The following is a 72,089-nucleotide window of genomic DNA, read 5'->3' as shown; positions in this document are numbered from 1 at the left end:
TACAGACAAATACATGATAAGATTGCGGCATTAGCGGACATCGTAGGCACGATGAAGGTGACGGAGAGCGATTACAATACTACACCGGTAGGTGTCGTAGAGACCGAAGAAGTGCGTTCGCTTCTAGGATTTCAGAAGGGACAGTTCGAAGTGAACAGGCGGCACAAAGCTGTAACAGGCGAATTACAAGAATGCGTGGCGCATCTGGAAAGCCGCATGGGGTGTGATTCCGAACTCGCCAATAGCACTAAAAATAGCTGTACGAATAGTGCAGAGAGGGACTCTGGCCACGAGGGAGATTTTGACGACAGGGAAGAATGTATTTTGAGGGGCAGACATGAGAAAAATTGAAACATTCAAGGGCCTCGCCGGGAGGAAATGCGGGGATTTGATTTCAAGCATTTCCTTACAGTGAGAAAGTTTGAGATATTTCGAAATTCGCAAAAAGGAATACATCCACGAGCATGGCTCGAGCAATTTGAGTTCTATCTTCCCCCCGACTGGGCAAGTTCACATGAGATAGAATATACGTGTGGCTATTTGGAAGGCGAACCGGCAATTCGCATGAGGTCGGCAGCGCGTCACTGCAACTCCACTCGGGAGTTTCGACAAGACTTTCTGTCCGCTTATTGATCGGAAGCGGCACAAGATAGGGTCAAGTATGGCATAATTATGCTTCCAAATTTGAACCAGTCTGGTTTCGGCAGCTCGGCGCGCCTATTCGACCACATGCTGCAGGCAAATCAATTTCTATCAATTTCTATACGACCCATATGGGCCTGCAGAACTAATTAGGATATGCATCACCAAACTGCCGATGCACTTGCGCCACGTCATTCTTGCGGGACGATATAAAGAGATTGGAAACGTTTAAGACACTTCTCCAAGAGTTGGAATATAATACAGCAGAATGCCCGCCTAATCAGGCATAAAGTTATTACGGGGCACAGTAGCGCGATCGCAGTCGTGGCCGTAGTACTAATTAACGGCGTGACTGGTCGTCGCGACGCGAACGGAACAATAATCGGGACCGGCCGTATAGAAACAAGGGTAACAGTCGCGAACACAGGTGGAACAACGGAAATGATCGAGGACGTGGACAGGATCTTGAACGCAACAGTTACGTCAACCAGAATCGATACTACGGTGAACACGGTGGGGATAGGATTGTAGGCGGAGCACCACACGATGTTGAAATTCGGCCGGCTAACCCAAGACATAACCCAGCAAATGGAAACGAACAAAACCGGCAATGACAAATGATCAGCACAGAAGGCGCCCAATCGGAACAAATGAGTGACACGGCAAATGAGTACATAGGGTGTATAGAGAGGAGTATGAATTGATTGGTTTACATTTGTGACATGTGCATTTTGAATAATATGTTGGTGAAAATAATGATAAAGATGCTTCTATGTGATTGATTGAAGTGATGTTTTTAGTTTTTTTTTCCTTGTGCAGTTAGCATTTAGGTTGGTTCAAATGTGGAGATAAAAGGTTTCTTTGTGAACGAGTGAAACGCTGTATATGGTTTTTTTGTGTAAATTGAAAAGAGTCGCTCCTGAGAGAAGCAAGATCTGCGTTGAATTAATGCGAAACTCAGGGGAATATCCGATCTGTCGGTATTATGGGTCTGGCAAACCCAGGTCCCCAGCTGTTAGTAGCCTTGTTCCCGATTTTCTGCTTTCATTGCTACTATCTATCTATTACTATTCTATATCTGTCAGTATAAATGAGGATCTCTTACTATAGTATGCCTGCTGTACGAATATTTTAAGATAGGAGAACTCTGAGAAAGGAATGAGTAAGTTTGGAATCTTGAAAACAGGATGCGATAATACGATTGTTTAACCAGTGGCTTCCCAATATACGCTAATATGTTAAAATTGATGATATATGTCTTTTTTGTTCTTTATAGCTGAGTACGTAAAGTGCTGTCTGTGTATTTCGTAAGTAGATTGATTCACTTCAAGGTGAAAGAAGAGTTGTGGTTTGTGTAATTTACGTGGCCCTGAAATAGTATTATGGCAGTCAAATGACGAGCAGTTTTCCAGCAAATGGAGAATGGAACGGAAATATGGATCCTTTTTGTAGTCTTGACTGATATTGAGCCAAAGCCTGAAAAATTATTCTGCTTTAATACTTGTCCTAGAAAAGTGACGTTTATGTGTTTTGCTGATGCTGTGAGCATTACAGCTTACAGTTTACGCTGGTGCGGGATGCACTGCTGCCTATATGAGTTGAACTGAAGAAATGTTCCTCTTGAAGGTAGAGGAAGATTAAATAATTTTGGTTATGGGACCGAAGGAAAGCTTGGTTTAATGTAATGAGGATGAAGTAAAACATTTGTCATTTAAACTACAGGAGGATTCGGATCTTTTGTGTCAGTTGTAAGTTCAATATGTTAAGATGAAACTGTTTTACAGAATAGAGGAGACCACAATTTTGCCATTCATGAGAAATGAATCCAGAATAACCACCACAGGCGAAATAACTGATTTGGAAGCGAAAGGTAACTTAAAGAAGGAACGAAATTGGAGAAAAATGGGTAAGAAAGTGTAATATAACGTGCAGGATGAAAATATTTTTACCCTTCTCAGAGTCATCTGTGTGACTAATTTTTGTGATAACGTAATCTTAGATGAAATTGTCTTACTGTTTTATGTATGAACATATGGGTATGATAAATGTATAATTACGAGTCTCTTATCTGGTGTGTCAACTGGTATAAATGTTTTGGCGTGTAAATAACCATTGTTCTTTTTATTTATTTTATTTATTTATTTATTTAACCTGATCAGATTAGGGCCATCAGGCCCTCTCTTACATCGGATCAGTGTTTCACACATACAGCATTTCACACGTCAGAGTTACATCATGAACATAGTTTGAATGAGAAAATTAGCTTACTCTAGTGACAATGTGAATAAAGAGTAGTGACTAAGACCTAATAAAGTAAATGCGGAAGTATTTGTACAACAGTTGCTATACATACAGATTATGATAAAATCAATAATAATAACAGTAAAACAAAAAATCAAATAATAATGATAAACATGACTAAGACCTAATAATGTAAATGCTGGCAGTATTTTTACATCAGGTGCTATACATACAGATTATGGTGAAAGCAATAATAATAACAATAAAAAAATCAAATAATAATGACAAACATGAGAAGGATTGGCAATAGTAATGAAGGTTTGTGCAGATGTACATTAATATTTTGGTGTGTAAAGTAGATGTTTACTAGTATAGCGAGTTTTGGGTAAGGGAGGTTTAAGGAGGGGGAGAGAGGGAAGTAATGAGGTGAAGTGCACTCATGTACAGAGGAAGGCATTACTGTTGCTTAAGTAGATACGTCATTAACTGTTTTATGAAGCCGGTCATGTTTTTAAGTTCTCTAACATAACGAGGGAGGTTATTCCAGAGTTGGGTTCCCGCTACTGTAAAGGACTTGGAGAAGGTGACTGAGCGATGCAGTGGAACGGAGAGGATTTTATTATGATGGGAACGTGTGTTTCTGTCATGTTGTTCCGACATGAGTGTTAGGGACGAGGAGAGATATGAGGGACAGTGTACATTTATAAGGCAGTAGATGAGACAGAGTGTATGGAAATCTCTGCGTTTGTCTGCACGCAGCCAGGACAATTTTGCATATGCTGGTGAAATGTGATCAAAAAGTCGAACGTCACAGATATATCGGACGCAGGCATTCGTGACCAGTTCTAGACGTCGGGAATTTTCCTGAGAGAGGCCTTGTAGGATAATATCGCTGTAGTCAATGATTGGGAGTATAAGCGTTTGTACTAATTTCTTTTTCAGATCGAAAGGGAAGAGTTTTTTATATTTTTGTAGGACATGAAGGGATCCTGATGGTTTTTTGCACACTGCAGTTACGTGCTCTGTCCAATTTAGATTTTCATCTATTATTACTCCCAAACTCTTTGCTGATGGCGAGAAGTTAATATTTGTTCCATTTAGGATAAGAGGTGGTACGGATTCCCGATGTTTTGGGCTAATGAGCTTAGAGTGACCAACAAGTACCGCTTGGGTTTTAGATGGGTTTAGTTTTAGACCTATGTCCTGTGCCCATTTTGACAGTGTATGTTTAAGGAAAGTTTCTCCATATTTATCATGTGACAAAACATACGCCGCCAGCGTCAGGAAGAGGACGAATTAGAACAATATTGTAGTGGTATACACACTGTGTTGAAGTAGCATTGAAGTAGCTTGTTGGATTAACTATTAGTGGATTGAAGTAAAATTTTGAGTAATTCATGTTTATGGGTAGTTAGTTTGTAGAATAGACAACAGGTGTGCATGTGTGTGTGTAAATAACATGTGAACCCTATGCTGTCCTGACCTATATTTGCACAAGGCATAATACTGTTCATTTTAGTGAATTAATAGGTAGCATTTGATTTATTAAAACGCAAGTGAACCGCATTAGTGATGTCGACTTAAATATTATATTGTCCATTTAACTTTTATTTATATACTGTCAAGTCATTTCACTTTTATTTTTATATTGTCAAGTCATTTACCTTTTATTTTTATATTGTCGATTCATTTAACTTTTTTATTAAAAAAAATTAAGTCTCACTTTTGTTCTTAAAAATTGTGAAAGACAATAAATACTAAGTGGTATTATGTATGACATTTTGTAATCACATAACTATGATGAACAATTTCTGTGAATGCAGTTGAGAACTTTAAAGCGAACCGGCGGGAGCTGCGACGAGGAGGACTAGTTATAAACAGGCGGGTTTCCCAGCAGGACACACTGTCAACCGGGCCACTTCGGGAGCGCGGTCGACAACAAAATAAAGGGTACGCGGCAAACACTTTCCCTTGCACCCGGAGCTAATGGCCGGCCGCACCAGTGCGACCCTTCGTGGAGGCGATGACCTGCGATGGCCGAGCGGTCCACCGCGCGGAAATCCATCTGCTGGCAACGCACCACACGCACTTGACCGTGACGAGACGGCCGCGGTGAAACGACAGAAGACAGGGGATAAAGGGGCGTGGAGCCTTTTATCAGGTACTGTCCAGAGAAACTTGCAGACATCAACGACGACTATCAACATTTCTTGGCGGAATCCCATTGTCAAGCGCCAGTAAATCATGGTTTGTTGCTAAGGGTGGAACAAAGAAGAGCCACTAAGTGTCATCCTTGCCCAGGAATATCAACCTGGCGTGTCAAACGAGGATACCGCACGAAGTTGACAACACAAACATGGAACCAAATCGAGATGTACGTTACACTGGCCACCAAGAGAAACTTCATTAGAGGGCTGAGACGGCGGGATTGCACGCAACAGACGGAAAAAAATCCCTACTGATAGCTGCGGCTATGAACCCCCCCCTCCCCCCCAACCACCACTTATATTGTGCCTCGGAACAGTGGAACTACTGAGTGTGCCAGTGAACAGTGATTATACGATTCTTAGTCCAATGCATATACGTGTGTTCTTTCAGAGAAACTTTGATCGTGTATTTTGCAGGGGTTCGATTTATTGGTGTTCTTTTTATTAGACTGACTCTTGTATTTTGCTGGTGTTTTATTTATTGGTGCTTTTTTTTTAGACGTTGACTACTGTACTTCCAGAGCTGTTTTATTTTGCAATGTTTGTTTTTGTGTGTTGTATTAGACTTGGGATATTTTGTTTCGTAAATTCATTCCTGTGACATTGCTTCGTTTATCAGTCAGATAGCTATTCATGCTCATTGGACTGTGATCGCTTAGCCTTTGCATGGGGCGTATTTATAGTGAGGAACCCATTAAGGGTAACATTCACATAATTAATTGTAGTTTCAGTATAAGGACACAGTGATCATTGTTTGCTAACTAACTGAAATACAGAATAGTGATTAAATTAGTGCAACAAATTTATTTTAATTCTACAAATTATTAGTTTTATAAGATATAGAATTATTTTGCGATAACCACTTCGTAAAACATGTTTTTTTTCCTTACCATTTTTGTTTTTTTTTTTTTTTTTTTTTTTTTTTGCTTTTGTGGATTGTGCATTGTAGTGTTCTGCTCTATAATACTGATGATATTTCCATGTACTTTTTTAATTCCTGTGGCACCTTTGCTATTTTCATAAATTTTACTTGTTAATAAACAGTCATAAATTTTCCTGTGATCAGTTGGCTCTTGCAATGAGCAAGTACTGGTGAACTCCATAAGAGTAACAACCAGAAATTGTTTTCATATTGATGATACAGGGACCATTAATTTTACTTGGTGACCGAATTAGGTCTACACTATCTTTTAACTAGATGACAGATTTTTTTTATCTCTTTGAAATTGTTAGATTCGAAAGATGTGTCGAAATTATGGTGTTTTAGCAAGTAGCTGGTAACCTTTTGCCTTTTCTTTTCATTTTTGGTTGAAGTTAGGTGTTAGAAGTCTGCTTGGGAATGTCCTAGCATGGCCAGAAAATTCCCTGCACAGTCTTTTCCCGGAGCGTTGGGATTATGAAAGGTCTCTGTTGGATTCCTTTCATGTTAATTTCTTAAATCTGTTGTCATTTACGGCATAAATTCCTCTTTAAATTTACTGTGGTGTTTCTGACTGAGCAGTGAAACGTGTTACTTTTACACATAAACAAGAACGATCTGTCACACTACTACACTTTAAAACACAGTTTATATGTAATTCATGTCACACAGTCTCATACGGAAGCTACATACACTTTCTTTTATATACTGTATATGATAAGATACTGTCATCCCCCTTCCCTTCTGTGTAAAAGAATGAATGAGCAAATGTATTTCTAGTTGCATGCTTGATGGCAGCAGGCAAGCCTGTCTGCTAGAGAACAGTAGAACCAACCTCGGAACAGGTAGCTACGCTTTCTAGAAGCAAAGAGGTTTCTATCCTTAGTATGGTCCTGTCCGTCCCTTGTCATGTTGGTATAGGAAGCTACCTCTCTGGTCACTTCCGTTTGTATTTGTGAGGCACCCCTCAGGAGGGACCCACGGCAGTCTGTCCGCAGCGAGCGTCTGAAGTGGTAAGATCTCTGGCTAAGCACGTGTCTGCTAAGTCCGTAGGACAATGGATTTCTTAAGTTCAGCCTAACTGAAAATTTAAACACCTTAATTTAAGGTTTAGCTCTAAAATATCTAATGTTATCTTAAATTGCAACGCAGTGTAATACGAGTGTGAAGTTCAGAATATCTTCCGGTAGTTGCTTTGTCACTACTTTGTGAGTAAAGTGGAACCACGTGTTGATCAGTAACTCTAGCTAAGATCATCAATCTTAAATGCGAATGTGCGTGAGATTATAACGTCTCGTCTTGACAATATTTTTCAATATAGCAACTTTTATTTATGTTCAACCCACGTGGGTTGTACTTTGTGAGACCAGTACCACGTGCTTATACAATTGCTTGACCCATCAGGTTAATAGTAAGACGATAGTAACCAGTTCGAGGTTTTTCTCTTGTAAATTGCGTTTCGATGTAATTTATTTTAATTATCAAAATTATTGTGGAGTTACACTCTTTGTGTAAACCAAGTTGACCACGTGAAGCATGTGGTGTAAGCATCAAAGTAGTCCTCAGCTAATCTTTTCGGGAAGATTTCACAGAGAGTTAGCATGAATTTAGTATACCAGTGTGTGGTAAATTCATGACGGACAGGATTGCGCTACAAACGTAACTTCTTTGGGTGAAAATTGAATCGGTTGGTTGTGGTTAATTTCCTCTTGGGTATGTCTCAATGTTCTTCGTGTGTTACTTTATGAATGCAGTGTTGTATGTAGTCTCCCAATCTTGGCTTCCTATTTGATGTGTTCCGTAAGATTACAAATTCACATTTTCACAGTCCTAAATAAGGCACCAGTTTTGCTATGAATCAAGTTTGATATGCTGAAATTTTAACGGAACAATGATCAAATTTAAAATAAATGTACAAATATAAACTGATTTATTTCTTTTTATATAAATTGTCTTTTTGTATATATATCACCAGTTATCGTAAGATGAGTACTAAAAGATTACAATTAATGTTAGTCTGGTTGGGAATTTGCTAAGCTAGACTGGATACCTGGTGAAAGAGTTGCGCAGTAATGCGAGGTTAACTCCCTAAAATAGCTCACAACTATTAACCCACTTTAATGGTCTTGAATATCAGCACCGCTTTCAGTACAAATTAATGCAACAACATTAAGTAAGTTGTTTATTCCTGAGCGTTTTTGTATTTCCTTCTTTCGTCAATCTACCGACGTTTCTTACCGACTACCTTACTGGTATCTGCGTTTGTCTCCTCAGCTTCTGTGGCTGTTTCTTTTTTTATGTTTTTGTCTTTTGAAGTTAACTACTTGTGGAATTCACTGTCATAGTATGTACAGAATTTCAAACGTACTTCTCCATTTCACAGCATTTCAGTGTCTTCCTTCTTTTGGAAACGTTAAAGACACATAATGTAGGTTCGAACGGCATCTAATCTAAGAAGTGTCATAATGATGTTCCCTATGGCAAGCTATTTAGGACTAGTCCCCCATTCGGATCTTCGGGAGAGAACCGCCAAGGATGTCATGACAAAAAGAATGTATAACCAACGAAATGGTACTGTTCTACGAGTCAGGGGATGCAATGTCAGGAGTCAGCACGCTATACTAATGCTAGAAAATCTGAAAACAAAAATACAAACGAACCGTCTAGATGCTGTGGATGTCAGTGACATGAAATGAAAAGAAGTTACGGATTCAATAGTCAGACGTGTTGGGTGATATCAATAGGAGCACAAAATGGTGTAACGGGAATAAGATTCGTTATGAATGGGAAGAAGAACGAAGAATGAGCTACTGTGTACGTTTAACTGACAGTGTTGTTCTCATCAGATTCTACAGCCAACCAACGCCGAGAAATATAGTTGTGGTATATATACTGCAAGCAGAAGATGAAGAGTTTTGGTTTAGTTGTCCTTTACGGATGAAGTTTTTTTTATTTTTTTTTTTCCTTCTGACTCGTTTGATGCGGCTCACCATCACTTCAATAGATCGACGGAAGAAAGAAGGAAGTACAAAAATTTTCGAGGAAAGATAGGATTATAGGAATATAAGTCGGTTAAAAATGAAAAAAAAAAGGAAGTACGGAGCAGCCAAAGCAACATTCAAAAAATGTTAAGAAATCGGAAAAGGAACCATCATTAGAAGGATTGCGTTATCATATAAAGAAGTCAAGATAAACTTCGGTGAAATTAAAAGCAAGCGCTGTAACAGTAATAATGCAGAGGGAATTTCACTGTTAAACGCAGAGGAAAGAGCGATGGATGGAACGAGTATACTGGAGGCTTAAATGAAGACACTGACTGGTCTTATGACTTAATGAAGGAAGTTAGAGTCGATAAGAAAGACTTAGGAGATCCAGTATTAGAGTCAGAAGTTAAAAGAGGACTGGAGGTGTGAGGTAAGAGGCGAATTGTGGTGCCCTGAAAATATCGTAAGTTTGGTGTTGGCATGGTCGCACGGGTTGCTCGGTGGGTGTGGGGCGCTCGGGAGGCCGACCACTTGGTTCCGGACGTTGGCCGAAGCAAGAGGGGTCCAACCTAATCCTTGTTGACGCTGAGACAAGGACGGTGCTTTGTGTCTATGAAGATGATGTCAAAGCCAGGAGTGCCAAAGGTGGCGGACTTTGTGAGAGCATAATAGCAGACATTTCACAGTTCGTACAGAAATATTAATAGTAGCCTGATGACTGATGATACCTCAAAAAGAAACATTAACATTACCACTATTTTCACGACGATTCTGATGGTGTAATCACATTTTCTATATCTTTTTTAGTTTACAGTTAAGTATCTGACTGTAAATTATACTTGTGACACCCAGCAACGAATTTCCAAAATCTAAACGCTTCATCCGATAGGAACCGTTGACCATTCGATTCACGCGTACACAGGGTGTTACAAAAAGGTACGCCAAACTTTCAGGAAACAATCCTCACACACAAATAAGGAAAAGATGTTATGTGGACATGTGTCCGGAAATGCTTAATTTCCATGTTAGAGCTCATTTTAGTTTCGTTCTTCCACCTACGCACAATGGAGCACTTTATCATGGTTTCATATGGGATACTCTACCTGTGCTGCTAGAACATGTGCCTTTACAAGTACGACACAACACGTGGTTCATGCACGATGGAGCTCCTGCACATTTCAGTCGAAGTGTTCGTACGCTTTTCGACAACAGATTCGGTGACCGATGGCCTCCACTCTCTCCTGACCTCAACCCTCTTGACTTTCGTTTATGGGGGCATTTGAAAGCTCTTGTCTACGCAACCCCGGTACCAAATGTAGAGACTCTTCGTGCCTGTATTGTGGACAGCTGTGATACAATACGCCATTCTCCAGGACTGCAGCAGTGCATCAGGGATTCCATGCGACGGAGGGTGGATGCATGTATCCTCGCTAACGGAGGACATTTTGAACATTTCCTGTAACAAAGTGTTTGAAGTCACGCTGGTACGTTCTGTTGCTGTGTGTTTCCATTCCATGGTTACTGTGATTTGAAGGTAAGTAATAAAATGAGCTCTAACATGGGAAGTAAGCGTTTCCAGTCACATGTCCACATAACATATTTTCTTTCTTTGTGTGTGAGGAATGTTTCCCGAAAGTTTGGCCGTACTTTTTTGTAACACCCTGTATTAATATTGTACACAGCAGACGCAACAGTATTTTTCTTGTAATGCGGCAACTACGGTGTCCACGCCCCTAGACAATGAAACCAGCCAAAACTTTTAATATTTCAACTCTGACTCACAGGGTGCGTAGATGAGGGCCACGCAACATCACTACCATCACACTTTATTTTTGAACCCCCGCAGAGGATTTGAGATCAAAGTAGAGTGAATATCCAACATTAGACTAGAATTTCTAAAATACATAATAAAAATTAGAAGGAAACGACTCAGTTGGTGTATGTAAACTATGACGGTGGCAACGTACAACCACACATTCGGAAAAATATCATCCACACAAGCCTGAAGATAGCAAGGGAAGACATGTGCGGAAACTATAGTACAACTAGCTTAAGACCTCATGAACTCCAGAACATACAGAAGAAATGAAAAGGCACCAGAGAGGCAAGTCTCACGTTGTGGCTGAAAGTGGCAACGAGTCTGAAAAAAAAAAAATTAAGATACCTTGATACGATTTGTCGATCTACACTCATCAGCCAGAACATTACAACCACCGACCTACCAACGATATAAACCTGTCCAGCCGGTAGCAGCGACACCTGGTGAGGAATGAATACTAGTCAGACACATACACAGCATACACAGTGGACGTAGTATTGGTGAGCGTACTGTTCGTGTGTAGAAAGGGGAAGGCGCGCGCGATCTGTGTGAGTTTGACCCTCGCCACTGTGTGATGGCCCAGAAGTTCGGCACAAGCATTTCGGAAACTGCACGACTTATTGGGTGTTGTTTCCATGCCATGGGGTGTCGCGGATGTTATCAATTCCAAAGTGGGACCTACTTGCTGTTAGGCAAGTGGCCATAATATTCTGGCACATAAGTGTGGAATACACGTTCAACTGTATGAAATGGTGCAAGATGTTCGAAACTCTGAGAAAAATAGTAGTAAGGAAAAGACAGGTGAACCAAGAGGGATAAATGATACTGGAAGACCAAGAACGAAGTGCTCGGATTGAAAAGAACACATGGGTACCGTCTTCCCGAGTTTTTTATCTATGCGTCGAAGAAGCAATGACGGATATAAAACAAAGGTTCAAGAGTGGGATTAAAATTACGGCTGAAAGGATATCAGAGGTGATATTCCTTGATGAAATTGCCATTTTCAGTAAATGTGAAGAATAATTATAGGACCTTTTGAATGGAGTGAGCAGCCCAATATATAACTGGACTGATAGTAAAAGACAAAGATAATGAGAAGTTCAAATGTGTGTCAAATCTTATGGGACTTAACTGCTAAGGTCATCGGTCCCTAAACTTACACACTACTTAACCTAAATTATCCTAAGGACAAACACCCACAACCATGCTCGAGGGAGGACTCGAACCTCCGCCGGGACTAGCCGTAATGAGAAGTCACAGAAATGAGAATAGTGAGGAAGTTAATATGAAATTGGTGGTCACGAAGTAGACGAAATTAAGAAATACTGCTACACCGGAAACAAAAGATCCCATGATGAATGATCCAACGAGGACATAAAGAGTAGGCCAGCGCAAGAAAAGAGAATAAGAAAATTCTACTGATATCAAACATTGGCCATAATGTGAGAAAGAAATTCCTGAAGACGTACGTTAAAAGCGCAGAATTGAACGGTAGTGAAACACGGGCAGTGGGAAAATGGGAGCTACAGAGAATCGAAGTGTTTTAGGTGAGGTGCTGCACAACAGAGCTGAAAATAAGATGGACTTGTTTGTAACATAAGGAATGAGGAGGTTCTCCGTGGAATCGGCGAAGAAAGGACGTTAGCTAAGACATCACAGAATAACTTCTAAGGTACTAGAGGGAACTGTAGATGGTAAAAGCTGCAAGGGGGCATCGACTGGAAGGTATCCAAGAAATAACAGCACTCGTTGGGTCTGCTGCTGATTAAGTTTCGTTAACGCCTTGAGCATACTGATGCCATTCAAACTGTGTTTTAGTCTTAACGAGCCTTCAAACTGATGCTATGACCTCCCCCCGACCCCACAAGGGGCATAAAAGATGTGGTCGTTATGAATCGCAAAATTAAAAGAAGTACGGTAATTATAATGACAAAAATTGAAAGTGTTTCGGTATGAACCCTTAAGCAAAAGGTGTGAAACTTTCACCGTAGTATTTTCATGCCTGTGGACAATGTTAGTTGACATTTCATCCTCATCATGTTTAGTTATTTAGGTTCGGACTTCAATGAAGCGGCCGAGTACTAATTCCTCTCCTGTGGCAGCCTTCTCATCTGAGAGTAACAGTTTTACCCAGTGGCCTCAGGTTCTTGTCAGATGCATTTCAATGTCTGTCTTATGCGCTGCTGCTCCCTCATGTACCTGAAAGTTAATCCTTGAAATAGTATCGTCCTATCCCTTCTTCCAGTTAGTGTTTTCAACATATTCGTCTCGTTGCTATCTAATTTTCAGAACTCTTCTATAGCAACGCATTTCAGACCCTTAGATTTTATTCTTTTCCAGTTGTGCCTTAGCCCACGATTCATTTGCCTACGTACTCCGAATGTAAATTCTCAGAAATTTCTTGCCAATGATAGTTTAATTTCAGTAGAGGAAAAACAAGTCGTAAAAATGAACGCTATTGTGTGTATAAGATGGGTTTTTGGTTTCTCCAATAGAGCATGTCAAAAGACGTGTACACGAAACGTACCGCCTGCTTTCTCATTTTAAGAAACTTCTAGTCATTGGGACGAATCATATGACAGCATCATATCGGATTATCACTCTGATTATTGCTCTTAGTGCAATTGTAGCAAGTCGAGTGCTGTCAAGATGAACTCAGGACCGCAACGTAACAACAAGAGCAGGCAGTTATAGTTCTAGAAGGACAATACCATGAAAAGATCTTAGGACTCTTCATTTGGCTCTGACGAAAAGACGGGTGACAACAGATAATAACCGGGAAGATGTAACAGAAAGTCACCGCGAACTGTCTCAGTCAGATTACTGTAACGGATGCTGAGTTCTCAAGTGGCCATTAGTCGCTTACCGCTTCCACCATATCACAGACAATAGATACGCAAGTTGTAAAGACAGAGTCAACTGAGACACTGTGTGGCTTTCGCTGGTATTCAGCATTGAGTCTCACTTCTGTATGTTGCGGCTGTCAACTCAAACGGTCCGGTAGACGAGCTGGTGCGATGTCACACGGAGCCACGATTCTTAAGACCCATACCTCTCCAGCTCCTGCAATATTAGGTTGGGGAGCTGTTAGAAATTGCAACAAGACTGATTTGATAACTACTCAAGGTGGGGTGAATGCTCGCCAGCTTGTGCGAATAGTGATAAACCCTGTTATCGTAATACTCACGGTCAGGGTGCCAAATGGTTATTCCACCACGATAATGCAAGATGGCAAGAGCATTTTACACCGAAAAGGACATGAAGAGTGTATAGATCCTTGACTCGGCTGCCCAGTCCCCTAACTCGTCAGAATCGACGCCCTACAGCAAACACCCTTCACTAGATGACGCAGCATGTCATTTGGGCATGGCAATAACGCCTCAACATGTCACTTGGGGCTGCATGATTCCACAGTACAATGAGTACACGAGTATGTTAGTGCCCGTGGGTGTCGGAATTCACTCTGGTGTACGTACGGAACCGATTGAAAGTTACATTAGGTGACACCAGCTATTTGATGGACATTTCTAGGAGGTTCGATAGTTAGCAGGCTCGTTCAGTACGGTATAAAATCGTCGACTTTCGTCAATGTAACAAATTCAGTGCGTTCGGAAGGTCTCTGTGGACTGGACTGCAGACTAGATTTTCAAATTAATTTGGAAGTTCGAAACACAATTGGGAGATCATAAGTTTTGTTTGTATTCTTTGGTTTGACACATATGTAAATAATTTTTATTGTTCTGTAAATGTATATAACCAGAATTAATTTGAAAAGTATCTTTTAAAATCGTGTTATTTAATAATACAAATGAATTTTTTTACGAAATTACTTGTAGCATATAAATACCTTGCGCATAAAGGAGACCACTCACCGGAAAGCAGAAGCGTTGAGCAATCGATCGGCACACACCAAAGAAAGAAAACTTGTTAGTTTTCAGAGTTTTCTTTTGATGAGATAGAGTAAAATACACACTCGAGCACACACACTCACACACACAAACACACACACACCATGAAGGGGCACAGGCGTGTGTGTGTGTGTGTGTGTGTGTGTGTGTGTGTGTGTGTGTGTGTTGTTTTGCTTAGTACAGTACAGTAAGTGAAGACAAACACTCCGAAAATAAGCTATTGAATTAACAGGGCTTGATATCACCAAGAAATGAATCATTTTGTGTTTGTGTTCATCTCCCAGTGGTAGTGTGGACACTTTTTTTCAATAAATTAACAGAAAATCTAGATAAACTGTCAAGTACAAAGGTCAGCATAATTCTGTGTGAGTACATTAACATCAACACTAATACCATAAATGAATCCAGCAGCACCCTCATAAATATCCTTCAAAGTTTTGGCATGTACCTATTGGTCAATAGTGAAACAAGGGTTACTACAATGACTTCATCAGTAATTGACCATGTGGCCACAAATATGGACAGGGAAAAATGTGATGTAGCTGTAAAAGATCGCAGACTATCAGACCATCTCTGTCAAATAACAACAGTAAAGTCAGGCAGCGAATCGTTCCCTGAACTACAAGCCTACAAACGACATCTATCACAAATCAGAATAAAAGATTTTTCAAAATAACCAGAAAAACAAAGCTGGGATGGAGTGTATAAGGAAACCAACATGAGTAAGAAATTCTCTAAATTTTCCACATCATTTAAATTGAACTTAGAAAAGGCGTTTCCAAAAGTATGCACGTCTGTATCAACATCACACAGAAACAGATGGATATGAGCAGGTATTAAGAAGTCCTCCAAAACACTTAAAGAATCGCAATGATCCAGAATTATTAAATTTCTACCATGGATATTAAAAGATCTGTAGTAAGGTGCTGATTGCTGCAAAAAAGTTATTTAATGACAATGCAGTATATAATGCAGAGAATAAAAGCAAAGCGTACTGGGATGTTATAAAAAAGGAAACGGGGAGAGGCAAACAAACGTCAAATAACATACTGCTAAGGGAGGGGGATATGGTAATAAATGATCCACAATACTTAGCAAATTATGTAAATGAGCATTTTTCAAGTGTTGCAGAGAAGCTACAGCAAAAGTTCCCCAAAACAAATATAAAATCTGTGAATAATTTTGCATTAAATAAAATGTTACTTCCAACCACAGAGAATGAAATCTATAAAACTGTTCAAAAGCTAAAAAATTAAAAATCAGTAGGCGTAGGTGAAGTAACAGTGTGCATACTAAAACAGTGCATAGAGATTATACAAGGCTCCTTAACAAATATAATATATGAATCCTTCACATCAGGGACATTTCCAGAGCAGTTAAAACTGGCAAGAGTGGTATCTTTGCTTAAGAAAGGTAATGCAGAAGGCATAGAAAATTACTGGCTCATTACTCTGCTGTTACCGTTCTCAAAAATTATAGAAGCAATTATGAAATAAAAATTATTGAATTATCTGAATAAATACAATATTTTAAATGAATAACAGTTTGGTTTCTGAAGTGGCAAAATACTGAGTTACCCATAGTAGAATTCAAAAAAGTTGTACTTGATGCTCTTGATAAAGATGAGTGTGTCACTGGCATATTTCTGGATCTTTCTAAGGCCTTTGATATAGTGGACTACAAGATTCTATTAAATAAATTAGAAGCATTAAGAGTAAAGGTGTAGCTAATGACTGGTTCCGATCGTACCTAGCGGGCAGGGTACAGAGAGTAGAGGTAACACATATTTCAAACAGATCCAAACATTTAGTAAAACACTTATGAGAACGAAAATACATTAATATAGGGGTTCCACAAGGTAGCATATTAGTACGAATAATATTCCTAATATACACCAATGACTTTCCCAGTAGTGTTACTCATTGTAAAAAAAAAATTCTCTTCGCTGAGAAAACAAGAGAACTCCTCTCAAAGGAAGCAAATGAATCTCCCAAGGAAGTTTACGATTGGTCAATAAGCAATAAAGTGACATTGAACATAAAGAAAAGTAATGCCATGAATTTCAGTTTGAAGAGGGAAAATGACAATGTTAAATTAAATACAGATGGAACCTCTATAGACTGTGTAACAAATGCCAAATTTCTAGAAATGAATATTGATTCTCAGTTGAAGTGCTGTGAACACAAAGGTACTTGCAAACAGAATGTCATCAGCATGTTATGCCCTTCAAATCCTAACATCAGTGTGTAACATGCAGTGTCCTGTAGTTACATACTATTGATATGTACACTCAGTACTTAGCTATGGCATTCTGTTTTGGGGGAACAAATGCCCAAAATATGAACACAATTTTCAAACTCCAGAGAAGACCCATTAGAATAATAACAAAAAGCTCATTACAAGGATCGGTTCAAAACATTGCAGATCGTAACTGCACCATGTGAATACATTCACCAGTCAGTTGCACACATCGAAAATAACATTGGAAATTACTGTACAAACGGCTCTCTATATGATCCTGGAACAATAGCTAGACTCAAATTACATTTACCAACAAAAAAAATAAACATAAAACTCAAAACAGCGTTTTCTACCTAGGAATAAAACTGTACAATAAAATAGTAAAACAGATAAAACGAATTGCAATAATACACTTATTTAAAAAGGCAAATAAAAATACCTGGTATGCAATACACTTTATACATTGAAAGATTACTTAGATAAAATGGAGTAGGGGTTTGGTAAGAAAATGTAATACAAATAAATAATAATAATCATTATAAAACATCCAAAATCCAACATTCAACATAACAACTTCACACTATGGTTTTTTCGTTTCTTTTTTTATTTTCTATAAATAGTTACCCCAAGCTTCGCGTAGCACAACACTAACACCTCTTCCTCCTTCTGAGCTCAACATCTCATTCATTGTAGAAGGATGCTGACTCAGTTTTTCATTATATAAAATGAGAAGTTGTGGTATGGAAAACGGGCCAGAGATCACCTGTGTGTGTATGTGTGTGTGTGTGTGTGTGTGTGTGTGTGTGTGTGTGTGTGTGCGTGTGTCTGAAGTGTTACGGAACGATTTGTGTACAATGTGTGCAGTGACTGATAGTGAGAAATGAGTGAACAGTGTGGCATTAAATTATTTAATAAGTTATTTGTAAAAAAAAGTATTCTATACCAGGAGTAAATGTAATGATATTCTCTAACTAGAAGCCTGAAAATGAATGTGTATACGAATTAACTTGTTTTCAATTGTTCTAAAGTTGTAAATACTTTGACATGTCGTGTATCCTTGTAAAAAGAGAATAAAGCTACTACTGCTTCTACTGTTACTAGGATAACTCAGAAAGCTAGCAGGTTTTCCTTCCTCTGTGTGTGTCTATCGACAACTCAACACTCCTGCATTTCAGTAAGTGATCTCCTTTAATCCTAAAGTATTTTAGAGGACTGTAGGATTGTATGAAATGTAAAACCTAGAGAGAAGTCCCTCCGCAACGGAATGGCTTAGGCGGGAGTGTAAACGGTAGTTTGGCACCAAGAAGCGGGATACGTCTTCGTCGGGAAAGTATCTGTGGCTAGCACGCAACAAGCTAACGTTCCCAGTGCTTAACGAGGCAAGAATTGTTGCAAGAGTAGAATAATCATGGCACGGATGTGGATTTATATCGGTGATTATATCATGGTATTTATTGGTTTGGCATAAATCGTTGAAGCCCGACTCCAAATAGATATTTTACGGAGCGTATTATATCAGGAGCCATGATCGCACTGGACGACTTTATTCTTTTGTCACCATCTTCAGCAAAAGTAAAGTTTAATATTGCACATATATACACGACAAGTAATTTGCAAAAATTTCAAATAATAAGTGTTCCATTCAGTGTTGTGAACACTGATTAATACTCAGTCATTTACCTGGATACATTCCTCTACCTGTCGCTGAAATAATCCGAGGGTTTCCAAATTTAATGACCTTCAGAATCAATAATGTTTAAAATTTTTAATATTATTCGTGCAATAATAATTTTCTTATTTGGTTAATTACTCTTTTGTTTGAAATGCTCCTCGTGGCTGTCTATGTGGTTAAATTAAAGTACAAAAGAGAATAAGTGTTTAAGAGTTCTTACATGAGGTAGATAAATCTCAGTTGGTATTAGAAGCATTACGCAGTACTGAAAATTTGCTAAGTGGAAAAGTGTTTACAAAACTCAAGTTTAGACCTTAACAGTTCAAAGATTGTGTCAATGATTTAATAAATTTTACATGCCAGGTTTGTGCGAGGTTCATTAATTATTACAGAAACGTTTGTGCACTTGATAAGGTAGGTGGCATTAACTGAGTAAGACTATGACAGGTTCAGGGTCCCCATACATCGTTCATGTTGTGTACAATGAAAAAATTCCTATGATTCCCATGAATAGAAAGAAAGTTCATATCAGTTACAATAACAGCTGTTAACTATTTCAAAATCTCATCTTTCAGTAGTGAAGCACTTCAATCACCTCATGTCCAAATTATCTGTAATTTTCCATTTGTTGAATGTTACATTGTAATGGTCAGTATCCTTCACTAACTAAAGCAGACAGTGTACGTTAATGTGACTCAGTTTCCTGCCAATACATTTTAAAGATTTATTGGTCTTGCTTATGAATACACTGTTTGCTGATGCGTTCTACGGAGTGACTTAAAACCTGAACTAGTTGCGTGTGAAAAAAGCAGGTCACAATCAGATCTGCAGAAATTAAATGCAGAAGCTATTTTGCTCTAAAATTAAGCGGGTGCAGACTAGTATAGCAGCCTGTGGACGTCGTTTCCCACATATGATGTAACTGCGCAGCAAATTTCTGAACAATGTAGCAGCCACCCTGTAAAGGACTACTATGGATTTGGACCTTCTCATTTAAGGGCTCTAAGAAGGAGAGACGTAGTTTGAGCAGACTGGAAAAAAGTATGTTTAGTCTCTGTTTGTAATTACAACGATGTCACTAGAAAGGTAAAAGGTAAAGTTCCGAGTTCTGGCTCTAGGCGGAAAAATCGGGCTGGACCAGTCGCCGTGTCCTCTTCCGCCAGTTGCACCTTGGATGCGGTAGTGAGAGGCATGTGGTCAGTAGATTGCTTGTCAGGGTTCTTGACATTGGAAGAAGTTATTGGCAGTACCGGGAATCGAAGCCGGGTCCTTGGCTTGGCAGTCAGCCATAACCACTCAGCTACGGAGGCATGTCACAATCTGTTTCTCCAAATTATTTTCAAATACGATTACTGGCACCCGAAGAAATTTAAGGAACGAGTCAGTACTATTATACAATGTGAGTTGCGTTACCAGTTGATGGCTCACACAAGCGAGGAAACATCGAAGCGGTGGAAAGGGGTGATCAGGCAGTCGATAGCTTTCGCAGTAGTTCCTGCTGCCGCTGTAGATCACGCGGCAGTTGACCCGGGAAGCCGTGATAGGTGGTGATTCAGTGCTCGCCACACACACTTGAAACTGTAACTTGCGTCATTGCGCTGGCCATAAAGCGCCCCTCCGCCGCCTGCCGCGGACGATACTGCGCTGCCCGGGCGCCGGGAGGCGACGAAGAGACGAGATTGTGCGCCGGGCTGCCTACCTATCACTGGAGGCCGGCGCGACAGGCGCGAAATCGATGGTGTCGCTGGGCGGCGAACAACAGGCGTAAGCGAGCCGCAGCGCGGCTCGGGAGCGCCTGTTATGGAAAGCCTGCGGCCACCGTATGGGGCTCCTCCACTGGCTGCGGCGGAGCATAAGGGACCCGCACAAGCCACTGACACTTGGGAAATCCCCGCCTCCGACGACAAAGCCGCCTCCTCCCAGATCCGTGCTGACGAAGTTTTTTCCGCCATGAAAGGCGCAAAAAGAGAGTGTCTTTTTCTTTCGTCCTGTCGCTACAGATATGTTGTGATGTCTTTGGCGTATCGGGAACGCGAACAGCCCCTGGCGAAATGCGTACGTTCAAGTGTCTATCAGGTTTCATTCGTCAGAGTTGCGTATAACTGCTACTACCATTGAAAATCTACTTAAATCACTAAAACTGCGAAATGCGTAAGTGCAAGTGTCCTTCAGGTTTCATGCGTCAGAGTTGCATATAACTGCAACCACTATTTAAAATCAACTTACTTCACTAAAAGTTATTAACGCTGCAGGGTCTGTGAATACCGCTGTCATATTCTATACAAATTATGCGACTAAATGAGATTCAGTAACGGCCTTAATTTACCTTATATCTTTCGAAATGGTATATTATTTTTTGCTAATGTCTTCTACATGAACCCTCTTTAACCAACACACCGGTATTTAAGGTGTTTGCAAATTACGAGGATGATTCACAAAGTGACAAGTTCCTAGCGAGAAAAGACTTCGGCAGGAGAGCAAAGACATACGTAAAGTTGGAGAGATACTGGTACAAGTTACTCTCCCATATATTCACAAAAGTAGTCTATGGATATGCTCCATTGCGAAATGAACCTATGAGAACTGGCATTAACGAAATCTATGTCCGCATCTTGGAGCTACTTAACAGCACGCTTCTGAAGGTTGCTGTGACGACTGGTCCGTGCTTCTGTTGTTTCTGCAGATGTTGGTGTTAGACATTTGTACTACAAACACAAAGACATACAAATACATGGATACGATTCACACACCTTATTCACAATATCTACAAGTGGCCAAGATCGCTAAAGGAAACTACACTCTGATTATAATTAAGGTTACAGTTTAAAAAGGCTATAAAAAAAGAACCGCTGCTAAGTACGTCATCAAATTTGAACGGAATATTATAAAAAAGGGAAAGAGTTAATGGAAACAAATAAATACAAATTTTCCCGTTAGATGGCTCTAAAAATGTCATTACGTATATGTGTTCGGCTAAAATTGACAGACGAATCGCAATACGACGCCTAAGGTGCACGTTGCACATTAAACCAACTGTACAGTGCAATGAGCAAGATAGCTTAAATTTGGCAACAGATAGTTGTGGCGCTGTTGGTTACGTAAGTCCACCACCGCTGCAAAGCTGTAGCACATCGGCTGGGAAAAATTTGTTTTTAACTGTCCCGAGGCAAAACGCGCGTGAAAGTAACAAAGAAATCCGTTTTCGATTGAAGTGAGGCTGGCGCAGGATATGTTTAATATGTTTTCGATCATTTTCTGCCATGAGTTGCAACAGAAAAACAGCATCTTCCACAAAAGATCGAAGTGTCTCAACAGTCACGTTCAGAATGCCAGGATGCGTTGTGCAATACGTGCCTTCAACTTAATTTGTTTGTAATTATAGCTCTGAACACAGCATCTGTCTGATAACGTGACAGCCTGAAACCACACGGATTAACAGCAGGTGATCTGGACGGCCAGGTTGTAGGAAAATGTCTGATAATTCTAGAAATTCCTAAATAACCCAGCTGTAGCTGTTTAACTGGCTGCGTGGTGTGTGGTGGAGCGCATCTTGCATAAAAATTGTTCTAAGCACTCGCCCATGCTTAAACCCGCACCACACAGTTACCTTCGCAGACTGAAGCGATATCCTTTCATGTGCGATAAAATTTTCCGTAGCCAGTATTCTACCATTCTCCGTATTGACATGTCCTTGGAGATGGAAATGGGCTTGGTCTCTCCATGGAATGCTCCACGGACATCCATCGTCCACTTCCAGCACGACGAAGTTTTTGAACACGGGTTCTTTTGTATACATAGGAATGAAGGATGTTCGCAGAATTTTATACAATGTGCTCACATGCATGTACATAGTTCGGGCGACTCCCCGCGCACTGCATATCTGTACAGCACCACTCGACTCCTTTTGCAATTCTGTGGCCACATCTACCTACGTCGGATCAACCGTTTTCATGCTTTTGCCACATCTGCACTTCAGAGAACCTTTTATAATTGCGTAAAACACTTTCTTCGCACCTTTAAGTGCCCAGAACTTCTGCAGAGTTACTGTCACTCCGTCACCGTTTTTGTAAAAGAGCTTTGCCAGCAGCACGCGGTCCTGCATTGTGAAAGCCATGCCGAGCGCACCAGACACTAACTGAGAAACAGCCGTGTTCCCCGCCTCTTTTATTTTGCATATTGTGCCGCTTTCAGCGCCATCTTCTGGTAAAATTCGCGTTAATTTTTTTTCCATATCGTTTCCCTCTTCTCGATAATACTCCGTTTGAATTTGACTTCATTCTGAGCAGTGGTTGGCTTTTATAGGAGTTTCAAACGGGAACTTTAGCTATAATCAACCTCAGCGTAACTTTCACTCTTGCATTCATAATTGTTCGTCTAATTGAATATTGTCATTGTGTCAGTGACTAACGCAACTCGTTGGTCCAGGAGCGAGTGACAGATATTCCGGTGAGATCGAAGGCCTCATTGTGGCCAGCCTGGTGTTCGGCTGACACAGAGCGGGCGACTGCAGCGTCGTGTGTGGTCGGTATAAATACTGCGAAACTTGTAGCATGTAAAATGTTTTATAAAGACGAAAATCACTTGGTGCCAAACCAAGTGTGCGTAGAGATTTTTGCAGTATCGACCATCGGATACGCCAGATCAAGTCACGTGTAGTCGAGGTCATATGCGGACATGCTTTTTCGTACAACACAAGTTAAAAATTGTTTCTTCCAAATAGGTTCTTCCGCTGTTACAACGTCACAGAATAACTCTTCCAAACAGCGTTCTTCCACAGTTCCAAACTGACAGAATAACTCGCAGCAGTTACCGCTTTTCCATGTGAGAAGGTCAACCAATAGCAGATCTTGCTTATCCTAAACGACTGTAGTCATAACTTTCTTCGTGATAGGGTTGTTCTGAACTTCTTATGGGGACCGAGGTGAGATGTGTCCCCACGATATGGAAGTGTTCATAGTCCTAGGTTTCGAATGATGCACTCACGTTTCAGCGCCTGTGATGGTACGGTGCAGCACTGGAACAATCTCCTCTGGATATCACATTGAGTGCTGGGGGGACAGTCCCATGCGATTGGACGATTTTCACGACAGCTGTCTTGCTACACAATGAGAACGCATCTTCTGTTGGTTCGTTACGCTTTTCTCGACATCAGTTACATTCCTAATAAAGATTTTGAGCTCGTCTCAATTGCAATTTGGACCATTTCCTTTAAATAAAAAACCTTAACACATTTTTCTCTTCAGTCGGTGACTGTGTATCCATCGTGACCTCTATCACAGATATTGCGAAGCACAACGGCTTAGCTTCCTTCATCTGTCGGTAGTGTTAGATATCTTTGATCGTTTATTCTAGCCAGCTAGTCGACCTATGGTGGCGCATGTTACCCCGTACCACTACTACTCATTCCCTTTCCTGCTCCACTTGAAAATAGAGCACAGGAAAGATGAATCTCTGAAAGTCTCTGTACGAGTTCTAATTTCTCGCACCTTATCGTCTTAGTTAACGCGAAACGTACGTTTGCGACAACAGAATCAGGCGTAACGTGAAGTCATGTAAGAGGCATGCTCCCATTTTCCTTTAATTTGAGGGTTGTATCCGTGTTAGAATGGAAGCTATAAAAATATGTGGAAACCACAGGTTGTGTTAATTACGCGTTTCTATTTACACATCATGATCAAATTAATCTGAAGCAATCCGTAAACAACCACAACTAATACATAGGGCATAGTATTAGTTACTGATCACTAAAAACGAACAGGAAATATATCAAAGTACAATATGAAAATATACCAAGCTTTGGGTGAGCATGTCATGTGTTGGTGAGAAGTTGTCTGTCTTATCCATAAGACAATGCAAAAATGAATCATCATGGCAGTTTCACCGTTGAGGAATATAGCTTTGCCACTTGGTGGCTATACTGGCGAGAATTAACACTTAAAGTTAAATACAACTATTATGTCACAGCCCTTGCGACAATATGCCTAGATATTTAATTAATGTGACTGTGTCAAGCAGCAATCTGCTTAACCTGTACTCGTTTACATTAACTCACAGCTTTCTACACTTGGAGCAGCTCTCATTCATCACACCCTCTAGAAATTCTATCTAAGTCATCTTGTATACTCTTACAGTCACTCCACGACGACAGTGTCCCGTACTTCACAGCGTCATCAGCAAACAGCCATACATGAACTATATTCACATGGAGTGTTTATACATCCGTCCGAGTTCTTGTTGCCTTACTAATTGATGCATGCTCACACGTAATTAATTAATACTGTTCTAGTGAGAATGTTAGAAACTTGCAATAGCGTTTCAATCGTGAGCAGTTTTATGTTGTTAAACGTTAGAAATAATTGATAGAAGCAAGGAATTAATGTATTTTGGGCGTCTTTCATCAGTTAACCAGTGTGTACATTTGGTGTCAGTCAAACAATATGGATGCCTTTGTTCAATACCTTCTTTCTTGGAATTTAAAGATGAATGTCTCTTTTTTGAACATAACTTACGATGTGAACATAGACTTTCGGGTGCCCAGCTAAGATTTAAGTGTCAGGAAGTCGTTTCTGAAAGTATTTGTATGGAGTGTAGCCATGTATGGAAGTGAAACATGGACGATAAATAGTTTGGACAAGAAGAGAATAGAAGCTTTCTAAATGTGGTGCTACAGAATAATGCTGAAGATTAGATGGGTATATCACATAACTATTGAGGAGGTATTGAATAGAATTGGGGAGAAGAGGAGTTTGTGGCACAACTTGACAAGAAGAAGGGACCGGTTGGTAGGAGATGTTCTGAGGCATTAAGGGATCACAAATTTAGCATTGGAGGGCAGCGTGAAGGGTAGAAATCGTAGAGGGAGGCCAAGAGATGAATACACTAAGCAGATTCAGAAGGATGTAGGTTGCAGTAAGTACCGGGAGATGAAGAAGCTAGCACAGGATAGATTAGCATGGAGAGCTGCATCAAACCAGTCTCAGAACTGAAGACAACAACAACAACAAGCTTCAGTGAACTCACCGAATTTGGTAACAACATTAGCAACATAAGCAATGCGTCACGTCCGTTTGTGAGATAAGTTCATTACCAGGAGAAGTTACACAGATACGCTTCAGCCCCGCGACCGGCGGGATAACCCGACGGACAGCGTGAAAAGTGTGAACACGACACCCATGCTTGTGAAGGTGGATGGGGCAGGTCGCACACAACGTGATCCACAACAGATTAACAACTGCCGGCCGGACTGGCCATGCGGTTCTAGGCACTACAGTCGCTACGGTCGCAGGTTCGAATCCTGCCTCGGGCATGGATGTGTGTGATGTCCTTAGGTTAGTTAGGTTTATGTAGTTCTAAGTTCTCGGGGACTGATGACCTTAGAAGTTAAGTCCCATAGTGCTCAGAGCCATTTCAACCATTTTGTGGCTTCTTTTAATCCGGCACCAGGATAGATGTGCCAAATGCGTTGGCTTCAGTGAAAACACTGGAAGGACAACAACCACTCTTACGGGTTGTTTTGACATGGCAACCAATGTGATGGTCCCAGTGAAAACGTTGGAAGAGCAAAAACTGTTCCTGTAGCTTCATTTGACTTACCACCAGGGACGGGCATGCAAATAGTGATAGTCGTAGCAAAAGGGCACGCAGTCTCACCCAGCATGGGTTGTTTTCCGTTGACACTCGCGTATCAGCAGTGAACTGGATGTAGTTACCAGGGCTCGACCAGAAGACAAGGCAGCAGCGATCACAGCTGAAAACTCACATAACCTTTTATTCAAATAAAAGTCAACAACCTTATGACGTCAGTAAAATAACCTTAAAAGACAAGTAAGATATTAAACTACTCGTCGAATATTAACGAGGATATGAGATTAGCAAATGAAACCAGCAAAAGATCTTTTAAGCATTTCAGAAAGTAAGTAATTCATCAAATATTAACAGGAATCTCAAATGAGCCAAGCTGAATATTTATGATCATACCCTTAAAATCTACAAAATTTTTAGGTTGCCTTTTAAATATTAGGTCTTCAACTTTGCTTCTGCCGTTTTGCAGTAGACGGCATTAGTGGAAAGTAGTGGCGCAAGACGTAGGCCGTAAGTGTCATACAGTAACCTTAGGCATTTGAGAACGTAAAGCCATCAAAATATTACTCGATTTTTGATTGCATCTTAAAGTTATTCTCGGCTGAATACGTCAGCGTATGAGCCCAAATCCAGTCATCTGCGGTAGGTTTTAATTTTCTGCTTTGATATGAAGAAATCGGTGGCTGAGGCTCATAGAAAGCTAGATGAGTCCTATGATGAGACGCCTGTTAGTGACAGAACTTTGAAGAAAATGGTTACCATGATTCAAGAACGGTGATTTTGACGTTGAAGACCGGCATGTTTGTGAAAGAGAGAAAGCTTTCGATGATACTGCAAGCGACGGGATCACAGGAGATTGTTATCAAAAGCAGTTGATGTGTTTGAGCCGATCACTGAAAGACAAAAGGTCACAATAGAGCGACAGACATGAAAAGATGATTTTGCAGCGTGACAGAGCTCGACCCCATGTCGCAAAACCCGCCAAAACATTCCTGGAAACGTTGAAATGGGAAGTCCTACCCCACCCACCGTATTCTCTAGACATTGTTCCCTTTGAATACCAACCTTTTAGTTCAATGGCATACGACCTGGCTGCCCAGCGCTACCAGTCATATGAACAATTGCAAAATTTAATCTATGCATTGATCTTCTCAAAAGCCCCTCAGTTCTTCCGCCGCGGGATTCGTATGCTGCCCGAAAGGTGGAAGAAAGTAGTGGCCAGCGATGGCCAATACTTTAAAACGTAAATTTTTTGTAAGATGCTCACAATAAAGCCTCGAACTTTAAGAAAAATGCTGAAAGCAAAGTTGTAGCCCCAGTATTATACATTCACTGATTGCAGCAAATTTGATAACAACAATAGCAATTCAAGTATTTTCTCACTTTCTTTAATTCAAAGCCTGGTAAAGCCAGCTACTGGTGTCAAGTGGTTTAGAAAGTGACTCGACAGATAAAAAATTAAATAAATGTTAACAACTGGAGAAAATACAGACTGTGTGCTCAGTTAAACGTTAAATGAAAGTAAACCGCATTCTAACTCTTAGCTAAACTGTATCTAAACGAAATAATCTGCCTCAAATTCAGGCAAAGTGAGTCAAAGTCCAACCTTAGTGTACAGAAGCAGAGCCCCAAACCGACCTCACAGGAAAATCGCAAGTTCTGCTGATGTGCTAGGAAAACAATTTGGAGTCCAGGCTCTTGCCTGGCGTCGGTTTAAGTGTGAGAGAGTATGCGAATTGCTTTCATTTAAATTTAGCTGAACCGCAGTCTGTGTCTCTTCCAGCTGTTTACATTTATTTGGGGCTCGAGTCACTTTGTAAGCCACTTAACACAGGAATTGGCTTTGCTTGTCTTTGAATTAAACAATATTTTGAAGGCAATAAACTTTAGTCAGTGAAAATTTTAATATTGTGTTGCGGATCTTTATTTTAAGTATTTTGCACATTGGTACAACCTAGTTACATTTGTATTGCAGGTTAATGCCATCAGGGGCAAAAACATTTATTTATTTCAAAATGAAGTTGCTCTTGGGGGGAAATAGGACGAAGTACCATCCTCAGGAACAGATGAGTGCCGGTGTAAGTCACTTCGTATTTACAGCATTCACTCATATTATGTCGCAACGCTCTTAGCTTTGGTCGCTGATAACTAGCGTTCATCCAGTCTGTTATTGGGTCTGGTTTTTCAGAATTTGGAAATTTTTTTGTTATTTCTGTCGCTGGCAGGTCTTCCTAACGACACCGTCGACAAGGTAACGCAAGGGAGGGAAGTCGCATTCACCAACCGTCAACCGTCTCTCAATCGTGTAGGAATTTTTTCTGTGTGCAAACATATTTTGACAGTTTGTGTATCGTGTTCTCTGAGGCAGAATTTAGAAAAAAAACGGTATTAAACGAAAGAAGTCTTAGGAACGCCCTAAAACCCAAAAATTACAGTTGTTTGTCCATCACACGAGTTCGATCCAGGTCTGATGCACCTATCAGACTCGGAAGCTAGTACGCCAAGCGTTATACAATGTGGACCGGAAAATTCAGGCTTTTTAATTACTGGTAATCATTTACCTTTTTCGGTTACGTATTGTAAATGTTTGTCCACTTGAGTTTGCTAATTTATAGTGCTTCAGAAGCTACACTACTGGCCATTAAAATAGCTACACCAGGAAGAAATGCAGATGATAAACTGGTATTCATTGGACTTATATAATATACTAGAACTGACATGTGATTATATTTTCACGCAATTTGGGTGCATAGATCCTGAGAAATCAATAGCCAGAACAACCACCCCTGGCCGCAATAAAGGCCTTGATAGGCCTGGGCATTGAGTCAGAGCTTGGATGGCGTGTACAGGTACAGCTGCCCATGCAGCTGCCCAATACGATACCACAGTTCATCAAGAGTAGTGACTGGCATATTGTGATGAGCCAGTTGCTCGGCCACCATTGACCAGGGTTTCGCAGGGATCGAATGAAGGTTAGAGCCACTGGTCGTAACACATCTGAAATGTTATGTCCACTGTTGAAAGTGCCGTCAATGCGAACAAGAGCTGACCGAGACGTGTAACCAATGGCACCCCGTACCATCACGCCGGGTGATACACCAGTATGGCGATGACGAGTAGCCGGCCGAAGTGGCCGTGCGGTTAAAGGCGCTGCAGTCTGGAACCGCAAGACCGCTACGGTCGCAGGTTCGAATCCTGCCTCGGGCATGGATGTTTGTGGTGTCCTTAGGTTAGTTAGGTTTAACTAGTTCTAAGTTCTAGGGGACTAATGACCTCAGCAGTTGAGTCCCATAGTGCTCAGAGCCATTTTTGATGACGAGTACACGCTTCCAATGTGCGTTCACCGCGATGTCGCCAAACACGGATGCAACCATCATGATGCTGTAAACAGAACCTGGATTCATCCGAAAAATTGACGTTTTGGCATTCGTGCACCTACGTTCGTCGTTGAGTACACCATCGCAGGCGCTCCTGTCTGTGATGCAGCGTCAAGGGTAACCGCAGCCATGGTCTTCGAGCTGATAGTCCATGCTGCTGCAAACGTCGTCGAACTGTTCGTGCAGATGGTTGTTGTCTTGCAAACGTGCCCATCTGTTGACTCAGGTATCGAGGCGTGGCTGCATGATCCGTTACAGCCATGCGGATAAGATGCCTGTCATCTCGATTGCTAGTGATACGGGGCCGTTGGGATCCAGCACGGCGTTCCATATTACCCTCCTGAACCCACCGATCCCATATCTGCTAACAGTCATTGCATCTTGACCAACGCGAGCAGCAATGTTGCGATAGGATAAACCGCAATCGTGATAGGCTACAATCCGACCTTTATCAAAGTCGGAAACGTGATGGTACGCATTTATCCTCCTTACACGCGACATCACCGGTCAACAGCTGTTTGTGTATGAGAAACCGGTCGGAAACTTTGCTCATGTCAGCACGTTGTAGGTGTCGCCACCGGCGCCAGCGTTGTGTGACTGCTCTGAAAAGCTAATCATTTGCATACCACAGCTTCTTCTTCCTGTCGGTTAAATTTCGAGTCTGTAGGACGTCATCTTCATAGTGTAGCAATTTTGATGGCCAGTAGTGTATTAACGACCGAAAAATCCTCTTCTTCCTACATAAATGCAGCTGGAACACCGCTCAGACTCACGTCAGCTCGTTTTAAACACTCTCCTGACTTGCAGGAGTCCTGTCCCAACCTTGGCGCATGGAACACTGTCGTGAACCAACATGTCCATTACTATTAATTAGCCTCGGTACACTCCTCCACCGCAAACCCCACAGGTACCTCATTTAATGACTTCCGCAGTATCGTCATCTTAGTTGACATATTTGATACATAAATAACGTTGTGATCTGAATGTGCCACTACATGAGTACTAAAATTCTAACCCATATCAATCCATTTAAACAGGAGATCCCGTATTTGAGTACCGGCCGGGCACACATTTTCAACTGTCCCCGTTGACTTATATCAACGTCTGTATGTAGCTAGCGGTAATCATTTCATTGTAGTTTCATAATTAAGCGCCGCACGGTCTGCGGCGTCTTGTCACTGTCCGGGCGGCTCCGCCTGTCAGAGGTTCGAGTCCTCATATTTCATAATTTAAGATATTTGTGTTAGTTCACGAGCTTAAATAATCGTTCTACAAACCATTTGAATATGTCAGTCAAGGTACCTCGCTGAGAGCTACGACCTGAGTACTCGATCTCAATTTTTCATTGAATAATTAAAAAAGTTACTAAAATGTGCAGACTGACAGCTTCGGGATTCTTCTAGGTGCTGCATTTTCTGCATATTCTGATTAGAATTAATATCAATACACTGGGAGCTTTACGAGGCTTTCCTTTTGAATAAAACCTATCGCCCTTCGTTGTACAAATAACGATTTACACTCAATGAGCGCAAACATGGACAACATGTGAGAAGCTAGTGCGTGAGCCACTAGCGGATCTGACGTCAGGTTCGCCCATTTAAATTTCAACAGTTCGACAAAATCCAGCCCAGCTGCGGTCAGCCACGTCGAACATGCGAGCGGCGCCAGGGCCGCCACCACTCAAAACACGTAACTGTCACCACCTAGCAGCCAGTACGCCTAGAGTCTGATTCGTTAAGTACGTGTTTATCAAATGCCACTCGCAACCAACACAGACCTCCCACTCAAATAATAATTGGTTCTGTCACAGCGTCTACCGAGCGAGGTGGCGCAGTGGTTAGCACACTGGACTCGCATTCGGGAGGACGACGGTTCAATCCCGTCTCCGGCCATCCTGATTTAGGTTTTCCGTGATTTCCCTAAATCGTTTCAGGCAAATGCCGGGATGGTTCCTTTGAAAGGGCACGGCCGATTTCCTTCCCAATCCTTTCCTAACCCGAGCTTGCGCTCCGTCTCTAATGACCTCGTTGTCGACGGGACGTTAAACACTAACCACCACCACCACCACCACCACAGCGTCTCTCGCATTCTACGTAAAGCGTGGCAAATCTTGGACTAATATGAAGAACAATGACTTTGTTACAAGCAGTGTGTAGACGAGGTCGAGGCCAGTACCTCAAGGCAAAATTAAGTAGTGAGACATCGGAATTACTCCAACACTCCATCAGTGCAAAAGTGTTTCGTAACGTTATTTTCCAGATGAGATGCGGAGGATAGATTAGCGTTGGTGGCTTCACTAAACTAATCTTCAGATTGAAAACCACAAAGACAGTCTCATTTATTCAGCTGCGCATTATGCAGGCTACAACGTGTCACGTCGCAAGCTAGCGCCTAGCACTATTCTTCAATTGACTTGGTTCGTGCAAGAAACGATTTGCCACACGTTGCAATGAGAAGTTGGGTTGGGTTGTCACGCGCCCTGGACACTGGAAAGTTTCATTCTCTGTTTGGACATGGCTGGTTTTGTGTAGTTGTTCCTTACTGCTACAGTCGTTCTCGGGGAGCCGAGGCTTCCTGTGTCCATCTGAGTAATCTAGGTCTCACAATGTATGTTAAGCAATTTGCTTGTAGTAGCGGTAAACCTTCCTTACACCTAAATCACAGTGGGTGCTGAATTGTAAAAAATACATACAATGGTGACTGCAATCATACGAGAGCTATCCACAAAGTACATTACGTTTTCGTTTGTGTCCGTTAGGGGCGGGGCTAGATCGGCCATCTTGGTGTCATGGCGTACCGCCGCTCAATCGGCATCCTGCCGTGCTAGTGAGAGGTTCTTGCTGTACTCCGTTGAGTTACTGTGACAGTCTGAAACGTCAGCGTTAATTGAAAATGCCGCGAAGTGTGAAGTGCGTGCTGTAATAAGGTTTCTGACTGCAAAGAACTGTACGCCGATAGAAATCTATAGGCAGCTTTGTGAAGTGTATGGGGACAACATAATCACTGAAGGTGGAGTGCGTCAATGGGTCATAAAATTTAAAAATGGCCGAACTAACGTTCACGACGAAGAGCGAAGCATAGTGACTGCCGAACTTGTCGAAAATGTCGATGCTGTGGTCCGTGAAAACCATAATTTCACAATAGCGGAACTCTCTATGAGTTTTCCTCAAATTTCACGAAGTTTGTTGCACGAAATCATTACGGAAAAGCTTGGTTACCACAAGTTTTGTGCAAGATGAATACCAAAAATCTTGACAGAGATTCACAAAAATCAGCAAATTGCTGCAGCGTTAACGTTTTTGGACGCTTACGAGAAAGATGGCGACTCATTACTCGATCGCGTCTTTACTGTTGACGAAACATGGGTTAAGCATGTGAACTGCGAGACAAAATTGCAGTCAATGCAGTGGGGGCACACAAATTCCCTCCCAAAACCCAAGAAATGCATGCAGACAATGTCGGCACGGAAGGTGATGGCGACTGTCTTTTGGGACAGAAAAGGTGTGATTTCCTGGAAAGAGGCACTACAATAAACTCTCAAAGGTATTGCCAAACTCTGCACAACCTCAGAAGAGCAATACAAAACAACCGCAGGGGAAAGTTGGGCTCAAAGATCCTGCTGATTCACGACAACGCCCGGGCCCACACGGCAAATGCCACTCGTGATGTTCTCGAATCTTTTAAGTGGCACCGAGCGACTTCCACTTATTCCCAGCAATGAAGAAGTGGTTGGATATGCAGCGTTTTGACGGCGACGCACAGCTTCAGGAAGAGGTAACCACGTGGTTGAAGGTGCAGGCGGCCGAATTTTACGACGAAGGAATTTCCAAGCTCGTCCATCGCTACGATAAGTGCCTTAATTTAAATGGCAACTATGTAGAAAAGTAGTATTTAAGTGTGGCTTTCATCTGTATATAATAAAAAAATTTCCAATACTTTATTTATTTTTAATTCCAAAACGTAATGTACTTTGTGGATAGCCCTCAGCAAGCAGAATCACCCGTATTTTACATCAGTTCGCTCCTACGTATACATCCACATAATCACATTTCGCCTACAGTAGTACAAAAATTTAAAATAGTTTATTCTCTATGTTTAACTCTTACGTGACTCTATAGTGTAGGTGTGACGGTTAACATGTACCATTATCTGATTACTCATGAAAAGCTACATTGATATATAATGAGTGCTAGAAAGATATTGTCTTTAAAGTTGTCTACAAAAACGTCTGAGAAGCTTAGAGTCGTGTAAGATGGACACCGGCTAAGGTAACTGGGAGCAGTATTGTTGGTACTGGAAATAACAGTAGGTAGGAAAATATGTTGAACGAAAGACTATGGTGGATGTGCATTGCTGATCACATTATCAGAGAGTAGGGATGGTACTAAATGCGTTTATTAAGTGACGACTTAAATGGTTTATTTCTGCTCATAGTTCCTGTGAATGGAATTACATCAGAAGAAATGAAGACGTTCTAGTACGAAGCAGATTACCGTGTCCTCGTGAAATATCGTCATTACTGCAGTGCGTTGTTATCCAAAAATGCAAATACACATGAAGGTGGTAAACAGAGGAAGATGTCGAGAAAGTGTACTTCTTCTGTGGTAAAGGAGCTTACATTCAGAGATTTAAAATTTTGCCAGGAAGAAGTGAAGAACCACGTAACGATACCTCTTAAGAAAGCAAACTTGAGGGCGGAAAAAATGGTAGGGAAGGCAGAAAGAAGAGTAAAATACATTACGGCACACTTTAAGATATGCGAAGAAACCAGGGAAAAAATTACAACTCCTAGAAAGCGAATGCGTTACAGAACAGTCGGTTTTCTAGATAACTTCGATACAACACTTATTTGAAGAAAATTTTTGGAGTGTAATGAGCACAGGAAGTAAACCCTACGTTCACGAAATGTTTATATTTTCAGAACCAGAGATAAAATTTGAGGGGGAAAACGAAGCATTAGGGAAAATTATGAAAGAGGTGCGATCTACTTTCAAAGAGAACCGTTCTAATACAACGTTCCAACGTTGTTGAAAAGGGTCCGGAGTACTTGAGAGCAATCAGAAATAATGAAATTGGGCTAAATGAAGTAGTGGTATTCACGGACAGAACTTGGGGGCTTACGCAATATACCATTAAAAAATGCTGGCAGCGAGAGGAAACTCCAAGTGTGTTGTTGTCCATACTGGAGAATCAATGGGCTTCATAGAGGGAACAGGGATAATTTGTAACTCGAAATCTAAATCCTAATGTGACCACGACGATGTGCATGCAGTAATTGCCATACACGGGCAGATGACAAGCTGATTCCTAATATCCAGTATGGTAGCATTGTTGTTCTTGATAACGCACCAAACCATACAGTTTAGACAAGTAAAGCCCTCACCACTGAAACTCGCAAAAAGAATGTAATTGAATGCCGGCCGGTGTGGCCGAATGGTTCTGGGCGCTTCAGTCTGGAACCGCGCGACCGCTACGTCGCAGGTTTGAATCCTGCCTCGGGCATGGATGTGTTTCATGTCCTTAGGTTAGTTAGGTTTAAGTAGTTGTAGGTACTAGGGGACTGATGACCGCAGTATGTTAAGTCCCATAGTGCTCAGTGCCATTTTTGTAATTGAATGGCTCATTCACAACAAAATCGGTATTGAACCAAACTTGACAAAAAAAGTTCTTCTACAAATTGTGCGTTATAATAAGCCAAAGCCTGTTTTTAAAGAAGATGCAGTAAAACATAAGGAACATACAGTTCTCAGGTTTCCGTCATATTACTGTGATACGAACCCTATAGAGGTAATCTGGACTACAATGAAACAACAAAAAAAGCACAAAAATGCATTTTTCATTAATTGAGCTACCCTGAAACAAAACGCCAAAGGGTTTCTACCGAAGATTACCCAACATGATTGGTTAAAAGCTTCTGAATATGTAACAGGAGTTCAAAATCAAAACTGACGCAAAGATGGCGTGGCTCATGACGGGGACAGAGAAAAGGAAACTTATTCGGCGGATTAAATCGGAACAAATTCTAGTGAAACAAATACAACAGATGAACAGGAAGTCTACTCCTTGTGTGATGGGTCATCTACTTTATAGCTTCAATCACCAAGGTAGGTGCAGTTTTATAACCTAACTGTATTCTTACCGTTTTTCCTCGGTTCCGTAACTACTATTCAGCGCTGACTCAGGACAAGCTGACTAAAGCGCCCTCATTCCCCGGTCCTTGTTGTTGTTGTCGTGGTCTTCAGTACAGAGACTGCTTAGATGCAACTCTCCATGCATCTCTATCCTGTCCAAGCTTCTTCATCCCCGAGTAACAACTGCAACCTGCATCCTTCTTAATCTGCTTAGCATATTCACCTCTGGTCTTCCTCTACCATTTTTACGCTCCAAACTCCCCTCCAGTACTAAATTGGTGAGTCCTTGATGCCTCAGAACGTGTCCTACCAATAGATACCTTCTTTTAGTGAGGCTGTGTCACAAATTCTCCTTGTCTCCAATTCTATTGAGTACCTCCCCATTAAGTTTGTGATCCACCCATCTAACCTTCAGCATTCTTCCGTAGAACCACATTTTGAGAGCTTCTATTATCTTACTCTCCAAACTATTCATCCCCCATGTTCCGCTTCCATACACGGTTATATTACATACAAAAGACTTCCTGACACTCAGATCTATGCTTGACAATAAATTTCTCTTTTTCAGACACACTTTCCTTGCCAGAGCCAGTCTACATTTTATATCCTCTCTACTCCAACCATAATCAGTTATATTGCTCTCTAGATAGCAAAACTCATCTACTACCTTAAGTGTCTCATTTCCTAACATAATTCCCTCAGCATGAAATGATTTAATTCGAGTACATTCCGTTATCCTCGTTTTGCTTTTGTTGACGTTCACCTTATATCCTCCTTTCAAGACACCGTCCATTCCGTTCAACTGCTCTTCCAGGTCCTTTGATGTCTCTGCTATACTTGCAATGTCATCGGCAAACCTAAAAAATTTTCTTTTTCCCCATGTATTTTAATTCCTACTACAAATTTCTCTTTTGTATCCTTTACTGCTTGCTGAATACACAAATTAAATAACATCGGGGATAGGCTACAACTCTGTCTCACTCACTTTCCAATCACTTTCGTGCCCTCTGCTCTTATAACTGCCTTCTGGTTTCTGTACATATAGTAAATAGCCATTAGTTCCCTGCATTTTACCCCAGCTGCCTTCAGAATATGGAACAGTATTCCATTCAGAATTGTCAAAAGCCTCTCTAAGTCTACAAATGCTAGAAAATTAGGTTTGCCTTTCCTTCATATGTGTCCTAAGATAAGTCGTACCGTGAGTATTGCCTTACGTGTTCCAACATTTCTATGGAATCCAAACTGATCTTCCCCGAGGCCGGGTTCCACCAGGTTTTCCATTCACCTTTGAAGAATTCTTGTTAGTATATTGCAGCCATGACTTATTAAACTGATATTTCGGTTATTTTCACACCTGTCGACACCTGCTTTCTTTGGGATTATTATATTCTTTGTGAAGTCTGAGGGTATTTCACCTGTCTCATATATCTTGCTCATCAGAGTTTTGTCATGGCTAGCTCTTCCAAGGTTCAAATGGTTCAAATGGCTCAAATGGCTCTGAGCGCTATGGGACTTAACATCTGAGGTCATCAGTCCCCTAGAACTTAGAACTACTTAAACCTAACTAACCTAAGGACATCACAAACATCCATGCCCGAGGCAGGATTCGAACCAGCGACAGTAGCAGTCGCGCGGTTCCGGACTGAAGCGCCTAGAACCGCGTGGCCACCGCGGCCGGCATCTCCCAAGGCTATCAGTAGCTCTAATGGAATGTTGTCTATTTCTGGGGCCTTTTTTTGACTTAGGTCTTCCAGTGCTCTGTCAGATACTTCACGCGATATGATATCTCCCATTTCATCCTCATGTACGTCCTCTTCTGTTTCCATAATATTGTCCACAAGTACATTGCCATTTCTGCTTTCCCTTCTTTGCTTACGACTGGTTTTCCATCAGCGCTCTTGATATTCATGTAGGCCTTCCCTCCTAAGGTCTCTTCAGTTTTCATGCAGGTAGTGATATATTCCTCTACATCCCTACATTTGTCCTCTACCCATACCTGCTTATCCATTTTGCTCTTCGTGTCAATCTCATTTTTGAGACGTCTATATTCCTTTCCTACTGCTTCATTTACTGCATTTTTATATTTTCTCCTTTCATCAATTAAATTCAGTATCTCTTCTGTTACGCAAGGATTTTTATGAGCCCTCGTCTTTTTACCTACTTGATCCTCTGCTGCCTTCAGTATTTCATCTTTCAAAACCACCCATTCTTCTTTTCCCATGTATTTGTCAATCATTCCCTAGTGTTCCCTCTAAAACTCTCTACAACCTCTGGTTCTTTCAGTTTATCCAGGTCACATCTCCTTACGTTCCTACTTGCAGTTTCTTCAAATTTAGTCTGCAGTCCTTTAACAAATAAATTGTGTTAAAAGTCCACATATGCAACCGGAAATGTCTTACAATTTAAAACCAGGTTCGTAAATTTCTGTCGTACCATTATATAATCTATCTGAAACCTTCCAGTGTCTCCATGCCTCTTCCACGTATACAACCTTCTTCAATGATTCACAAACCAAGGGTTAGCTATGATTAAGTTATGCTTGTGGAAAATTCTACAAGGACGCTTCCTCCGCTATTCCTTACCTCCCAGTCTATATTCACCAACTATGTTTCCTTCCGCTACTTTTCCTGCAATCTACTTCCAGGCCCCATGGCTATTAAATTTTCATGTCTCCTAACTATTTGAATAATATTTGAATAATTTCTTTTATCGCGTCATACATTTCTACAATCACTTCGTTATCTGTGGAGCTAATTGGCATATATACTTATAATACTGTGGTAGGTGTGCGCTTCGTATCTACCTTGCTACAACAATGCGTTCACTCACTATGCAGTACCATATCCGCGTTCCTCTTTTTTTTTTTAAATTCATTATTAAACCTACTTCTGCATTACCGATATTTGATTCTGTATTTATAACCCTGTATATACCTGACCAGCTATCTTGGTCTTTGTGCCAACGAACTTCACTAATTCCCAATGTATCTAACTTCTATCTATCCATTTCACTATTTTAATTATCTAACCTACCTGCACGATTAAGGGATCTGACATTCCACGCTCCGATCCGTTGTTGTTGTTGTTGTTGTGGTCTTCAGTCCCGAGACTGGTTTGATGCAGCTCTCCATGCTACTCTATCCTGTGCAAGCTTCTTCATCTCCCAGTACCTACTGTAACCTACATCCATCTGAATCTGCTTAGTGTATTCATCTCTTGGTCTCCCTCTACGATTTTTACCCTCCACGCTGCCCTCCAATACTAAATTGGTGATCCCCTTATGCCTCAGAACATGTCCTACCAACCGATCCCTTCTTCACCTCAAGTTGTGCCACAAATTTCAATTCTCCCCAAATCTATAGAGTACCTCCTCATTAGTTATGTGATCTACCCATTTAATCTTCAGTATCCTTCTGTAGCACTACATTCTCTTTTGGTCTAAACTATTTATCGTCCATGTTTCACTTCCATACATGGCTACACTCCATACAAATACCTTCAGAAATGACTACCTGACACTTAAATCTCTACTCGATGTTAACAAATTTCTCTTCTTCAGAAACGCTTTCCTTGCCATTGCCAGTTTACATTATATGTCTCCTCTGCTCCGACAATCCTCAGTTATTTTGCTCCCCAAACAGCAAAAATCATTTACTACCTTAAGTGTCGCATTTCCTAATCTAATACCCTCAGCATCACCCGATTTCATTCGACTACATTCCATTATCCTCGTGTTGCTTTTGTTGGCTTATATCCTCCTTTCAAGACACTGTCCATTCCGTTCAGCTGCTCTTCCAGGTCCTGTGCTGTCTCTGACAGAATTACAATGTCATCGGCGAACCTCAAATTTTTTATTTCTTCCCCATGGATTTTAATTTCTACTCCGAATTTTTCTTTTGTTTCCTTCACTACTTGCTCAATATACAGATTGAATAACATCGGGGATAGGCTACAAACCTGTCTCACATCCTTCCCAACCACTGCTTCCCTTTCATACCCATCGACTCTTATAACTGCCATCTGGTTTGTGTACAAATTGTAAAAAGCCTTTCGCTCCCTGTATTTTACTCCTGCCACTTTCAGAATTTGAAAGAGAGTATTCGAGTCAACATTGTCGACAGCTTTCTCTAAGGCTAAAAATGCTAGAAACGTAGGTTTGCCTTTCCTTAATCTATTTTCTAAGATAAGTCGCAGTATCAGTATTGCCTCACGTGTTCCAACAAATTCTACGGAATCCAAACTGATCTTCCCCTAGGTCGGCTTCTACTAGTTTTTCCATTGGTCTGCAAAGCGTGTTAGTATTTTGCAGCCGTGGTTTATTAAACTGACAGTTCGGTAATATTCACATCTGTCAACACCTGCTTTCTTTGGGATTGGAATTATTATAGTCTTCTTGCAGTCTGAGGGTATTTCGCCTGTCTCATACATCTTGCTCCCAGATGGAGAGTTTTGTCAGGGCTGGCTTTCCCAAGGCTGTCAGTAGTTCTAATGGAATGTTGTCTACTCCCGGGGCCTTGTTTGGACCCAGATCTTTCAGTACTCTGTCAAACTCTTCATGCAGTGTCAGATCTCCCATTTCATCTTCATCGACATCCTCGTCCATCTCCATAATATTCTCCTCAAGTACATCGCCCTTGTATAGACCTTCTATACAGGGTGTCCCAGCTATCTTGTCCACCCAAAATATCTCTGGAACAATAACAGCTATTGGAAAACGACTTTCACCGGTATCAATGTAGCGCTGGGGCCCATGAATGTACATATTTTGAAACATTCTAAAACGAAAGCGTATGTGTTTTTTAACACAAACTTACGGTTTTTAAATGGACCTCCTATATTTTTTCTTCAGCAATCCGCATCATGACAAAGCACATACACAATGGCGTTGATTGCATCGCAATATTCCCATTACATCCCGAGATATTGAGACGCGAAGTTGACGCTTGAAACACCCGACATGCGCTGCTAGCGCACGTCCTGAGCTCAGGTGTCAACCCCATGCTGCCCGTAATCGCGATGTGATTGACATGCGTAATCACACTTTCATACTTATCAAGAAGAGGTCCGAAACGAATAATACGGTCTGCTGCCATCCTGCATTAACGTCGTACATTCCAGCAGGTATTTATCCCATAGGCTAGGGGTGATGCGGTTCTGTAACATGTCTGTGTACCGCAATGTTAGTCACAAAGTTAACTTCGCGTATCGTTAATCCGTTACTAAAAAGGTAATGCCGTTCAACGTTAAACTTTACTTTACTGTAGATCTAGCGCAAGTGACAGTTAATCATTCACTCGTAATAGTAAAGCTCATGTTGATGGTTTTAGTGAAACGAGCAAGTGGACTAAAAGTTTTACTGTTGTTTAGGTAAAAATGTTTTGATTTGGGAAGTTCAGGTAGGACATAGAAGATGAATGTAAACATGTTTAACCAATTAGTTTTACTATCACATAATTATCAATGTTATGTTCATCTAATGCGTTAAATGGCCCTTTGTAGAAACGTCCACTGTGATACTAGCACTACATACTAAACATAGCGTTCACATCTCATGGTCAAAGTGATGCCCATTGGCTTGCATACATAGGGTCACTCTGCGGATGCCCTACTTCGTGCTACTGTTTGCTCTTTGATGACTGTACAAGCATCAATAATGCGCTGCTTCATGTGCTCTGGCGTTGTTGGTTCATGTTGGTAAACAGCATCCTTCACTGCTCCCAAAAGAAAATAATCCAGCGGTGTAAAGTCCGGAGATCGGGCAGCCCACCTAACTGGGCCACCTCGTCCAATCCACCTTCCAGGGCGTGCGCTGGCAGCGCATGTCGGGTGTTTCAAGCGTCAACTTCGCGTCTCAATATCTCTGGATGTAATGGGAATATTGCGATGCAATCAACGCCATTGTGTATGTGCTTTGTCATGCTATGGATTGCTGAAGAAAAAATATAGGAGGTCTATTTAAAAAAACATAAGTTTGTGTTAAAAATCACATATGCTTTCGTTTTAGAATGTTTCCAAATATGTACATTCATGGGCCCCAGTCCTACATTGATACCGGTGAAAGTCGTTTTCCAATAGCTGTTATTGTTCCAGAGATGTTTTGGGTGGACAAGATAGCTGGGACACCCTGTATACTCCTTCCACCTTTCTGCTTTCCCTTCTTTGCATTGAACTGGGTTTCCATCTGAGCTCTTGATATTCATGCAAGTGGTTCTCTTTTCTCTAAAGGTCTCTTTAATTGTCCTGTAGGCAGTATCTATCTCACCCCTAGAGATATACTCCTCTACAACATTACATTTGTCCTCCAGCCATCCCTGCTTACCCATATTGCACTTCCTGCCGATCTCATTTTTGAGACGTTTGTATTCCTTTATAACTGCTTCGTTTACTGCATTTTTATATTTCCTCCTTTCATCAATTAATTCAGTATCTCTTCTGTTACGCAAGGATTTCTATTAGCCCTCGTCTTTTTACCTACTTGATCCTCTGCTGCCTTTACTATTTTATCTCTCAAAGCTACCCATTCTTCTTCTACAGTATTTCTTTCCCCCATTCTTGTCAATCGTTCCCTAATGCTCTTCCTGAAACTCTCTAAAACCTCTGGTTCTGTCAGTTTATCCACGTCCCCTCTCCTTAAATTCCCACCTTTTTGAAGTTTCTTTAGTTTTAATCTACAGTTCATAACCAATAGATCGTGGTCAGAGTCCACATCTGCCCCTGCAAATGTTTTACAATTTAAAATCTGGTTTTAAATCTCTGACTTCACATCATATAATCTATCTGAAACCTATCAGTATCTCCAGGCTTCTTGCATTTATACAATCTTCTTTTATGAATCTTGAACCAATTGTTATTGTGTGCGCAAAATTCTACCACGTGGCTTCCTCTTTCATTCCTTACCACCATACCACATTCACCTACTACGTTTCCTTCTCTTCCTTTTACTACTATCTAATTCCATTCACCCATGACTATTAAATTTTCGTCTCCCTTCACTATTTGAATAATCTGTTTTATCTCATCATACATTTCATCAATTTCTCAGTCATCTGCGGTGCTAGTCGGCATATAAACTTGTACTACTGTGGTAGGCGTGGGCTTCGTATATTTTGGTTACAATAATGTGTTCACTATGCTGTGTGTAGTAGCTTACCCGCACTCCTACTTTTTTATTCATTTTTAAACCTACTCCTGCATTACCCCTATTTGATTTTGTATTTATAACCCTGTATTCACCTGACCACAGGTCTTGTTCCTCCTGCCACCGAACTTCACTAATTCCCACTATATCTAACTTTAACCTATCCATTTCCATTTTTAAATTTTCTAACATACCTGCCCAATTAAGGGATATGACATTCCACGCTCCGACCCGTAGAACGCCAGTTTTCTTTCTCCTGATAACAACGTCCTCCTGAGTAATCCCCAGCCGGAGATCTGAAAGGGGGGCTATTTTAGCTCCGGAATATTTTACTCATGAGGACGCCATCATCATTTAACCACACAGTAAAGGTGCAAGCCCTCGGGAAAAGCTACGGCCGTAGTTTCCCCTTGCTTTCAGCCGTCCGCAATAACAACGCAGCATCTCGGTTTTGGTTAATGTTACAAGGCCAGATCAGTCAATCATCCGGATTGTTGCCTCTGCAACTACTGAAAAGGTTGCTTCCCCTCTTCAGGGCTCACACATTTGCTTGGCCTCTCAACGGATACCCCTCCATTATAGTCGCATTTACGGCACGGCTATCTGTATTGACGAGGCAAGCAAGCCTCCAACTGCATTACTGCGGAATAATATTGCGGTCGACTAACAAAATGTGTTAACCGATATTAATCCACACAAAAAGCTCGCCATATTTTATTAAGTGTACAGTGATTAATGATATTATTAATGAAAATGAGGAGTGAAAACTACTTGAGCTGTACTTTTACACAGAACAATTCGGCAGCCCGAAGATCTTCAAAGAAACGAAACCGGTCGTAACACAGTAAATGTATAAAGTACAGCTGATAGGGTCTTCATTAATTATCGACAAAAAGCTAAAATGTGGAAAGTGTAGTGTGTCACAAGCCAAAGGTCTGGCACAGTGGTAAACCGGGTCCTGTAAGATCAGTGAAGTGCTGTCGCGCTTGGCTAGCACTTGGATGGGTCACCGTAAGGGTCTGCTGTTGGCAAGTGGGGTGCTCTCAGTTTTTTAAACTGCCAATTGAGGATCTATGTGACCGAGAAGTAGCGGCACAGGTCACGAAACCTGACAACAGCCCGGAAAGCGGTGTGCTCACCACATGCCCGTCCATATCCGCATACAGGGATCCGACACAGGATGACACGGCGGCTGGTCGGAATATTTAGGCATTCAAGCTCTGTTCGGACGGTGTTTGTTTTTGTAGTGATACACAACCGTTCCGCCAGTACAAAAAGGATGAATAGTGAAGGTTTGGGAAGCCAAACCCATAAGCGAACAACTGCCATAGTGAAAATGTTTCGCCGGTCTTAGTGACCGAGCGGTTCTAGGCGCTTCCGTCGGGAACCACGCGACGGCTACGGTCGCAGGTTCGAATCCTGCCTCGGGCATGGATGTGTGTGATGTGCTTAGGCTGGTTAGGTTTAAGTAGTTCTAAGTTCTAGGGGACTGATAACTTCAGATGTTAAGTCCCATAGTGCTCACAGCCATTTGAACCATTTTGAAAATGTATCACACCATTTTCGCAACATATTAACTGATGCAAAACCATCTGTTATCTGTATCCGACAAAGAGTGTGGTGTCGATTGTAATAAAGAATGAAGCACAGCTCCACACAAGCAGAAGACAGAACTGGACATTAAATTCTAGCTAACCACTGCCCCTACCCATCCCTCTAAATATCCCGCCAGCCCCCCTGCTACGAACAGTACACAAAATGCTCTATGTAAACTTAGTTTCGTACCATTGGTATTTTTAAGTAGCAGATTTCTGTATGTATAAAGGCCTGAAGATGGGCACTACAGGCTCGGAACGCATTGTGTTATGTTAAACTAAACGCAAAACAAGTAACCACCAGTGGGGTCAAATAAATAATTGTACGTCAATGTTGTTTCAGCTCGTTAAAAAGAAAAGATTCCCATAAATTGTTGTCCTGACGTAATGTGCTAGTGCTAGCGTCCACTTGCTGGGATCTCTGGAATAAGACCTGGCTATTCTGTGCTGACGCGTTTCTTCGGCTCATAGTGGCGTGCAGCTTGGTCAGCTCGCCCACCTGCCGGCGCCGCGAAATCTGGCGGAATGGTCGCTCACTCCTTGCGAACAATGGACACGGCCATTAGGCGGATTAGCTGGTCCGCAGCGCGCCGCGGCCATTCCTCGGCACCGCGAGTTGGGCGTAGTTTCGGTCCGCAGCCAACCGCCTCTCTGCCTGCGCCGGCAGTAAAACTGAGACCACAAAAACTTTACTCAGTAGTTTTCCTTGTCTTCGTGACCGGCTCTGGTCTATTTATCGTCGGCGTCGTCGAACACACAAATCCGAAGTGGTAAACTGCACCTACTACACCACTTCTACAGCACAGCTGGTCTATTACAGGCGTCGAATGCATGATGCATACGACACATAAGACTGCAGGGTATTACTAAGTACATAGAGTGTGTTGCATGAGAAGCAATGTTTTAAGTCTTGTGGGATGATTACGTCATGGAATAAGTGGAACGTTCTCTTACAACATTATGATGCACGTAACACCCTGATTGATAACGTACACTGCTGTCTAAGTTTTACGATCACCAAGTGGAGTAACATATCAATATTTAATTAAATGATTATGCTGTCGTCATTGCAAGTAATGTTGTGCTGAACTATCTGCATATTTTGCAACATTTTGCAGTTTCTCAATGAAGTAACCTTATTAACACATCCAAGCACAAGATGGAATGTACAGGGTATATCAGAAGGTAAGGTCCCTTGAGGAGACGATAGAGGATTTTTCCGCAGTCGTCCCCATACACGAAAAAAGCAGTGTTTGGTAGATGAAGAGCTTTTACGCTACGTTGAACTTCTCACGTTGGCAGGAATTTTGTGAGTTTCTTTAGCTGCCATTTGTTTTCGGTTATTTGGCTAACAATAAGTACAGCATTCAATGTTACTGACATTGTGTTCCTTTTGTTTCACTCTGCGCGCTTCTGGAGGAGACGGCTGAAGCTATCAGTTGAAAGGTAAACTATGTGTACGCAAACCCACGATGTTTACTAATGAGGAATACCGGAAAATGCCCTTTGTTTACTGTTTGTGTAATTGTAACGTGGCTGTGTCTAAAACAGAATCCGGAGAGAGGTTTCCACAAAGGCACCGTCCGAGGAGACGGGTATTTCAAGCACTCCATCAACGCATATGGGATACAGCTGTGCTATAACCTACGCATCATGTTGGTGGACCAGAACATGCTCTAGATCGTGATGAATAAATTCTTGATATTGCAAAAGAAGTTCATCTTTCAGTGCAGGGCGTCTTGACCGATGTGTTGAACTCCCTTACTTATCTGCTTGACAAGGTCTACATCCGTATCATCTGAAACCCGTGAAGAAATTAAAGCCACATGATCATGGAAATCGTCTCGCATACTAATAATGGTTATCACAGATGATTAATAACCTACCAGATTTCGTTGGGGGGTTGGGTTGTTCTGGGGAAAGAGACTAAACTGGGAGGTCATCGGTCTCATCAGTGTTAGGGAAGGACGGGGAAGGAAGTCGGCCGTGCCCTTTCAAAGGAACCATCCCGGCATTTGCCTGGAGCGATTTAGGGAAATCACGGAAAACCTAAATCAGGATGGCCGGACGCGGGATTGAACCGTTGTCCTCCCGAATGCGAGTCCAGTGTGCTAACCACTGCGCCACCTCGCTCGGTCCAGATTTCGTGAACAACTTTTTATGGACTGACGAATCAGGGTCCACAAGCGATAGTGTTACAAAGAGACAATTTACACATCTATACTGACGGAATCCTCGTGTAACTCGCTCCAAATCGTTCCAGAAGAGATTCAGTACTAACATATGAGCAGATATCCTCGGTGGTACAGCGTATAGGCCCCTCATACTGGACGACAAAATAGGATAGCAGTTGCTTAAATTACTTTGATAAATTAGTTCCTAATTTTGAACAAACAGCGGTACGTGTAAATGATGTTTGGAAGAAAGGATGGAAATTCTAGTGGCATCGATCCCACTAAGCGTCCCGTGAGGCTTTATGCTGATTTTCGGTATGCTGAACCCTTCAGAAATTGAGATTAAGCCATATTATTTATCCAGCCATCATATGCTTTCTTTACAACATCTCTTCACCAAAGCCAAAACGGGAAAATATATTCACATTTCTTAGAAGCTGTGCTTACAACAATTCTGCGTGATATGATCTTACAGTCACGACAGCACCTGTTGTTCCAGATGGATTATGCTTCAGCACATTTACGACAATAGGTCAATGGCTGGACGGCCCTTTTCCAGCAACATGGACTGGAAGGGGCGGTCACATTCCTCGGTCAGCATGGTCCCCGATCTGACACCACTGCACTTCTTTCTGGAGCTTACTCAAAGACAAAGTTTACAGACCGGAGGTAACAAGCAAAGGAACACTAGTTCGAAAGATTCATACGGCGTCAATGGTGATATGTCGGCAGTGATTTGATAACTTGCAGCGAGCTCAGGTAGCGTGCTGAACTTGAATTTGTGCGAGAGGGGGACATTTCGAATTCCTGCTCCGATGGTTCTAAGAAAAACCAAGGATCATGTCGTCTATTAATGCATTTATTAAAAGAATTAGAAAAATAAAATAAAATGAAAACATCAGAAATGCATTAATGGAGACTAGTATTCAAGGAAATGGCATTTGGAGTTACATACGTATGTTACTCCAAAACGGTGACGTACACAGAAAAATCGTATTAACATCTTTTGCTGCTATTAAGGATGTCTATCATCTCATGAAGGATTGACTTTACCTATTGAGGCAATCTGGCATCTTCCATATTACTAAATTGATTCTTTTTTCTTTTTATGATGGAAATGATAGTTCGACAATTGTGAAGCAGCCTTTCACACTTTTCTCTCCTACGCTAACCTCTCCATTCCTTAGTAGCATTTACACGCGATGTCCTCGATTATTTGTTACACTCATTCCAATTTCTCTCTTATCCTACAGCTTTTGCCTGTGTGGCTCACTCTAGTACCAAGGAAGTTAATCCCTGATGTCTTAACGTTTGTCCCATTATTCTCACACCTTCTCTAAGTAGTCATTTCCTCATATTTTTTTCCTTCTTTGATATTACAGAAGGATCTGCTCATTCTGTCTGCAAATCGGTAAAATTTCCAGAGTCCTGCTGTAGCACCACAGCCGGCCGGAGTGGCCGTGCAGCTCTAGGCGCTACAGTCTGGAACCGAGCGACCGCTACGGTCGCAGGTTCGAATCCTGCCTCGGGCATGGATGTGTATGATGTCCTTAATTAGTTCTAGGTTGTAGGCGACTGATGACCTCAGAAGTTAAGTCGCATAGTGCTTAGAGCCATTTTGTAGCACCTCATCTGAAACACTTCAATTTTTTTTCTTTTCTATTTATTCCGCAGACCAAGATGAAGTTCCATATGAGGCCAATATTTTAATACTAATGCTGTATTTTTAGTGAGGAACGCTCTCTTTGCTAGCACTATCCTATTTACAAACTCTTCGCTTCCGCTTAAATACACCTCGTGTACTACGCCGTCGACAAATTTGACAGTAAGTTCATCGCTATCCACATTTCTGCTACTCGTCGTTACTTCTCTGTTTCCTAGTATTACTCTCAGTCCAAATCCGTCGACCATTACATTCAACAGATCACGTAATTCAAAGTGAGAGAAATATCATCAGAAAATCCTGTCATTGATATGATTTTAATCTGCAACGCTTCTTTTACAACCACATTAATTCATGAGAAAACATATAAATTAGAAGAATATATTCTATTTCTACTATATTCTATGAATGCTGTACGTTACTCTTCATTGTCATGACATTATGCCGGAACTCCTTTGCACATATGTGCTAGTTAAGCTTGTTATCGACTAACGCGTGAGACGTGATAAAATACACTTCGAATTTGGGACACCGTTCAGAGCACTTTAACGGAAATGTAGGCGGAACGTTTCCCAACGTTAACCCAACGACGTTGTCGTTTACGTTTCAGTGCGTATAGAATAACCGAGATTTGGCCGTATATCAATGTAAGCGTGTAGCATGGTTATATGAATCACATGTCTAGTAAAACCAGGTCACTGATTGTGTCGCGATGTACCGTCATCCACGCGAACCTCTGCTCGAGAAGTACTCTGCGACACGGACACAGGCCGGTGGGAGCAGGGTTATACTAGGGGCACATTCACCTGGGCTTTCATGGCATGTGTCGTTGTAATCAGAAGTACCATGACAGCTGTGCGTTATACAAGCATTTTGCGAGTCATTTGTATCCCTTCATTCTTCATGTATTCCCCGCCGACGATGGAACCTTCCAGACTGGTTACTGTCCTTGTCAGAGGTCCACAGTAAAGGTACAGTCGTTTGAAGAGCTTAATATAGGGCTGATGTTGGCGTTTTGACCACAAAATTCGTCTTATGTCAATCCGAAGTAAAACTTCCCCAATGCCAATTATGCGCCCTCATAAGCTACCTGCGCCCAGACATCTGGTTCAAAAATGGTTCAAATGGCTCTGAGCACTATGGGACTTAACATCTGTGGTCATCAGTTCCCTAGAACTTAGAACAACTTAAACCTAACTAACCGAAGGTCATCACACACATCCATGCCCGAGGCAGGATTCGAACCTGCGACCGTAGCAGTCGCGCGGTTCCGGACTGAGCGCCTTAACCGCGAGACCACTGCGGCCGGCAGACATCTGCTGTGACATACCTTGGCTATCCTACTGCGGACTTCTCAAATTTATACTAAAGTACCCTCGCATTGAGGAGTGCCCGATGACATTTTAAAGGCATAACATTTTTAGTAAAAAGGAACTTATGTATAATGTCCTTGGATGAATACCAACACAACTAGATACAACAGGAAAGTCTCGTGTTAGGCTGGGGTCTGAAGTCTTGGGACTTTGCTGAGCTCGTGTTGCCGGCGTGTGACGGCTAACGTGCTGCTGGTGTAGACCAGGACGAATGTCCGCAACTAGTGGTCTAGTGTCTAGCGTTGCTGCCTTTGGATCACGGGATCCGCGTTCGATTCCCGAGCGGGTTGAGGATTTTCTCGGCCCGTGTTTGTGTTAACCACATCATCATTAGTGAACGTGGCGAGATTGGACTGTGTAAAGATTGGATTTCGTACGGGCGCTGATAGCAGCGCATTTGAGCGCCCCACAAACCAAACATCATCACCGGTGAGCCCTGCTAACTCCGAACTATGCGTTTCCTTGAACTTGTCTGTCTATCTGTGTTTAGTTTCCCGCTGTTGTTGCGGTTGTGCCATGGTTCGTCCTCCTTCTACGTGTGGCAGCGGCCATGTGTATCGATATTTGCACAGTGTTCCATCTTTGGTCTTGGGCATATAGTTTCCGGCTAGGGGGTGTGCAGTCAGTCGGTCGGTTGGTGCGGACCAGGGAGGATATCTCCATGCAGCGCAGTCGGCTGGGTCCGCTGGCGGTCCCTGCGCAGTGTCGGAATGTGTGTGGAGCTGTCCGATCGCTACGAGCTTCGTGGCTCACCGACCCAGGACGTCAAAGTTGAGTGGTGTGTTAAGTACCCAAGCCACGTCCGTTCATGTTATTTCGTTCGTTTCAGTGGTTCGCGATTGGGGAGCTTTTCCTGTGAGCAACACCAAGAGTTTGTAGTGGTGAAATCGAGCCGCCGTGTGGTGGAATTAACTATATTGGTTGACTACAATTCAGGTGCACCAGCGGAATTTTCTGCCCTGTGGCCGTCAGTGTTCTGGTTACCTGCCCTGGACACTAACGTAATTTCAGGCAGTATACTTTCCTCGCCTGTTCTCGCTGTCCAGCATGGTGTGTAGTCCTGACAGCTTAAAACATATTTTATTGTGGATAATCGCGGCGGGTAACAGCTTGGTCTTTGAGTTTTCATGTACCGATTGGTGAATAGCTAGTAGTTTGGTCGGTCGGTCCGTGACTGTCTCTTGGTTGGGTTACCGACGGATCAAGTGTAATTGCACCCATCACCAGTCTCACGTAAGTGAACGTTAGTGTTTCGAGGGCAGGCCCAACCCGCCCCCCCCCCCTCCCCCGCCCCATCCCCTGGAGGCGTCTGACTGCCGCTGTCTATACTGTACTTTTCATGGGTGTTTTATGGTCTGTTGGTAAGCTATTATAGCCAACGCTTTAAAGGAAAAAAAATTATTGTGTCTTATGTGAATCAAGAGTTTTCAGCCCGTATGGGTAAGTCTGAATTCTGGAAAGAAGCTATTTTGCTGAAAGTTACTGTTTTTGTGCTATCTTTTCATTTAGTGCGCTGTCAGCCACTTAAAACTTAAAGGTTTAAGGTATTTTGAATTTTTTGAAAATCAATTGTGGGCCTTCAGCCGCTTAAAACCTTCTTCTTAAATTTATTCATTGTCGTTGCGCTGCCCTTTTATTTAGTGTACTTTTGGCCACTTAAAACTTAAAGGTTTAAGCTATTTTTTGAATTTTTGGAAAAATCAGCTGTGGGCCTTTAGCCGCTTAAAGCCTTATTCTTAAAATTTCCCCTTAAGCGAAAACGTTGCAGCTTTCTGCCTTAAACGATTATGGTAATATATTTTAAAATTTTGAAATTTGATTTTGGCCTTCAGCCTTGGTATTTCACCTTTTTTATGTTTGTTCTATCCACTTTTACCTTGACGCTTTCAGCCCAGCTGTGATATATACATACATATTTTAATTATTTTATTTGCAATTTTAATTGCGTGTCTTCAGTCACTTGAAATTCATTTTGTTGATTTTTAAGATTTCTTGTTTGGAGGCCTTCAGCAGTGAAAGGATTAGATTTTGAAACTCGTTGTTGTAAAGGTTCGGCTATGTGCCGTTTTGGTTTAAATGCGTTATGAAATTACAATAAACTACAATTTTGAAGTGAAACTGACCGCCACCTTATTTGGCCATTTCCACAATCCTAATCACCTGTTCTGCCCTGCAGATTTAGCGGGCGTATCAACCAGGACGAACGGGGCCGAATCTGTCGGCGTGCAGCGCTGAGACGAAAGTGCTTGTACTGTCAACGGGTAGCGCTACGTCAGACGGAACTGCTGGTACTGCTGACTTTTGGCAAAGGGCGAACTGACTTCGGACCGACCCCCAGTTTCCTAAATAGTAGGGACTGGACGGATATCTGTTTGCTGCTGCGAGATACCGTGAACTAGCGCAGCAAAATAGTGTCTTGAAGACAGCGCTCTCTGCCAGGATAGGCACGTTGCCCGTCGGTGACGTTGGCGTCCCCAGATGATGCGGAGGCGATAAACAGCCCAGGCCATACTAAGAAGTTCTCGGCATTGATGGAAGCCGTTTACCAACGTCCCCCTAGCGGGACGATTGCCTGCACAGCGTGCCTGATGTGCGGTGGAAATTACTACAAGGCCAGTACCAAATATACCACGCAGAAGTGCTGCTTTTTGCGTTCGGAAGATGTATCAATTCGCTATTAAGTTGGTTATCATGTTTCCCCCTGTTTATATATCCTGAGGAACCAAAACATTATTTGACAGCGACTTCTACCAGCATGAAAACCATACATAAAAGTAGAAAAATGTCACGATTTTTCGGACTTTGTCACTGCATGAGAACAGTGATTAAAAGTATCCGGACACCCACAAAAACGTACGTTTTTCATGTTAGGTGCACTGTGCTGCCACCTACTGCCGGGTACTCCATATCAGGGACCTCAGTAGTCATTGGACATCGTACGAGAGCAGAATGGGGCGCTACGTGGAACTCACGGACTTCAAACGTGGTCATGTAATTGGGTGTCACCTGTGTCATACGTAGGTACGCTAGATTTCCACACTCCTAAACATCCCTAGGTCCACTTTTTCCAATATGATAGTGAAGTGGAAACGTGGAGGGACACGCACAGCACAAAACTGTACAGGTCGACCCCCTCCGTTGACTGACAGAGACTGCCGACAGTTGAAGCGGGTCGTAATGTGTAATAGGCAGACTTCTATCCAGACCATCATACAGGAATTCCAAAGTGCATCAGGATACGCTGCAAGTACTACGACAGTTAGGCGGGAGGTGAGAAAACTTGGATTTCATGGTCGAGCAACTACTGAAAAGCCACACATCACGCCGGTAAATGACAAACGATACCTCGCTTGGCGTAAGGAGCGTGAACATTGAGCGACTGAACAGTGGAAAAACGTTGTGTTGAGTGACGAATCATGGTACACAATGTGGCGGTACGACGGCAGGGTGTGGGTATGGCGAATGCCTGGTGAACGTCATCTGTCAGCGTTTGTAGTGTCAACAGTAAAATTCGGAGGCCGTAGTGTTATGGTGTGGTCGTGGTTTTTCATGAAGAGGCTAGGACCCATTGTTGTTTTGCATGGCAGTGCCACAGCACAAGCCTACATTGATGTTTGAAGCACTTTCTAGATTCCCACTGTTGGTGAGCAGCTCGGGGGTGGGCACTGCATCTTTCAGCACGATCGAGCACCTGTTCATAATGTACGGCCTGTGGCTGAGTGGTTACACGACAATAACATTCCTGTAATGGGTAGTCCTGGACAGATTCCTGACCTGAACCCTACAGAACACGTTTGAGATGCTTCGGAACGCCGACTTCGTGCCAGGCCCCACCGACCGACATCGATATCTCTCTTCAGTGGAGCAATCTGAGAAGAATGGGCTGCCATTCCCCAAGAAACCTTCCAGCACCGGATTAAACGTATGCTTGCGAGAGTGGAAGCTGTCGTCAAGGCTAAGGGTGGGCAAAAACCATATTGAATTCCAGCATTACCATTGGAGGGCGCCACGAACTTGTCATTTTCAGCCAGGTGTCCGGATAATTTTGATCATATGTATATATATATATTGTTTTGGTCTTCAGTCCCGAAACTGGTTTCATGCAGCTCTCTATGCTACTCTATCCTGTGCAAGCTTCTTCATCTCCCAGTACCTACTGCTGCCTACATCCTTCTGAATCTGCTTAGTGTATTCATCTCTTGGTCTCCCTCTACGATTTCTACCCTCCACGCTGCCCTACAATATTAAATTGGTGATCCCTCGATGTCTCAGAACATGTCCTACCAACGGGTCCCTCCTTCTAGTCAAGTTGTGCCACAAGCTTCTCTTCTCCCCAATTCTGTTCAACACCTCCTCATTATTTACGTGATCTACCCATCTAATTTTAAGCATTCTTCTGTAGCATCACATTTCGAAAGCTTCTATTCTCTTCTTGTCCAATCTACTTATCGTCCATGTTTCACTTCCTTACATAGGGCCGGCCGCGGTGGTCTAGCGGTTCTAAGCGCTCAGTCCGGAACCGCGCGACTGCTACGGTCGCAGGTTCGAATCCTGCCTCGGGCATTTATGTGTGTGATGCCCTTAGGTTAGTTAGGTTGAAGTAGTTCTAAGTTCTAGGGGACTGATGACCACAGATGTTAAGTCCCATAGTGCTCAGAGCCATTTGAACCATACATAGCTACACTCCATACAAATACTTTCACAAACGACTTCCTGACACTTAAATCTATACTCGATGTTAACAAATTTTTGTTCTTCGGAAATGCTTTCGTTGCCATTGCCAGTCGACATTTTATATCCTCTCTACTTCGGCCATCATCAGTTGTTTTGCTCCCCAAATAGCAAAACTCGTTTACTACTTTAAGTGTCTCATTTCCTAATCTAATTCCCTCAGCATCACCCGACTTAATTCGACTACATTCCATTATCCTCGTTTTGCTTTTGTTGATGTTCATCTTATACCCTCCTTTCAAGACACTGTCCATTCCGTTCAACTGCTCTTCCAAGTCCTTTGCTGTCTTTGACAGAATTACAATGTCATCGGCGAACCTCAAAGTTTTTATTTCTTCTCCATCGATTTTAATACCTACTCCGAACTTTTCTTTTGTTTCCTTTATTGCTTGCTCAATATACAGATTGAATAGCATCGGGGAGAGGCCCTGTCTCACTCCCTGCATCCCTTTCGTACCCCTCGACTCTTACAACTGCCATCTGCTTTGTGTAGCAATTGTGTATAGCCTTTCGCTCCCTGTATTTTACCATACCACCTTTAGAATTTGAAAGAGAGTATTCCAATCAACATTGTCCAAAGCTTTCTCTAAGTCTACAAATGCTAGAAATGTAGGTTTGCCTTCCCTTAATCTTTTTTCTAAGATAAGTCGCAGGGTCAGTGTTGCCTCACGTGTTCCAACATTTCTACGGAATCCAAACTGATCTTCCCCGAGGTCGGCCTCTATCAATTTTTCCATTCGTCTGTAAAGAATCCGCGCTAGTATTTTGCAGCTGTCACTTATCAAACTGATAATTCGGTAATTTTCACATCTGTCAACCCCTGCTTTCTTTTGGATTGGAATTATTATATTCTTCTTGAAGTCTGAGTGTATTTCGCCTGTCTCATACATCTTGCTCACTAGATGGTAGAGTTGGACTGGCTCTCCCAAGGCTGTCAGAAGTTCTAATGGAATGTTGTCTACTCTGGGGGCCTTGTTGCGACTCAGGGTCTTTCAGTGCTCTGTCAAAAACTTCACGCAGTATCCTATCTCCCATTTCATCTTCATCTACATCCTCTTCCATTTCCAATATATTGTCCTCAAGTACGTCTTCCTTGTATAGAACCTCTAAATACTCATTCCACCTTTCTGCCTTACCTTCTTTGCGTAGAACTGGGTTTCTATCAAAGCTCTTGATAATCATGCAAGTGGTTCTCCTTTCTCCAAAAGTTTCTTTAATTTTCCTGTAGGCTGTATCTATTTTACCTCTCGTGAGATAAGCCTCTACATCTTTACATTTATCCTCTAGCCATCCCTGCTTAGCTATTTTGCACTTCCTGTCGATCTCATTTTTGAGACGTTTGTATTCCATTTTGCCTGCTTGACTTACTGCATTTTTACATTATCTCCTTTCATCAATTAAATTCAATATTTCTTCTGTTACCCGAGGGTTTCTACTAGCCGTCGTCTTTTTATCTGTTTGATCCTCTGCTGCCTTCACTATTTCATCCCTCAAAGCTACCCATTCTTCTTCTACTGTTTTTCTTTCCCCTATTCCTGTCAATTGTTCCCTTATGCTCTCCCTGAGACTCTGTACAGTCGCTGGTTCTTTCAGTTTATCTAGGTCCCATCTTCTTAAATTCCCACCTTTTTGCAGTTTATTCAGTTTTAATCTACAGTTCATAACCAATAGATTGTGGTCAGAGTCCACATCTGCCCCTGGAAATGTCTTACAATTTAAAACGTGGTTTCTAAATCTCTGTCTTCCCATTATATAATCTAACCTGATACCATTTAGTATCTCCAGGGTTCTTCCACGTCTATGACCTTCTTTCATGATTCTTGAACTAAGTGTTAGCTATGTTTAAGTTATGCTCTGAACAAAATTCTACCAGGCGGCCTCCTCTTTCATTTCTTAGCCCCAATCCATATTCACCTACTATGTGTCCTTGTCTCCCTTTTTCTACTCTTGCATTCCAGTCACCCATGACTATTAAATTTCCGTCACCCCTCACTATCTGAATAATTTATTTTATCTTATCATACATTTATCAATTTCTTCATTTGCAGAGGTAGTTGGCCTATAAACTTGTACTACTGTAGTAGGCGTCGGCTTCGTGTCTATCTTGACCACAATAATGCGTTCACTATGCTGTTTGTAGTAGCTTACCCGTACTCGTATTTTTTTTATTCATTATTAAACCTATTCCTGCATTTCCCCTATTTGATTTTGTATTTATAACCCTGTATTCACCTGGCCAAAAGTCTTGTTCCTCCTGCCACCGAACTTCACTAATTCCCACTATATCTAACTTTAACCTATCCATTTCCCTTTTTAAATTTTCTAACCTACCTGCCCGATTAAGGGATCTGCCATTCCACGATCCGATCCGTAGAACGCCAGTTTTCTTTCTCCTCATAACGACGTCCTCTTGAGTAGTCCCTGCCCGGAGATCCGAATGGGTGACTATTTTACCTCCGGAATATTTTACCCAAGAGGACGCCGTCGTCATTTAATCATACAGTAAAGCTGCATGCCCTCGAGAAAAATTACGGCTGTACGAGGTGCATTCAAGTTCTAAGGCCTCCGGTTTTTTTTCTAATTAACTACTCACCCGAAATCGATGAAGCTGGCGTTACTTCTCGATGTAATCGCCCTGAAGGCGTACACATTTTTCACAACGTTGACGCCATGATTCCATGGCAGCGGCGAAGGCTTCTTTAGGAGTCTGTTTTGACCACTGGAAAATCGCTGAGGCAATAGCAGCACAGCTGGTGAATGTGCGGCCACGGAGAGTGTCTTTCATAGTTGGAAAAAGCCAAAAGTCACTAGGAGCGAGGTCAGGTGAGTAGGGAGCATGAGGAATCACTTCAAAGTTGTTATCACGAAGAAACTGTTGCGTAACGTTAGCTCGATGTGCGGGTGCGTTGTCTTGGTGAAACAGCACACGCGCAGCCCTTCCCGGACGTTTTTGTTGCAGTGCAGGAAGGAATTTGTTCTTCAAAACATTTTCGTGAGATGAGTGCCCTTTCGAACGCAATGGGATAGGATTACGCCCTCGCTGTCCCAGAACATGGACACCATCATTTTTTCAGCACTGGCGGTAACTCGAAATTTTTTTGGTGGCGGTAAATCTGAGTGCTTCCATTGAGCAGACTGGCGCTTTGTTTCTGGATTGAAAAATGGCATCCACGTCACACGATGTTCTGCCTTCATTAAACTGTCGCACCCACGAACGCACTTTCGACACATCCATAACTGAATACCACATGTCTCCTTCAACTGTCGATGAATTTCAATTGGTTTCACACCACGTAAATTCAGAAAACGAATGATTGCACGCAGTTCAAGTAAGGAATACGTCGCCATTTTAAGTATTTAAAACAGTTCTCATTCTCGCCGCTGGCGGTAAAATTCCATCTGCTGTACGGTGCTGCCATCTCTGGGACGTATTGACAATGAACGCGGCCTCATTTTAAAACAATGCACATGTTTCTATCTCTTTCCAGTCCGGAGAAAAGAAATCGGAGGCCTTAGAACTTGAATGCACCTCGTAGTTTCCCCTTGCTTTCAGCCGTTCACAGTACCAGAACAGCAAGGCTATTTTGATTAGTGTTACAAGTCCAGATCAGTCAATCATCCAGACTGTTGCCCCTGCAACCACTGAAAAGGCTGCTGCCCCTCTTCAGGAACCACACGTTTGTCTGGCCTCTCAACATATATCCCTCCATTGTGGTTGCACCTACGGTACGGCTATCTGTATCGTTGAGGCACGCAAGCCTCCCCACCAACGGAAAGGACCATGGTTCAGGGGGGATATACACTGCTGGCCACCGTAAATGCAACACCAAGAAAGACAAGAGGTAGCACAACAAAATTTATTTTGTAGATAACATGTTGACCAAGTATCAAATGATTACGTTTACGGACGTCTGTGACGTGTGGTTCCTGACAGAATCAGTAGTCAGAGTAGCCGCCATTGTTGGAGATCACCGCTGCCACACGTCTCGGCATTGAGTCAAAGGGACGTTGGATGTGTTCCTGGGGTACAGCAGCCCAAGCAGCTTCCACACGTTGCCAAAGATCATCTGGTGTGGCAGCTGGGGATGTAATCTGGGTCACTCGTTGAGCAACCATGGACCGCATGTTCTCTATCGGCGAAAGATCCGGAGAGCGAGTCTGCCAGGGAAGCACTTTAATCTGGTTATTGACGAAGAACCTTTGGACAATGCGTGCCACGTGTGGTCGCGCATTATCCTGTTGAAATATGGCTGTGGCCGAGCCCTGAAGGTAAGGAAGGACAACTGGCTCCAGCACCTCGGATATGTAGCGCCGGCTATTTAAAGTACCGGCAATGCGTACTAGAGGCGTGCGAGAGTAATATCCAATACCGCCCCATACCATAATACCCTGTGCAAGACCAGTGTGGCGGTGCATAATGCAGCTGTCCAGCATCCTCTCTCCACGGTGTATTCACACTCGAATCCGACCATCGTGGTGCTGCAGACAGAAGCGTGCCTCGTCAGTAAAGATAACGTCATTCCATTCTGCCGTCCACATCCGTCTGTCATCACACCATTGGCGACGGAGACGTCTGTGGTTCTGCGTCAATGGTAGACGAAGCAACGCACGTCTTGCGGACAGACCACTCTGCTGTAAACGGGGTCGAATGGTACGCGCAGACACTGGATGATGCGTTACAGATGCAATGTGCTGTGCTATGGTTCGGGATGTCACTGAGCGATCCGTCACTGCCATGCGCACAATTTGCCTATCAGCACGTGCAGTGAATGCGATCGACCACGTCGGTCCGTCGTACCCTCCTGCATCCAACGGTCACATATCCGCATTACAGTTGTTTGGTTTCGTCGAACACGACTAGCGATTTCTCTGTATGATAATCCACAATCTCGGTAAGCCACTATCCTTCCTCTGTCAAACTCGGATACTTGATCAAACGATGTTCGCTGTTGTCTACGAGGCATAACTGATCGTCTTGTGAAACAACCACAAGGTAAACACACGTGCCGAACGTACACTCGTCGAAATCGCCAAGCCTTAAATGGCGCTATGAGGTGGCGCCACAGGCGCGCGTGATGTGCGTCTGCGCTGAAATTCTAATCAGTTGCATATCTCATCGCTGCAAACCCATGGTGTAAATTTCACTTGATTCGGATGCTTCCATCAGGGTGTTGCATTTACAGTGGCCAGCAGTGTATATTGACAGAATGTGAGTTGTATCTACATGGTTATTCTAAATGATGGGCCAAATTTCAAATATTCGTATGCATTCAAGTACAGATCCAAAATCATCAAGCGTCTGACCAATGAAAAGTTTTAATGTTTTGTTGAACGGCGGCGGGCGAGCGGTGATGGTTTCAGAAGCAGCCGTAGAATTCGCGAGGCAAATAGGGCCGTCATTCCGTTTCACAGTCAGTTGTGAGTGAGATGGCGACTTTTTAGCACAATGTTTTCTGCATTCTTGAGTTCGCGAAAAGTGAGTCGCAAATTGCAGTGCAGAGGGCATTTCGTACCAAATTCGGTATTCAACCACCAACTCCCAAAAGCGTTAGCCGTTGGCTTAAGCAATTTAAACAGACTGGGAGTGTGTGCAAAGGAAAAAGCACAGGCAGACCGCGTATGTCAGTGGATGATGTTCGACGCATACAAGAAAGTTTTGTGCGCAGTCCTAGTGAGTTTATCAATAGAGTCAGTCGAGAACTTTAAATGCCCCAATCAACTGTATGGAAAGTTCTGAGGCGGTATTTGCTGTACAAGCCCTACCGATTACAACTTGTGCAGGCTCGCAGCCCCAATGACAAAGAGAAGCGTCTCGCATTTTGTGGTTATGTGCTAGAAAAGATGGAAGATGACGCAATTCTACACCGTGTAATTTTTAGTCATGAATAGACGTTCCACCTTAGTGGAAAAGTCAGCCGACACTATGTTCACATATGAGGTTTGGAAAATCCACATGCACCATTGCAGCACGAAAGAGATTCACCGAAGATCAACGTGTTCTGTGCCGTGTCCCGTACAAAGGTTTGTGGACTATGTTTCTTTGTGGAAAGAACTGTAACGGTAATCACGTACCTGGACATGTTGGAACCATGGCTGTTCCTTCATGTTATGGAAGATTCCCAGGACTTCCTTTTCCAACAGGATGGAGCTCCGAGCCATTCCCACCGTCATGTACGGGACTTTTTGAATGAATCCCTTCCTGAGCGCTAAATAGTTCGCTGGGAACTTGAGGACCTGGCTCTGCACTTCTGACCACCGAGATGTCCTGATCACACACACTGCGAAGTACGCTGTTTACGTCTCGCCTCTACCAACCACTGTGAACGACCTGCGGAACCGGATCACTGCTGCCGTGCACTCAGTAATAGCAGATACGCATTCGCGTGTGTACGAAGAGTTTGGCTACCGCGTCTATGTTTGCTGTGCAACCAACGGTGGCCACATTGAACATTTGTAACATTTATCAACTGTCTAATTAATAATTAATTATTAAAAACTCTTTAATTACAAATTATTACAAATTATTAAATTTATAAAACTGATATCAAACATTATGAAAAAGCCTTCAAACTTCCTCTTTTCATTGGTAGAAAGCTTGTTCATTTTGCACTTTTACTTGAATAAATATGCCTTGATAATGAGCAGTTTCAAGAAATTAGCAAGTACCTAAATAAAGAAATAAAAAATTCGAAAGGGAAGAACTTACAGGAGAACATGTCTTATACTAAAAAGTTCGTAGTGATTGTGGACACATACATACAAAAGACTTTTTATTGTATCCTATATGACATTTCTTTCTGTCTCATCATTATATGTATACTTTTACACGTCTGTGGGAAGAGTTTTTTGCCCAATTTTATCTGCACGATCTTTGCTGTATCGGTATGCCCCTAAATATTGTCCTCTAAGATATTTAAGCTGAAGTTCTAAGATGTTAGTGCTCTTCCTTCGAGTTTCTGTTATTCATGCTTATTAGATATTATTAATATAGTATTAATGCAGTGAAGCAAGCCTGTGCCTTCTTGCCCCGCATTTCAGACAAACAGTACTCCAGCTGCGATTGAGTAGCACTGCTGTATGGCTCTTACAGTCATCGCAGGCTAGGGCGAAGATGTCGGCTCTGGGGTCTGGTTATTCTTTGTTCTTTACTGTCCATGTTAATACCTACGCATAGAACGAATGTCGTTCTAAATTAATTTGTGATCGCTCAATTGAATGATCATGTAGAATTCTGCTTTGAAAATATTTTTTTAATGCTAAACAAGCAGATGCTTCTTGTCGACACTGGGCATTACATGAAAGCTACACATTGCAATATCGAATTTGCAAATATCTGCCGCAGTACTAGAGAAAAGAGCCTGGCGTCTCATAGGAAGGCCACCTTGTACATAGAGCTATGGCGAATGACATGTAATTACAGTACATAATTACAGTTACCTTTTTTCCCATCCCTGTATACCTCTACATTTTGTTCAGTATTTGAGCAAAACATTTTATGCTCTTTCATTGATTCATTGTGGTTTTGGATTGTCACCATAGTTCTCGATAGTGAAGTCAATTTTAGCGAGTGAGGTGGTAACGTTGCTGAGTCAGTGGACTGCACATTCACCAGAGGAAGGTTTCAACTCCCCATTGGTCCATTCAGACTTCACTTTTTTGTTGTCTTCGTTAATCGTTTAAGGCTGATGCCAGGATGGTCGATTTCAGTTCCCTCCTTTCAACCAGGATTGTGTTTCGTCTCTAATGACACGGCCGTGGAAGGGATATCTTTATTATTGAAAGTCTAACAGTTTCATGGTGCAAGGCGCAAGCTGCAGGTTGCCTATCTGACGCTTTACAGGGCCAAAAAATTTCATTTTCAGTATTTAACAGAATTATTGCCTGAATTCAGCAACTTAAAATGCTGTTCTAATCTGCTCATTTAGAAGTGTAATGTTAAAGGGTTAAGATGCGGGACCTTATTGTAGTGAGAAACTGAGTATATGTCGAGAGATTGCGTAACTCATGGCGTGGAAGTTACGCAGACTTTATTCATTCAGTATTTGAGAATAAGAGCACTTTGCGCTTGCAAGAAACTCAATTTCATTCTACTCGAAGACTTTTTATTGCTGCCACACTCAACAGAATGATGACAGGAAAACAAGTTGGTCACTTAATACATTTCACTGTTAAAACTTCGGCACCTGCTATGACGTTTTAGTTCATCGTAACCTCACTACTATCTTGTAATGCGGCAGGCAAATCTGTATGCCTATTTCACTTTTATTCTGCTACAGATTCCATAATTTAGAGTCTATGAATACTTCATTAATCTGCTCGTACCACAGTGACTGGTAGCGTGGTGCCCTGTGTAAATATTATTTCCTCTAACATGGGCAAGGACTCAATCGTTTCGAATGTTTTTTAACACTGTGAGAAGACACAGGACAGTGGATCTGACACAAGGGAAACTGATAACTGTTGTGAGCGGTACTTTGCGGGAAGGCTGGAGGGTCAATTAGTCGAACAGGGCCTGCCGAGCCCCTCCAGGAGTCCACTAGGCGTTGTTTGGGTTTACAATCTTTGGCTACATGTGGTACGTCCAGGGTGGAAGCACTGCGAGAAAGAGGCTAGGGCTGTTTCCATGTGGTTTTTGCAGAGCAGACTTGACGATAGCTTTCGACCATTTCCGAAAACTCGAGGTACAACTAACGATGGGCTAGACTCGTAAGCAATATTTTCCTCTTTTCGGAAGTCCTCCAGCACTAGAGCCATGGGCGCGGAGGCGTCAGGTTGGAGTTAGGGCTGTGTGGCGTGATTAGTGTATGATGAGAGTGCGCTGTTTGGTAGGACTCTGTTCTGCGGGGAAACCACACTATCGGGCTGTAATGTTTTTGAAGCTTGTCTGCTGGAAAAATACATTACCCAGTGGGAAATACAGCACAGAATTTAGGCGAGGCAGAGTCCAAGGGCACTTTGATGTAGGTTAGGATGGGTTGGATGAGGGATTTTTAGGTGAGGAGCATGTTAGAACGATGTAGAACCCAGGTGCGGCCTGTTAGTAGATTTAGTAGGTTTCATGTTTTCTGTTGGGTGGTAAGGGGATGAGCGTCCCATATTGGTCTTCTGTCAAGAGTTAGTCCTAAATATTTTACTATGTTAGTCAGAAGGGGTGGCTGTGGATGGAAAGAAGCAAGTCCGAACGACAGAAACGCCGAGTGGTGCGACCACACATGACAGCTAGGCTTTCTTGTCGGTTTACTTGGAGCTTCCACGTATTACGCCAATAGACTAGGAGATCGGCGTTGTGTTGAAAGCAGTTGTGAGAAAGTTGAAGGGTGTTATGAGTGGCTAGATAGATGTAGGAGGTACGTTGGGGATTGCGGTTTAGGGAAGTCTGCAGTGTACAGGATGAAAAGGAGGGGTGACAAGACAGAGCCTTGAGCCACACCTGCTGTGGGGTGAAAATGGTTGATTGGTACATATATTGGACGGTGTTGAAGGAAGGGCGTTATAAGGCGGACCTAGGTGACTGGGTGTGCATAGGTTTGTAACTGTAAGAGCAATCCAGAGTGCCACACTCAGTGGAAGGCTTTTTGAATATCGAGGGGGACAAATATGGCGGACTTTCTTTTATTCAGTTGGTTGGAGAGAAGTTGAGTAAGTCAAAGAAGTTGGTCTTCGATGAAATAGTTGGTACGAAAGCCATGAGGGGTATCAGGAATGTTTAGGTGGGTTGCAAGCTGCTGATGGATTCGTTGGATCAGAATGGTTTCAAAGTTTTTCCTGAAAACTGATATGAGGTTGATAGATCGATATAATAAGGTCTGTGAGGGTGCATTATCACATTTCACAAAAAGGAGAACGTTGGACGTTTTCAACTGCTCTGGGTAGTAACCTGTGTACGGGCCGGTATTGAAAAGGATGGAAAAGGTCTCTCGATTGGTTCTGGAATATTCGTTGAGGTGGCGGTAGGTAATTGTATGGTCACTGGGCGCAGTGTTCCGCTTTTTAGTCAGTTAGTTTGTGTAATGTCGCCAGCTGTTGTGTTTAGTCCAGTTTCTGGAGTGCTGTGTAAGCACTGTAAGTCTGATGCGAGAAGTGGGTGCTTTCATACTCATGAGGGTCCATCGTGTAATCAAAGTTGCGATCATCTGGGTTGGTAAATCTGTCTTCCAGGTAGGATGCAAAGTGACTAGCTTTGGTGAGGTCTCCTAGAAGTGGTCTGTTGCTATTTAGGACGGGATTTACAGGCAGTCTATGGAATGCATTCCAGTACTCTGTAGAGGTTATACGTGTTTCGTTTAGTTCAGTGCCTGTCATATGCCAATCCCGTCGTCGTTTGGCTAGTAAGTATCTGGAAACATGTCGCTTGAGCTGTCGATCATGTGTGGTGTCGTCAAGATTTTGAGGCCTGGAATCATGATTTTTGATTATGGTATGAATTTTGGCACGGTACGCATTCCATTCTGCACGGGAATAATCGTGGATATGTCGTGGTGGATGATTGGAGATCTGAAGAAGAACAGGTGGGAAATCAATTCCCGCTGCACCTCAAGAAGTTGGGGGAGACATAATGGCATCAGGGGATGATTCTATGTCAGGACGGATGTCGAGAGAGATATGGACATCGTGTCAGTTGCTGATGTTTATAAACTGATGTCACCGCCGTTTTTCGGCAGCTGAGCGGAGTGAATTTTAAGGTCAGCTACGATTATGTATGTGGTAATGGTTCTGTCTATATGTGTTAGGAAATCATAAGTGATGGGATCTTTTGGGCGGATATAGACAATGGTAAGGGTGAGTGTGAGTTTTGGGAGAAAGACGGTGAGGATGGCGTGCTCCGTTGGACCATACAAAAGTGGTTGGGAAGTGCACGAGATATTTCGGAGACGGGCTGTTGCTGCTTCGCCGCGGGAAGTAGGATGCGAAGTATCAATCCCACATAAGATGTAGGGAGACATGCGTATGGAAAATGAGAAGGAGCAACGTACCCAAAAGAAAAATTTTTCATCGCTCCGTGTACGACTAGTAAATCAAACAAGGAACATGTTAATATGTACTAAAGACGACTCAGAGTTTTGATTTTCATCCTTAGAGTGAGACGATACAGTTACTGCATTAAACTGTTGCTGCGTCTCCCGACCTTTTGCCCCAGTAGTTTCATTAAACGTTTGCTCAGAGCTAGTGCCTCTGTCTGCGGCCCTCCGCGCCCCCAGGCGCTAACGCCGTGGAACTAATTGGTGTGAAACGCGATTACTGCCACAAGGAAGGCCGGCGGCGGAGCGCCTCTGCTGCAGCATTAGGGCACCCCAGCTGGAAACGATCACAGGCGCCGATCATGCTGGCTCAGGAATGCTGTAGCTCATGCCAGCCGATTCGCCATAACGAGCAACAAACATTCCAGCCGGCTCATAACAGTACAACGCTGGACATAGAAGTTACAACACAGTGTACTTGTAATTCGGTTAACTGCAAATCGTCATTAAGTGTGCTACAGTCTGGGACACGAGGATGGTGAGTATTGTAGAGTACCTGAGTTAACTAAGTAGGAATAACGTGAAGCGCATTCTGTGTATGGGGAATACAAAGCGCTTTTTTCAACCTGATTGCATTTGACAGGTAACTGATCATGAGAGAGTGATGTTATTGTTTGTGTAGGAAGGAGAGAAGTCTGCCAGCACGTATCGGAGTTCGCAGTGGCACATTAGTCAACTACCGAGGCTGCGGCTGTTGTTCTGTGGAGCCTGATCTTCTGGCGCTTTTAGATTCTCACTTGGCGTACGACAATTGCACTACAGACGAGCCAAGCGGGGACTCCCCTGCAATAAGTCAGGGTAGCAGTTGGGTAGCTGTGAAGCGTTTATGACACTAGTAAGACATTGTCGAAGTCATTGTCGTTCCACACCGCCCTTGTAACCGGTGCCTCATTCAGCTGCCTGGTGGATTCTTGCTGACGGCTGGCGTACCGTGACAGCTCCTCGTCCGCAGGTCCAGGCACAGAGATTGTGAACTCGCACCGCGGCGAGCTGCAGGCGCGGCTGTGGTCCAGCACGAATGGTCTCGTACTTGCTGCAGGAGTGTGCTCGATCCCACTCAGATTTCTATATTGACCTCAGATGACCCACCCGAGCTGTAGTGTTGTGGCAAGTCTTGTGGTCCGTCTGTCTCCTCGCTACCAGCCAGCTCGATTTAGTACCCAGAGACGCCTTTGGGTTGAACAGGAACGTGGACCCCACGAGGCCCTACTGCAGATTTCCGCTCTGTTCAATGCTGCCATCATTTCGTGTCGGAAGACAGCCAGCTTCTCCATCAGCAGTGGTAGGTGGAGGACAGAGCGAAGTTCATCAGATACACCTTCGGCTAATTCGTACACTGTTCTGGAGTATCTAGGATATAGAATCGCTACTGTACCGTAATAATGGTGTCGAGTATTCTCCTTGAGAGCTGGAGAACTCGAGAATTTAGAGGGAGCTAGCATGAGGCTAACGCATGTGTCTTCCTTTGAGAGCTTCCATGCCCTCTTTTGCATGTCTCCTCTCATTTTCATCAATTTTATTAATATTCTATGTCACTGCACGGTAGTAACAGACCGAATAAGATTATTGTAATGAGAGTATTTGTACTGAGAGCTCAAAAAATACTTTTCACTCGATTCCTAAACATGTTGTTTTACTTCCCTGGGTGGCCAGTGCGAGGGGAGCATCGGAGGACGCGGCACACTGCGTTTACGGTTGGGGGCTGCAATTCCCTGAATTCCGAGGGGTTCGTACAGTACGCTTAACCACCTGGCGGAATGACTGACGTCGGTCGAGTTTCGCCTATTGTATGCAGGGGAAAACGACCTGCGAGACGTCTGAGTGTCGCCGTAGTTTATGTGTTTACCGTTCCGGCGCGTCCGGAACGAAGATTCCTGGCACCGACTGACAGCATTGTCCTCTTGATTCTGAGAATACTTGTGGATTGTGCCCTGCTGAGTGCGAATGTCTGGGACCAGATAGCCGGTGGTCTAGGCAGGTTGTTTTCGTAGCCAGGCTAATGGCAAGTTCAGTGTCTTCAGCAGAGGAGCAGAGGAATGATTGGTCAACTTAAACAGAGGCTAGCTGACGTCATAAGCGCTGTCGGACTTGACTAGCGACTGGATGAGTGACCGTCCGTTTCTTCCGAGAGCTGTTGGCAAGCAGGGTGCACACGGCCCTTGTTAGGACAATTTGGAAGCTATTGACTGGAAGTAGCTGCTCTGGACACGAAACTGCCAACGGCTGGGAGAGCGGTGTATGCTCCTCCATATCTTCATTCTGTCGCGCCTATGGGTTGAGGATGACACGGCGGTCGGTCGGCGTGTCGGGACTTGTTCGGATGGAGTTTTTAATCACTACATACATAATTACTAGGTTCATGTTACTAACTCCACACTAAAGGAAAAGGAAATATGTACATCATGAGTCTGATATTAACAAACTTTGTGACAATGTTCATCACACAACCATTATTAAAACCTTTACACTTCATACCATTATTACCTAATGTCTGTCATCTAAATCAGAGTGCACTTTCACTCCCATCCACTGGCAGTCGGTTATTCGATGACGCATCGAATCAAATGGCGTCCAAATCCCATCTTCTGAAATTTCGTACCATCCCTAAAACACATGCGTCTTCCCATCTCAGACCAAACGTGTTCCATAGGTGCCAAAGCAGGGACTAGCCCACTCCTCGACGCGTTTATAGGTGGAGTGAATGTCTTGCTTTAAATTACTATAATATGTAATACAGTATGCTGCTCATGGAGGGTATAACAACAGCATTTACGATTCTTACTACACATTGGCTGGCATTTACCCAGTCTCGTCATTTCCAGTACAACAGCTCTCCACAATTCCAGGCTCTGTGGAGGTATGGTTCTCGAGAATCGCGCCTTTTAGTGATGTTCCGCTTGGTCACTTGTAGGCGCGACGCGTGGGAACTCAAAAAATCATGGCAGTTCCAGGTAGTATATTGCCGAGGGCTCATATTCACTCTTAGTAGAATTCAGTTGTTATTATTGGGTTATTCGTGAGACCGTATCGAACAATCGTATGACCCTCTCTTTTTCTAAGGTCCCTTGCTCAGTCTTTTTTATACTTCAGACAACCTGTACTATGTTGTCGTAAGTCTTCTTTATACTGTAAACAACCTTTATACTGTTATACCGAATCAGTCTTATCAATACTCGTTTCGCAGTCTTTGCACTACAGTAAACAGTCTTTGAGATCTGTTCGATTCTGGTATGTTCCTTACGTGAATGATATAACAGCATAAACATGATTATAAGCTGTACATGCATATCGTCTGTAGAGTTGCGATCTCCAGCCGAAAATTTACTGTAACATTATTTCCAGCCAATAGCCATAACGCACTCATACAGTTTTTCGTCTTAGGCAGGGCCGGCCAGAAATTCTCCACACGTGCGGTGCTCCTGCACATGTGCAACTTCCGGGTCACAGCGCGCACGTCGCAGCCGTCAGCGTTCGTGTAGTGCACGTTTCGACGCACAGATGTCGCTTTATCCACTTGCTGGGATACTCTGAACCGGCGCCTTCTAGTGCTTTTTCCACAGCTTGCAAGCCAACCATGGGAAGGTATTTCGCGTATTAAACATTTAAAATACTGTCACAGTCTACTCATTGCGACGACTACTTTTATGCTAACAGTTTATCCCAGCAAGACAAGTAATACAGTTAACAACCGTGGGTTTTTATTAAGGCAGCTTGACTGACGGCACGTAAATACGCGTAATGATTTTGATCTAATGTTTAAGAAAGAGAGCACTTAGCGACTTCCAACGAACCTTATTCATGATTTCAAATGACATTAAACTAATCCAAGGTTTCCTATAATCAATTCTCGGTGCCCTCAGTTACAAACACATAATTTCTGTCTCACTGACCTCTGAACAGAATGATAACCGCAGACCTCTCGATGGTCACCTGTTATTTCAATACCACTATTGCTATATCTTTCATCAGTTCCCTCTGAAATATGCATAATAACCGACAGTTAGATGAATGTTACGTTTTATCGACTTCTGCTGAGCGTAGCCCTTCGCACATTAAAAAAAACACCTAAATATAAGTATAATAATGCACAGTTAGTAAACAATAATTTTTAATTATAAAAGGAATAAATCCAAACAAGTTTGTCACTGGCCATGAGAAATGATATAGTTAATATCGGATACAAAAGCACGGCTCATTGACAAACGCAAGCAGTTGCGAAGATTTTCATTGCTTATGCTTGATCTAAACCTTGATTTATTCGTTGTCATCATCGAGAAAAGTCTTTCACAAACATATGTAGACCCGAACATGGGCATAACTCTCGCGGCTTCTCGGTGCATGCGTGGAAATTCTTGTTCTGAAAAATTTTCGTAGAATTTTTTGTACTACGCACTGCAAAGAACTTGTCCCTCAGTCTTGTATTGCACTGTAGGTCGATCAGTTCCATCTGTAGATTATTCGGAGCGTCTCCAACTGACGACGAGAACGGTCAAGCAACGAGGCGAATGACAGGAGACAACCTGTAACATCTGCAAATCGTGCTCGAAATTGTTCCTTAATTTTTACAATTATTGACACGTATTCTTGAAATCTAGAACTTTCATGAAGCAGTCCAAGAGTAGGGAAATGTGCAGTGTTTTCTGTCAATATCTGGCTCTCCCAATTCGCAAGCTTCCTTTCAAAGGCATTTACTTTTTTCAACATGTCAGAAATTAAATTATTTTCACCTTACAAACTGACGTTCAGGCTGTTCATGTGAGATGTAATGTCCACGAGAAATGCAAGGTCTGATATCCAACAAGGGTCTTCCAACATAGGCTCACTTCTTCCCTGCTTATGTAAGAATGTTATTATGACCAAATATAAATAAAAAAATATTTTCAGCATTTTACCTCACCTGAGCCAGCGTACTTCGGTATAGTAAGGTATGTCACCGTACTCCGCTCCTAATTCCTCCAAGAACCGCCGAAACTGGCGATGCGTAAGCCCATGTGTCTTCAGATAGTTTACAGTACGCACAACAATTTGCATCACGTTTGCTAACGTTACTGATTTTGCACAAAGCGCCTCTCGATGCAGAATGCAGTGAATTCCATGCAACGTCCCGTCTGTGCGCTCCAGCGTTTTGCGCATCCGTGCTATGAGTCATCTCTGATGGCCTTGCATTGATGGTGCCCCATCTGTGCTCACTGAGACTAACCGATTCGAGTCCATAACGACACCATCAATCGCTTGCTCGACAGCTTGGAGTAAGTCCGCACCTGTAGTAGTCCCTTTCAAAGGTACTAAGTCCAAAACGTTCTCTGTTACACAAAGTGCATTATCAACACCTCGTATGTATATCACAACCTGGGCTATATCTGTAAGATCGGTTGCTTCATCGAGCGCAACACAGAAGGCAACTAAGTCTTTAGCCTTATTTATTAGCTGCCTGTGCACATCGCCGGCCATATCACTGATACGTCTTGTCACTGTTTGTTGGAACCTGCTAACGTTCGTGGGGCACACAAGTTCTGCAGCATCAATCAGACACCCTTTCACATACTCCCCTTCGGAAAAGGGTTTCCCAGACTGTGCAATTGTTAATGCGATTTTAAAACTTACTCGCAGTGAAGATTTAGTGTGGTTGTCATTCTGGAAAATTGAAAACAGTACATTGTACAGCGTACAGTAAAATAGACATAAATGTAATACAAGAAACTAAGAGTTCAAGAAGTATCAGTTACTTTGACGTACAGTAAAATCGAGTTGATGCGTCTCATCCATTTTCTTAAGGACATTTAATTTTGCTTGCCGTTCTTCACCGCTGAGTACACCACACTCGTCTTTGTTATATGTACTGTGGTGTCTATCAATTGAATACTTACGGTGGTCGCATATTATTCGGCGGCACAGCAAACACTGTGAGTTTTCGCCAACGGCTACAAAGAATAATTGCAGTTCCCAGTCATTTTTAAACAACTGAGAACATAGATCTCCGGTCCTTTGCTTTTTCTCAGTGCCTGCCATTTCTCAATACTTCTCTGTTAAGGTTACGGTCACCGGGGTAAACGAGACTGGGTATGTTGCGCTCTCGCCTGTACCACATAAACAGGAATGTCGAGTCGCCACCGTTCATTTAGGACACATGTCTAATAACAGATGTCGCTGTCGCACACGTGCGCACAAGTGCAGCACTTCCGCACGCCTGCACACTGTGCAGCGTTTGGCCGGCGCTGGTCTTAGGAATGGTTCTTTTTTCCTTACGACAGTAAGCTCACCTAAGGATAAAGCTTTAATCCCATCCCACAGTCATGGAAATACTGGTGTGCAGCGCAAATTCGGTAGCGATTTTTCGTCCTATACTTCCTTCCATCTGCTCTAATATAATATCTATCTATATTGATAGTCTGATTATCCCCCCATCCCCCCATGGACCGTGAACCTTGCCGTTGGTGGGGAGGCATGCGTGCCTCAGCGATACAGATAGCCGTACCGTAGGCGCAACCCCAACGGAGGCGTATCTGTTGCGAGGCCAGACAAACGTGTGGTTCCCGAAGAGGGGCACCAGCCTTATCAATGGTTGCAGGGGCAACAGTCTGGATGATTGACTGATCCGGCCTTCTAACACTAACCAAAACGGCCTTACTGTGCTGGTAATGCGAATGGCTGGAAGCAAGGGGTAACTACAGCCATA

Source organism: Schistocerca piceifrons, chromosome 4 (genome assembly GCF_021461385.2).
Source record: "Schistocerca piceifrons isolate TAMUIC-IGC-003096 chromosome 4, iqSchPice1.1, whole genome shotgun sequence".
NCBI classification, from domain to species: Eukaryota; Metazoa; Arthropoda; class Insecta; order Orthoptera; family Acrididae; genus Schistocerca; species Schistocerca piceifrons.
The sequence above is the reverse complement of the archived record's forward strand: the minus strand, read 5'-3'. Positions refer to the sequence as shown.